The following is a 72089-nucleotide window of genomic DNA, read 5'->3' as shown; positions in this document are numbered from 1 at the left end:
TAGACATATGCATACTGCAAGAAACACACCTGAATGTGACACCTTCACAAAGACTCTGCCACAACCGATGGGGACATGTATATTCTTCGGTATATTCTAACTATGCACGGGGGTGGCTGTGCTGATTAAGAAGGGGCTAGACTGGAGGGAGAGGTATACACAGGGCGACCCTGAGTGCCGGTATGTTTTGGTGCAAGGACTCCTATGTGGTGCTCTTGTGACTATTGTGGCTATATATGGCCCCAATGTCGACTCTCCGGATTTTTTTCATAACATTTGGTCGAAAATTAGAGCAGCTGGTTGTTCGACTGTGTTATGGGGAGGAGACTTCAATGCTATCCTAGATGATACATTTGATAGGAGGGGAGCTGCCTGCACCTTGCACCCGGCGGCTAGCGCCGCCCTGGGGGCGATAGTGGCCGATGGGGATCTTATTGACATATGGCGCGAAAGGCATCCCCAGCTGAGGGAGGGCACCTGCATTTCTGATCACCACAATTCATGGTCACGTCTGGATTACTGGTTTGTTTCCCGGGATGTCGCCACTTGGTCTATAGATGTTGCGCACATGCCCAGATCACTTTCGGACCACTCTCCGTGCATGTTGCGGCTGGCACTCCCTGACTCACCAAAGAGGGTTTTTGCCTGGCGTCTCCCACCTCAGGCTCTCCTGGACGAAGCCTTTAAAGAAGAAATTAGGTCCGATATCATCGAATACTTTGATCTGAATACGGGCTCGGTGGATACCGAAGCCTCTCTATGGGAGGGTTTTAAATTAGTAATTAAAGGTAAATGTATTGCCAGACAGGCGGGTGTTTTAAAGGCAATAAGAGGGACACTTGCCTCTATGGAGACCAATATCAAGGCGCTAGAAGAAGAATTCTAAGCAACAGGGGACCCGACAATTACTGGCTTGCTTAAAGCTAAACTGTTAGACTACTCTGAGGAGGCGCAGCGGGAGGTCAAGTTTCTGGGGAAATACGCAGAGGCCAGGAGGTATGGGGAGGGTGACAGACCGGGTCGTACGCTGGCAGGTATGATAAAGGCACCCAGAGCTGCAACATTCATTCACGAGATTCACACTGCGACAGGCAAAGTGATTAGAGGACGGGTGGAGATTTTGACTGCCTTTTCCGACTTCTATACTAATCTCTGCAAGGCCACACAGGAAGACTGCCCTGAGGGTGCGCAATTATTTTTAGACTCAATCGCACTAGCCTGGTTCAATGACAACCACAGAAAATACATGGATCTCCCGTACACTGCTGCAGATGTTGCACAGGTTATAAAAAGTTTGCCCCTTGACAGGGCCTCCGGCCCTGACGGTCTGACCACATCTTTTTATAAAACATATGTAGAAGAATTGGCGCCAAGGCTGCTAGAGGTTTACGGGGAAGCCCTGGAAACGGGAATATTGCCCACTACCATGAGAAAAGCTATAATAATTACTCTGCTAAAACCAGGAAAACCAGACTCTGAGTTGGATTCGTACAGGCCACTCTCCCTGATAAATGTAGATGTCAAAATATACGCGAAATTGATTGCTAATCGACTGCAGCCACTGCTGCCCATGATTGCACTTCCTGACCAGTCGGGGTTCATTCCAGGGCGATCGACGTCGCACAACCTACGAACCATTTTTTCAGTATTACATTATTTGCATCCCAATGTCCATGCTGCAGTAGTGTTTCTAGACACTACAAAAGCTTTTGACACCCTGGAGTGGCCTTATCTGTTCACCATCCTCAGTCGTATGGGGTTCAGCCCGCTTTTTATTAACAGTATACGGCTACTCTACACTTCCCCCAGCGCTCGGATCAGGGTAAACGGGCTACTCTCTGATCCATTCCCAATATCGCGAGGCACAAGACAGGGATGCCCCCTTTCTCCACTATTATTCGCAATAGCAATGGAGCCACTTGCTGCGCGTATCCGCCAGCCTCACACGGCACGAAGTATAGGATTCAGTTCCAGATGCCTTTTGATATCGCTATACGCGGATGATGTAACTCTCTACCTTATGAACCCGGAGGACAATCTGGACCCCGTTTTGCGGGAATTTATACGGTTCGGAGGACTGGCTGGAATATCTATCAACTGGTCAAAATCAGTTGTCTTCCCCTTAACAGAGGGCACAAGATCCGATTCCGAGTACCCGCTGAAGTGGGAAGTAGAAGCAGTAAAATATTTGGGAATATGGATTAGTCGGGACGTGCAGGAAATTTGGAATCTAAATTATGGGAGATCCATGATGTGGCTGGTGGAGAAGGTCAAACTATGGATGAAACTTCCCCTGTCCCTGACTAGTAGGTTGGCCTTAGCTAAAATGATTATCCTACCCAAGTTTCTGTACTTGTTCGCGAATGTTCCAATTCCTTTAATGTCGCATTTCTTCAACACTCTCAGGTCACATCTCCTCGCGCTGGCGTGGGCGGGTGGGCAGGCGAGGGTATCCTGGGACATGCTAACACTTCCACTGCACCAGGGAGGCATGGGTGCTCCTGATATACGTTTATATGCACTCAGCGCTCAGGCCCAATACCTGCATTTCTGGGTACACCCGACACCCTTCCAGCCTCATGTGGCGGTAGAGCGCGACGCAGTTGCGCCCACTCCGCTTAAAGTGGCAATTTGCAAACCTGCTATCCGCCCAAAGATTGACATAGATACCGCGGGCGCGCTGAGATGGGCTTGGGAGGATCTGCGTAAAAGAGCGGGGGTCCCGCTGTTGTATGCCCCGTCGTTATCACTGACGCAAAATCCATTGCTACCATGTGTCGTAGATGGGATTGACAGGTCTCTTGCACAAAAATTGCATCTTCATACCTTTGCTGACTTGTTCCCTGATAATACTTTCAGGCCCCCTCCTTCTGCAGACGGCGACCGGGATGTGTCTTTTTCTGAGCCATTCTTGTATCATAAACTCCAAGCGACATGTAGAGCTCTTAGCAAGGACTTTCCGAGAGCCCCTCCGGTTCTGACTGCTCTGGAAAATGTAGTCGGCTCTCCATCCCCCCATAAGCTGGTAACACGGATCTATAAGAACATGCGGGACTCGGCCCCTGTGATCTGCCCCAAATCCCTGCAATACTGGAATGATGAGCTGGCTACCCCGCTGACCAGGCCAGTTGAGGTTCTGTTGCGGGCAGCTCACTGAGTTGTCACCAAACTATAGGTTAAGATTAATCCATTTCAAGTTTCGGCACAGATTTTATAGATCACCTATTGGTCTCCATGGGATGGGGCTACGTGCAGACGATAGATGCAGGAGATGCGGTTTCTCCTCTGCCACGTTTTTGCACATGTCATGGGAATGCCCGAAATTAATAGATTATTGGACTAAGATCTTTACCTCAGTGAATCATATAGTTGGTAGGTCCGATTTGCCATCTCCCATAATAGGACTATTGGGATTTGTTAAAGACACCCTGCCAAAAACACGTAAATTGCATGCTCTGCTATTATTATTTGCTAAAAGACAGGTGGCGGTGTGTTGGGGTGGGAGAAGACTGCCATCGATTGAGGGCTGGCTTGCTGCTGTAGCATTTGGGCACACTCAGCTGTCTACCTTTTGGGTGCTCATGCCGCCCACCTCCAGGCCTCGTGACATCTGGGAGCCCTTTCTGCAATGGGCACAAAATCAGAAAGACGCGGCTGAGTAAATATACGGGAGCTCTCGTTTCGCGTTGGCACTGGGAGATGGAGGTGTTGGGAGTCAGGTGGGATCCCTTGGTTCCTCATATGCCTTAACAAACGGTACTCATGAATGCACAGGGATAAATGACCAGACTGTATTACTGATGCAATTCTACTGGACTGTCTTGATGTAGAACTGCTGAAGAGTGACTACACACCATTGTTGACCCTCGTAGGAGCAAAACAGATGCAGGTTTCATAAAAGTGTTATGCACGGGGTACTCAACCAAATGTGTGTTTAGATACTGCATTTCTTTTCTCTATATTTTGTCTCACGACTGGTTATGGGAAGAAGTGCTGTCCAACTGGCTTTTTTTGATGTTGGAATGTGTTCTATGTTAACGAAAATGTCAATTAAAATAAAAAAATAAAAATACCTAGCTAGTGAGCGATTCATTTATTTCTGCTCCTAGTTGGTATGGGTAAAAAGGGGGTTAATAGTAGGGAGGAAGAGTAACAGTTATGTGTATACTGTCTCTAATATTTGGTCTTACAACAAACAAATGATGGACGGAATGCTGACAATGCAGACATTCTCCCCCAGTCAAGAGATCTGGGTTAAATCCATCGTTCTTTTGCCCACTGCGCCACCCCAGTTCAGACATGGCCATATGCAAATCAGTCTTGACCCTGTGCCTCATGGGAACAGTCCAGCCCGAACTGCCAAGCCATGTCTTTCCCTGGACCGGAATCAAGCATCCTAGGACCGGTTTCTGGCTATCAGCCGTCATCAGCCAGGATAGCTTGACTCCAGTGGCGTAGTGAGCACGGGTCCCACGTCTGGGAATACCCATCCCACTTAGGGCGAAAAGCGTTACAACAAACAAATGATGGACGGAATGCTGACAATGCAGACATTCTCCCCCAGTCAAGAGATCTGGGTTAAATCCATCGTTCTTTTGCCCACTGCGCCACCCCAGTTCAGACATGGCCATATGCAAATCAGTCTTGACCCTGTGCCTCATGGGAACAGTCCAGCCCGAACTGCCAAGCCATGTCTTCCCTGGACCGGAATCAAGCATCCTAGGACCGGTTTCTGGCTATCAGCCGTCATCAGCCAGGATAGCTTGACTCTAGTGGCGTAGTGAGCACGGGTCCCACGTCTGGGAATACCCATCCCACTTAGGGCGAAAAGCGTTACAACAAACAAATGATGGACGGAATGCTGACAATGCAGACATTCTCCCCCAGTCAAGAGATCTGGGTTAAATCCATCGTTCTTTTGCCCACTGCGCCACCCCAGTTCAGACATGGCCATATGCAAATCAGTCTTGACCCTGTGCCTCATGGGAACAGTCCAGCCCGAACTGCCAAGCCATGTCTTCCCTGGACCGGAATCAAGCATCCTAGGACCGGTTTCTGGCTATCAGCCGTCATCAGCCAGGATAGCTTGACTCCAGTGGCGTAGTAAGCACGGGTCCCACGTCTGGGAATACCCATCCCACTTAGGGCGAAAAGCGTTACAACAAACAAATGATGGACGGAATGCTGACACTGCAGACATTCTCCCCAGTCAAGAGATCTGGGTTAAATCCATCGTTCTTTTGCCCACTGCGCCACCCCAGTTCAGACATGGCCATATGCAAATCAGTCTTGACCCTGTGCCTCATGGGAACAGTCCAGCCCGAACTGCCAAGCCATGTCTTCCCTGGACCGGAATCAAGCATCCTAGGACCGGTTTCTGGCTATCAGCCGCCATCAGCCAGGATAGCTTGACTCCAGTGGCGTAGTGAGCACGGGTCCCACGTCTGGGAATACCCATCCCACTTAGGGCGAAAAGCGTTACAACAAACAAATGATGGACGGAATGCTGACAATGCAGACATTCTCCCCCAGTCAAGAGATCTGGGTTAAATCCATCGTTCTTTTGCCCACTGCGCCACCCCAGTTCAGACATGGCCATATGCAAATCAGTCTTGACCCTGTGCCTCATGGGAACAGTCCAGCCCGAACTGCCAAGCCATGTCTTCCCTGGACCGGAATCAAGCATCCTAGGACCGGTTTCTGGCTATCAGCCGTCATCAGCCAGGATAGCTTGACTCCAGTGGCGTAGTGAGCACGGGTCCCACGTCTAGGAATACCCATCCCACTTAGGGCGAAAAGCGTTACAACAAACAAATGATGGACGGAATGCTGACAATGCAGACATTCTCCCCCAGTCAAGAGATCTGGGTTAAATCCATCGTTCTTTTGCCCACTGCGCCACCCCAGTTCAGACATGGCCATATGCAAATCAGTCTTGACCCTGTGCCTCATGGGAACAGTCCAGCCCGAACTGCCAAGCCATGTCTTCCCTGGACCGGAATCAAGCATCCTAGGACCGGTTTCTGGCTATCAGCCGTCATCAGCCAGGATAGCTTGACTCCAGTGGCGTAGTGAGCACGGGTCCCACGTCTGGGAATACCCATCCCACTTAGGGCGAAAAGCGTTACAACAAACAAATGATGGACGGAATGCTGACAATGCAGACATTCTCCCCCAGTCAAGAGATCTGGGTTAAATCCATCGTTCTTTTGCCCACTGCGCCACCCCAGTTCAGACATGGCCATATGCAAATCAGTCTTGACCCTGTGCCTCATGGGAACAGTCCAGCCCGAACTGCCAAGCCATGTCTTCCCTGGACCGGAATCAAGCATCCTAGGACCGGTTTCTGGCTATCAGCCATCATCAGCCAGGATAGCTTGACTCCAGTGGCGTAGTGAGCACGGGTCCCACGTCTGGGAATACCCATCCCACTTAGGGCGAAAAGCGTTACAACAAACAAATGATGGACGGAATGCTGACAATGCAGACATTCTCCCCCAGTCAGGAGATCTGGGTTAAATCCATCGTTCTTTTGCCCACTGCGCCACCCCAGTTCAGACATGGCCATATGCAAATCAGTCTTGACCCTGTGCCTCATGGGAACAGTCCAGCCCGAACTGCCAAGCCATGTCTTCCCTGGACCGGAATCAAGCATCCTAGGACCGGTTTCTGGCTATCAGCCATCATCAGCCAGGATAGCTTGACTCCAGTGGCGTAGTGAGCACGGGTCCCACGTCTGGGAATACCCATCCCACTTAGGGCGAAAAGCGTTACAACAAACAAATGATGGACGGAATGCTGACAATGCAGACATTCTCCCCCAGTCAAGAGATCTGGGTTAAATCCATCGTTCTTTTGCCCACTGCGCCACCCCAGTTCAGACATGGCCATATGCAAATCAGTCTTGACCCTGTGCCTCATGGGAACAGTCCAGCCCGAACTGCCAAGCCATGTCTTCCCTGGACCGGAATCCAGCATCCTAGGACCGGTTTCTGGCTATCAGCCGTCATCAGCCAGGATAGCTTGACTCCAGTGGCGTAGTGAGCACGGGTCCCACGTCTGGGAATACCCATCCCACTTAGGGCGAAAAGCGTTACAACAAACAAATGATGGACGGAATGCTGACAATGCAGACATTCTCCCCCAGTCAAGAGATCTGGGTTAAATCCATCGTTCTTTTGCCCACTGCGCCACCCCAGTTCAGACATGGCCATATGCAAATCAGTCTTGACCCTGTGCCTCATGGGAACAGTCCAGCCCGAACTGCCAAGCCATGTCTTCCCTGGACCGGAATCAAGCATCCTAGGACCGGTTTCTGGCTATCAGCCGTCATCAGCCAGGATAGCTTGACTCCAGTGGCGTAGTGAGCACAGGTCCCACGTCTGGGAATACCCATCCCGCTTAGGGCGAAAAGCGTTACAACAAACAAATGATGGACGGAATGCTGACAATGCAGACATTCTCCCCCAGTCAAGAGATCTGGGTTAAATCCATCGTTCTTTTACCCACTGCGCCACCCCAGTTCAGACATGGCCATATGCAAATCAGTCTTGACCCTGTGCCTCATGGGAACAGTCCAGCCCGAACTGCCAAGCCATGTCTTCCCTGGACCGGAATCAAGCATCCTAGGACCGGTTTCTGGCTATCAGCCGTCATCAGCCAGGATAGCTTGACTCCAGTGGCGTAGTGAGCACGGGTCCCACGTCTGGGAATACCCATCCCACTTAGGGCGAAAAGCGTTACAACAAACAAATGATGGACGGAATGCTGACAATGCAGACATTCTCCCCCAGTCAAGAGATCTGGGTTAAATCCATCGTTCTTTTGCCCACTGCGCCACCCCAGTTCAGACATGGCCATATGCAAATCAGTCTTGACCCTGTGCCTCATGGTAACAGTCCAGCCCGAACTGCCAAGCCATGTCTTCCCTGGACCGGAATCAAGCATCCTAGGACCGGTTTCTGGCTATCAGCCGTCATCAGCCAGGATAGCTTGACTCCAGTGGCGTAGTGAGCACGGGTCCCACGTCTAGGAATACCCATCCCACTTAGGGCGAAAAGCGTTACAACAAACAAATGATGGACGGAATGCTGACAATGCAGACATTCTCCCCCAGTCAAGAGATCTGGGTTAAATCCATCGTTCTTTTGCCCACTGCGCCACCCCAGTTCAGACATGGCCATATGCAAATCAGTCTTGACCCTGTGCCTCATGGGAACAGTCCAGCCCGAACTGCCAAGCCATGTCTTCCCTGGACCGGAATCAAGCATCCTAGGACCGGTTTCTGGCTATCAGCCGTCATCAGCCAGGATAGCTTGACTCCAGTGGCGTAGTGAGCACGGGTCCCACGTCTGGGAAAACCCATCCCACTTAGGGCGAAAAGCGTTACAACAAACAAATGATGGACGGAATGCTGACAATGCAGACAAAACGATGGATTTAGGCCCAGATCTCTGTACTGGGGTGAATGTATGACATTGTTCTGCATTCTGTCCATCAATTGTTATTTTTGCATTTGTCACCCCGAGTGGGAAGGGTATGCTCAGACGTGAGTCCCTTGCTCTCCATGCCACTGGAATCAGGCTATCCTAGCTGATGAGGGCTGAAAGCCCGAAACCGGTCCTAGGATGCTTGTTTCCAGTCCAGGGAGGACCTGGCTTGGCAGTTCGGGCTGGACTGTTCCCATGGGGCACAGGGTCAAGACTGATTTGCATATGGCTGGGTTCAAACTGGAATGGCATGGTGAGCAAAAAAACCATGAATTTAGGCCCAGATCTCTGTACTGGGGTGAATGTATGACATTGTTCTGCATTCTGTCCATCAATTGTTATTTTTGCATTTGTCACCCCGAGTGGGAAGGGTATGCTCAGACGTGAGTCCCTTGCTCTCCATGCCACTCGAATCAGGCTATCCTGGCTGATGAGGGCTGAAAGCCCGAAACCGGTCCTAGGATGCTTGTTTCCAGTCCAGGGAGGACCTGGCTTGGCAGTTCGGGCTGGACTGTTCCCATGGGGCACAGGGTCAAGACTGATTTGCATATGGCTGGGTTCAAACTGGAATGGCATGGTGAGCAAAAAACGATGGATTTAGGCCCAGATCTGTGTACTGGGGTGAATGTATGACATTGTTCTGCATTCTGTCCATCAATTGTTATTTTTGCATCTAATATTTGGTCGACATGTTTCGAGGTGTCCCCTAAACCTCTTCTTCAGGACCCCATGGGGACCAGCCCCATGCATACCACTCCATGAGAAAAACAATTCTATACTAAAGAAATAATATAATAAAGAACAGATGCACACCTAATGTGTGAGCACCGAAATTAAATACATACGGTTGAAATCAGACTCGTAGTATCTGTTCAAGGACATAAAGTGACAAAGAGATTAGTACATATTGCCTGCCCACTTTTCATGTGGGCAGATCCAAACAGTGCTTAAATCAATGCGTTCCTCTATAGTTTCTGTTGGTGCCCTTAGTAGTAAAATTGATAATTAGTGCTTGTATCCAATGTGACACCTTGGAACACATCGGACTACTCTATTGTGAGAAAGCATGGTTAATCATTGAAAACATTGCACTGGGGGGCGTGGCCAAGATGGAGGTCTAGACAGTCGCTAGTCCAGGAGGCTCCTTGCTCCTTCCTTTGGCTATATCTTGGCAGTAATCCCTCCCCTGGTCGTCACGGACATCGGGAAACGGAGAGAAAGAGAAGCGGCATTCCTGGGAGCACATCAGAAGTTGAGTTTGTGCTCGTTGGACGTGGTGTTTGAGCAGCGGAGCACGAGCGGCGCTGACAGCAAATGGTGCCTAGGTCGCACAGCGTTTAGAGCTGCTGCAGGAGTGACACCGGGAGTTGTGGCGACATGGTGGCTGGCACGAGGGGGGATCGCCGTCCGGCCTAATTGTCTAGGGACCGCGGCCTCCACGGCGTAGAGAGTACGGTGGAGACCGCCGAGCGGGGAGGACCGGCGCAGAGAACTATGACAGAGCACCCCCTGCCGTTCGCCGCTTGGGAACGCGGCGTGAGTGGATCCCGGACCGGGCCGCATCAGCTCTGAGGAGGAGGAGGTGGTCACAAGTGAGCACGGGGCGGCGGGCAAGCCGGGTGCCCACCCCCTCTACCACTAGACATCGGAGGCACGGTAGGGGGCATTCTAGAAGAGGATGCATTGGACACTGGGCTCCGCCCGGTGTTTTGGGGAGGCCTGGCGCCGGTGGGCGGTCATAAAATGGCAGCGCTGCATTAAAGAAGATGGTGGGACCGACGCAGCTGTCCTAGAGGGCCCTGGAGGACTATAATTGGGGCTCCAAAGCTTCATGCAGCAGAGCTGTTCCAACCCAATTCACACGAAAGCACATACAAGTGAGTCCGGGGTCATTGCAGTGCTGGGGGAGAGTGGAGGACTGTGGTGTGAGCGCCTAGACCCAGGTGTGGAAGCTGGCCCTAGACATGTTGGACACGGTGTGCGGTGAACCCCATACCATCTCTGCGGTGGTGGGACCAGGCAAGACACAGCGCAGAGGGCGAGGCGCTGAGGGTCCTGTCGCCGTCCCGGATAGCCAGAGGTCAGCATCTGCAGGTGTCAGTCGGGTGGGTCTACCGCTGTCCAGGTATATAAGTGGCCTAGCGTGCGCTGAACTACACGGTCTACGAGCGCTAGGAGAGTGGTTGGAGCCTGACAAGTGCAGATACAGAAGGGGCAGCATCGTGATATGAGAGACATTGCCCGATCTTCCGGGAACCTGTACGGGAGACCTGCCAAGAGGTAGAGACTGATAAGCCCTACAGAAGGGCCTAATGAGAATGTGGCGCTGGCGGCCAGGGGGCGACAGCAAAATACGAGGAACTGTGCCTAGCAGGAACTCTTGAGCCAGCACTGAAATACGGGGGACCCCCGTGGAGGCTCCCATCGGGGCGGGGCTCCAGCCACATTCGGTGGGGCCGAGGTGGACCCTCAGTGGGAGCAACATCGGAGGGGTTACACAGCGGGACCCATATCCTATCCACCACATACAGCGACCTGCTACCACGACCGGCCCACGGAAGGAGGGAGGTACAGTCCTGACCCGCGACTTCGGCATTGGGACGGGGTGAATCCTCCCGGGAGCGGACCGCCCTCGATAGCTGAGGAGCCTAGCCGCTCTCTACAACACCCATTGCAGTGAAACCCAGAAGCTCCAGAAAGTGACAAGCACTAGGATTGACTCCCCCCCTGACGTTCGGCCCTAAGATGTCCTCGGTGCGGAAAAAAGGTGAGCGGTCGTTGAAGGAGATGCTCACAAAAGGAACCCCGTCCGGGGGCAAGGGGAGAAAAACGTCCCCAGGTCCAAACGCTACTACAGATTTGGGAGACGGAGAGGTCCCCATTTCTTGCTCCTTTCTCGAATCACTTTTCAATGTTCTCAGAGAGGACTTTCACACCTTGAAGAGCGAGGTGGCTAGCGAAGTACGTGAAATTTGGCGCGAAGTGGATTGAGTCGGGGAAAGAGTAGCAGCGCTTGAAGAGCGGGAGCTTGCCAAAGGAGAAGAAATCGAGCAACTCCAACAAGAAGTGATCAGCTTACGCGATCAACAGCTAGACCTGCAGGCGCACGCGGAGGACCGCGAGAATCGTACGAGAGTCAATAACATCTGCGTACGAGGGGTCCCCTCGAAAATGGAAGGGACGGATGTGATCCACTACCTCCAGGGGTTGTTTCCTGACATACTGGGGGAATCAGAGGACTTTTCCATCTGCATAGACTGGGCACACCGTGTGGGGCTGGCGAGATGGGCTCCTGCTCCTCCCCCGACATATTAGCCTTCCTGCCGGACTTTCCTCTCAAAGAAAGAATCTTGCGGGCGGCTCAATCGAAACAACCACTACTATATCAAGGGCACAATAGCTCTCTATCCGGACCTGGCCTCCATTACACTGCAAAAGAGGAAAGCTTTTCGAGAGGTGACCACACATCTGAGAGAACAAGGAGTTGCGTACTCCTGGGGCCACCCCTTTCGCCTGATATTTAAATTAAATGGCAAACTACACCAACTCAGCTCCCTCCAAGAAACTTGTGAGATTCTTGGCTTGGAACACCGAGCCACAGAGGAGTCACCCAGCCGTACACAACGATCGCCAGAAAATGGATGGTAGAAAGTGAGGCGCAGACGCTCTCCCAACCAAGAAAGACGACCGAACGCTGATACCATGGCACGAGAAAGAGTGGCGGCACTTGAAACAGTCCAGAAGGAAACCACTGCAACGACTCACCCATGACCTCACCATAGGGATTGTATAGTAATGACATTGCAGAGGCCGGGGGTGGGGGTGCCCGGGACACTTGGACCACACACTACCCTGATATTTTGCTCACCACATGCCCACATTACTGCGAGTTGGGCAAGGAACATTGGGGGGACATTGGGGTTTTCTAGTTGGGGTTAGGGAGGGCAAGGGGGGTTCAGGGCAGAGGGGTGGGGGAGGAGGGGAAGGGGTTTCTGGCAAGGGAGTTGGGGGGATGTTGGGGTTAGGGAGGGGGAGGGAGAGGGGAACCGGTGTGCTACATAGGGAGGGGGTCTACAGGGGGTGTACGCTTGCAAGCATAAGGGGTCTAGCACTCATGGGGTATTTAGGTGAGCAGGGGGGGTCTCCTCCATCAACTCTAGCAGTTTGATTTTGTAATCGCCCCTTGTCAGGATCCACACTGCAGATTCTCACCCTTAATGTGAAGGGGCTGAACAACCCCATTAAAAGGAGAGCACTCTTATCATATTTGGAGAATTCGGGGCGTCAGTTTGCCCACCTTCTCCCTAGAGACTGGCACCGGATGCGATCCCGGGCTTTTCCCCATCAGTCTTATTCCTCCACACCAGATAAGAAGGCAGGGGTTGCCATTCTGATAGCTAAATCGTTGCCAGGTACGATTGGGAGCAAAGTGGACGAAATTAAGGGCCGCCTACTTGCATACACGATCTGGGTGAGAGGCGCTCCGATGGTGGTGGGCTCTCTCTATGCCCCAAACTCGGGGCAAGAACAATTTCTGAAGTCGGCTTTGTCGGAGGTCATGTGTCCCCAGGAAAGAAGGATGGTGGTGGAGGGATCTCAATTTGGTTATGGATGCAGCAGCTGACCGTTCAGGGCAGCGATACGGCCAAACAGGGGCGCTTTCGCAGCCAGGGAGGGAGTGTGTCAGGGACAGGGGTCTGTTAGATTTATGGAGGGACGCTCATCCCCACCTCACGCAATTCTCCTTTTACTCTCATGCACATCACACATACGCCAGGTTGGATCATTTCATCGGGTCTACAGAGGTAAACGCATTGGTAGCTACAGTAAATATCGTTCCAGCAGCCCTCTCAGACCACAATGCGGTGACACTAACTCTTTGCATGCCCTCGAATCATAGAACTCCAGGGAGGTGGAGACTCAGGGAAAACTTGCTCTCTAGGGCAGGGGTACCCCAAGAACTACATAAATGCATTGCTTAATATCTCATGACAAATGACTTCCCAGACATATCGATCTCGGCGCTTTGGGGGGCACTCAAGGCCGTGGTACGAGGGATACTGATTGCCATCTCCGCGGCTGAATCCAAAGAGCGTAAAGAGAAGAGGGAGCTTCTTACTGCCCGAGTGACGGAGCTAGAACGTATACAACAGCACATTTGCGCGCCTCGGATATGGCGTCAACTTAAGGCAGCGAGGGCGCAGCGAGGGCGCAGCGAGGGCGCAGCTCGCGGTGCTTGACTTGGATAGAGCCGAGTATGCAGCACTTCGGCTGAATCACTCTTACTATGTGGGAGGGGACAAAACGGGGCGACTCCTAGCCAGCAAACTTAGGGCCCGTGCTCAGTGAGCAAAAATACACACACTTCAGAATGACAAAGGGGACCTGGTCGACGGAGACGAGGAGATTGCTGCGGTACTCCAAGTTATATGGCACTGCCCCGCGGTTGAATGACGATGGGGAAGCATATCTTAAGGGGGCCGCTACGACGGTGTTAAACGCTGCGGTCCCCGAAGCTCTGGAGATGCCCATTAGGGTTGAGGAGGTGATTGGGGCGATTTCCCGCCTCAAACCACTGAAAGCGCCGGGCCCTGATGGCTTCTCGGCAGGATTTTATAAAACCTTCTGCCCACTCTTGGCCCCGATCTTAACACAGCTTTTTAACTCCTTTCAGGGGCCCAGGACCATCCATTTGGACATGTTGTCTGCCAACATCGTAGTCATTCCTAAGCCGGGTAAGGATGCCACTCAGTGTAGTTCATATCGCCCGATTTCCCCCCTCAATCTAGATCTTAAGTTGTTTACTGGGGTGCTTGCGTATAGGTTGGGCCCGCGCCTTCCCGAGAATTATGGAGCCGGACCAGTCCGGATTCATATCTAATCGGCAAAGCAGTGACAACACTAAACGCCTCCTACATTTGATAGACAAAGCCCTTTGCACCAATATGGACGCCCTGCTACTGTTGATCGACGGCGAAAAGGCTTTCGACATGAGTTAGCTGGGGGTTTCTCAACAAAACCTTAGCCCATTTTGGCATAGGAGATCGCTTCAGAGCCTGGGTTGCGAGTTGCTATGATAAGCCAACGGGAATCATATGGGTAAATGGGGTGGCTTCCTGGCCCTTTGACATACAGAGGGGTACTAGACAGGTGGGTCCGTTGTCACCCCTTCTCTTTGCGCTTTATGTGGAACCCCTAGCGCAAAAAATTCAGGATAATCCGGACATTTTAGGTATTCCATTTGCAGGGGAACGCCACACCGTGAGTTTATATGCCAATGATATCCTGGCAACCCTAGAGTCCCCTGAATGATCCGTGCCGGCCTTCCTGAGGGAGTTGGCAGGCTTTGGTCAGTTCTCCGGTTGTAGGGTAAAAGTTGGGAAATCCATGGTCTTGCACCTGGGGAGTGGGGCGGTTCGGGGCGAGGCTGAAAGGCCACAATATGGAGAGTTGCAATCTCGGGACACGATCACCTATCTTGGGATAGACCTGGCTCCATCGGTTGCACGAACGGTTACACAGAACTATACTAAGCCCCTATCCCACGTTCAAAGGGATCTTCGACAGTGACAAAAACATTCTTTGTCTCTTCTAGACCGCATAGCAGCTAAAAATTAATATCATGCCCAAAGTCCTCTACCTTTTCCAAACCATACCGGCCTGGCCCACACCGGGGACCCTTCACAAACTACAAAGAATGGTGCAGCAATTCATCTGAGCCGGGGCACGACCGCGTATGCGCAGAGATCTACCCCAAAGACCTCCAGACGAAGGAGGGCTGGGTATCCCGAATTTTCTCGAGTACTTTAGAGCATCACAACTTAGATACCTGGTGGAGTGGAGCAGACCGGGTCGGAAAAACGATGGCTGTTCCAGGACCGAGCGCGGGCGAAGATCTCCCTGTGGAAGGTGCCTTTTATAAAGCAGCCAGACCACCAAACCTCAGGGGATCCCCAATCACGAAAACGCTGCTCAGTGTTTGTGACTCCGTGGCAGTCAAGCGCGGGTTCACTTCCTTTCCCTCGCCTTTAACGCCTATTTACAACAATTCGGACTTCCCACCTGGGCTGGAAGTACGAGCATTCCCACAATGGCGGGCATCGGAATGCAAATCAGCGGGACACCTTTTTGATTTACATGGGTTCCTCCCATTTGCGGAGGTGCAACAATCCTACGTAAGGATCGCGCCGCAAAGATACCAATATTTCCAAATTCTTCACTAGCTCCTTCACCCCGAGGTACGGCCTTACAGAGAAAGAATGGCACGATATATACTTTCAGGCCAATCACAAGGCCCGCAATACGGCTAGTAGGGAAGCGGCGGTCAAGGTGGTCACTTATTGGTACCTGACCACAGCCAGATTAAATAGAGGGAACCCTGATCGTAGCCCGACATGTTGGAGGGGGTGTGATGAGGAAGGTACACTGACCCATCTCTTGTGGGATTGTAAGGAACTGACTGGTTATTGGGGTACTGTTTTGGACAATATAGACAAGCAATTTGAGACCGAGGTCCCCCGATTCCCTGCCTACACCCTACCAGGGCTTCCCAACGCACTCAATTATCTCTAAAGTCGGTCAGAGGAAAACAGATGGGCCTGGCATTGGGGGCGGCTGTTCAACATATCCTCTCTTTATGGGGCAAACAGACCCGACCGACTCATACAGGCTGGCTCCACAAATTATGGTATATCATAGGCATGGAACATATTCAGGCCACCCTGACGAATTCTACGACATATTTCAGGGCTGTATGGCGCCCATTGCTGTCTTTACTGGCGCTCGAGATGAATGAGGTGACCTGCCCCAAATACCTTTGTCTCCTTTGGCTTACTGATCCACAACCAGCGGAGGAAGATCATAACTCTGCTCATTAATTGGAGACCCCTACACGCGGTTCTTCAGAGATATGCGCCTAGCACACCGGTTCAGGGAGGGAGGGATGGGGGTTAGGGAGGGGAAAGGGGTTTCAGGGTGTTTTGTTTCTCACTCCCTGTTCGACTTTTTCTACTGTTTCTTCGGATCAATCCCTGACAGTTTTGTCCTTGCATTTGCCTCTCCATTCATTCCCTGAAGAATACTTGTTATTTCTTTCGGTATGTATGAATCTGGATGGGATGGGGGGTGGACGGAATCTTGTGCCGATGATTTGGGATTGTCTGATGTACTCACTGCTGCCTTTACATATTTACAAATTAATAAAAAACAAAGTTAACCTTAAAAACATTGCACCTTGATACCCACCTGGGTAAGTGGACCTTATGAAATTTCAATAAACTGGGGAACATAGAGTGTTTCTTGAATGGAAGTGGCTTCACACATTTCCTTGTAAGACTGGTCCTCTCTCAGAACCTCGCAATGATGATGCAAACATGGTATACTTGTCCCTCTGCACACCTTCCTCAGACAGAAGGCCGCTGGGCCATGATCTCTTCTGGACAACCTTTTCACCATAAGCTGCCCTGCTTGTGCTTGCCTCATTCCGCAGTATTTGGCTTCCTCCTTCAGGGCAGAGCCAGGCTGCGCTTCTAACAGTATTCAGGATCTCATTGTCCATGCATACATTCTAGTCACCAGGCAGCAAGCTAATCACTCCTGCAGGCAGGTGTCCCTCAGGGAATGCAGTCTGACAATTCTCTAGATCAAGAAGGCAGTTTCCACATATTCTAGGCGGTCTCTCTTTGCAAGGGCTTATTTCAGGTTTGTCCCTAACCAGAAAAGGCAGGAAATCAAAGATACTAGCCTAGGCACACAGAAGTCTCCTCCTCCACAGTGATGTGCAGGACCCAGCAGAATCATTTTAACCCTCAGCAGAGTAATGGACTGTATTTAAACTTAAACATTCAGATCTTCCAACTGTGGATGTGATTTACAAAAGCAACTCTCTGGAGCAGATCGGGCCATTTAATGACTTTTCGTTTATTAGCTCCAGACCGGTGCAGCCACATCCTTTTGTCATTCAAATACAGGAGGTAGAGAAAGTTGAGCTGAAAGTGCACGGCCAGAACTGGAGGCTATTGTACAACGGGAAGGAAAAGGAATCGGAGTGGGGAGTCACTTCCAATGCTCTCCTGCAACTAAGACAAAAGACAGATTATTTCAAATCCCCACCCACCATCCACTAGAGCCCACCTACAATAAACATCTCTGGGGGAGGAGATTCATGTCTTGCCATTGTCCTTCTGGACTTCGAGCTTGGCTCTGCTTGAAAGCCCCACCAGGTCTAGAATTCTATGCATGTCTGTGAGACTTCCTCTGGGACCGGCTCTTGGGTGTGGCTCCAGCTCTTGGGTGTGACTTCTGAACAGTAGGAATCTGAGTTTCTTCACGCTCCAACTCTTCAGACTTCTCACCAATCAATTCCAGAGCTCCACAAGTGTTCCTGTTACACTTTATCATTTGCGAGGCACAAGGAATGATACGTTTCAGGGTTTCAGTTTCAGCACCTCTTTCACAATACTGTCTTCTGTGCCTGCTGGAAGATCAATATCTTTGCAAAACAGCTGGTCCGTTTGTGCCTGGGGCGCATTTCCGTTCAATCTGATAGAGACTTCTAGCTGCAGATTCATTACTTTTTTAAATTCCCAGTGATCAGGCTGGATCCAGAAACTTCTGCTGAGCAGTACCCTTGTGCGTGCCGTCGGATGGCTCCATTCGGCTCCACGTGACGTCGTCTGCATTGGTTATGACGTCATGGTCACCTATATAGGGGCACATATATAAGCACAGGAAGAAGAAGTCCAAGTGGACTTCATCTTCGCCTCGGCTGTCGTTCGTAAATGATTGAGGTAAGGAGCACCGACGCTCTAGGTACAGTTCTGCAGAGCTGGAGCCAGGGTTGACTTTGCCCCTCCCTCCCTTTCTGGGAGCCAGAGTGAACCCCGCTCAAATGAAAGATTTTTACGAGGCCATGCTCCGCGTATCACAGCAGGCCAACCCATCTGGTGAGCCCTCGGGCTGCACGGGGTCGAAGGAGCCCCATCGGGTTCAACCCCGTTGCCTCCAGCCACGACACAGGTGGGACTCAGTGATCCGATCCTGGATGGGGGTCGATGCCGGTCGTGCCATCGCGACCTCCTCCGGCGTGTGACCCAAAGTTGGTGCCTTCGGTGTCCACTGGTGGTGTCAGCCCCATCCTTTTACCCAATGACACGCAATAAGAACGGCATCATTCAATGCAGATTGAACCCAGGGGTCCTATGTTGTCGCCTGAACACCGTGAGGATGTCTTATGCTCAGGAAAGGAATGGGAGGGGACTATAGACCCTTTGGAACACCAGGATGACTCTGCAGAGCAGGTGGACTGGTATGGGGAACTTGAGGAAGCCAGTGGACTGGACATTTCTCCAGATACCGATGTGCTCTCTCTGCCAACTGTGGCTACAGAGGAAGGGGCATCTCATGCCATGGTGGATAAAAGGGCAGCCAAGGTCGTTGGGCTAGATCTGCCTTCCATGCATGTCAGGACTAATCTCCTGACTGAAGTGCTTTAGCCTGGGGCTTCCACCACCGAACCCCTTTAGCTCTTCAATGAAGCACTAACTGATGTCCCTCTAGGCATGTGGTCCCAGCCTAGCATAGGGGTTCCTGTGAATAGGACAATTGCACGCCGTCATCGCCCAGCTCCGGGCGACCCAAAGTTCCTCAGCCAACACCCCACCCCCAAAAGCTTGGTGGTGCAGGCTTTAACATCCCATGGCGCGTTCCCTTCGGCCCCTTCGGATAGGAAAGCCAAGAGGCTAGATTCACTTGGTGTTGGACTTGGCCCTTTTTGCAGGGTCATCCATAAACTTTTTGCCTTTCTCCTAGCCTTTTTCTGACATGGTGTTGGTGGTTTTAGGACTCTGGGCACTTTAGCGCTGCTGTCCAGTGTAAAGTGCGTGTGCTCTCTGTGTCAATATGGTAAGGATTGGTCTACATCTGTATATTTAATTTACCTGTCAGTCCCTTGTAAAGTGGTATCTCATATGAACAGGGCTGGTAAATTAAATGCTACTGGTGGGCTTGCAGCGCTGATTGCGCCACCCACCAAAGTAGCCTTGCAAACCTATCCCAGGCCTCTGCCATTACAGGGACTGTGCGCGCAGTGTTACTGCCGCTGTGACGGGGCACCTAAACTGTGTGCCATGTCTGTGACCCCCCTTTCACTGCATGTCAGTCACCCCTAAGGTAGGCCCTAGCTAGCCGTATGGGCAGGGTGCATTGTAGGTAAAAGGTAGGACATGTACCTTAAGTGCGTGACATGTCCTGGTAGTGACAAGCATCCATTTTGGTTTCTCACTACTGTGAGGCTGCCCTCTCATAGGAATGCATTGGGGATTCCCTGATAAGTGTTTCAGTGGTAATTCCTGATAAGAGAGGAGCAGCGTGGTCAAGATTAGTATATGAGAGGAGCAGCGTGGACAAGATTAGTATATTTGGAATAGTGATAATAAATGCTACGCAATGGTGTGTACAGATTTATTATACCTATTTTAGAAGTGCCACTTTTAGAAGTTGGTATTTCTGTGTGCTATGTGTCTCCCTGCCTGATGTGGATTGCATGTCTGGCTTTGGAGTGAGGTGTGTGTGGCTCCAGGGAGGGCAGGGTGAGTCAGCGCTCGGCTGAATGGGAGATCTGCATTTGGAGTAGTGGGAGTAGTCCCCTGAATAGGATTGTGCCTGCCCTAGTGAATGCTGGCTCCTCCCCTCTGTGGTGTGTCTGATGGCGAGCCCCCACCTGGCAAAGGGGAAGAGTAGCCTTGTCAACAAAGTGCTCCAAAACCCCCCAGACCAAGCAAATGGTAGTATAACTATTGGGGCTGTGACCCAATGAAAGCGTCGAGCTGTTCCTGTGCTTGGGGGGGGCTTGCTGCTGCTGGGCCTCAGGAGGAACTGCCAAGAGGGACTGCCTCCCTGCTGGAGGGCCCCGTGTGCTGGCCTGCCTGGGCCCAGCTGTGCCCCCTGACTTTTGAGGAACTTAGCCCCTGGTGGGCGCTTTATTCTTATTGCCAGGAGAAGAGGAAGAGAGGAGCTGGCGCCTGCAGCGCGAGGCTGCGAGGGAATCCCAGAGAGTGGGATTCCCCTCGGTGCTGCTGATTGAGCGGGAGCCCACCCCACATTTGTGTGCCCTTTACCGGCGGGTGCCCACCCTGTGTGTCTGTATTTTTAAAGAGCGGGTGCCCACCCCACGTATTTGTGCTCTTGTGCAGCGTGTGCCCACCCCGCAATTGTGCTCTCTAACGGGAACCTGTTGCTGGACTGAAGAGAGGAGCGCCGATAAAGGAAGTCAGGTGCCCGTGCCTGACTGTGGGCGGGGCCTGCGACGTGTGCCGGAGCCTCGCGGGTGCCATTTCCGCCTTCCCCCGTCCTGCAGAAGGCGACCCAGAAGCCAGAAACTCGTGCTGCGGGGAAGGCCAGGCCCACGTGTGTCCGTGGGAGCCCCGCGCGTCTGGCTGGAGAAGTCAGGAGAGGCCCGGGAGTGAGTCCGACCGAGGCACATTGTCGGTGCCTGAGGACCAACAAGAGGAGACCGGAGGAGTCAGAGAAGTGAGTGAAGCTGCATTGGGGCAATCTGGAATCAGAGTCCCAGAGTGGGGCTCTCCCGTGGCACAGTGGTGCCCCAGCTGATTTAATCCGTTGCACCGCCATTGCAGGCAGCTGCAATGTGGGGGGCGATTTTCTGGTTGCAGCCTCAGAGTGGAGCTCCCCGAGGCACTGTTGGTGCCAGTGCGTATTTCACTCCTCAGCTGTACAGCAGTTGCAGACAGCTGCAACGTGTGGCACATTCAGCTGCCCTGCGAGAGAGAAGGCAGCTGCAACGTTTGGGGGCAATTTCTTTGTTTTAGGAAAGGGGTGAGTTGCACCCCACGCCCCAGCGCATTTGTGCAGTGTGGTTTTGCTGCATTGGCAGCCAGGGGGCCATTTGGGAGGTCCCCCTTACGCCCTGACTTTCTGGACATAGGGCATTTGAGCCCCAGAGAGAAGGCCAGTTGGCCTGGGGTCAGTTTTGTGATTGGTAGGGCGTAAGGCCCTAACGTGATGCCCTTTACACAATGTGTGTATGCTGATGATTTATGCACCGTGTATTGATGCCTAATATTATGCACCGTGATTTATGCATGATGTGTTTATGCTAGTGAGGCCTATTGCGTTATGTGTTTATGCTTGTGATGCCTGTTGCATAATGTGTTTATGCCTACAGAGGTGGCCTAATAGGTTTGTGCTGGTGATACCTAATGCGTAATGTGTTTATGCCTACTATGATAGTTGCCAAATATGATTTATGCCCATGGTAATTACCCTAATATGTTAATGCCTAATGTCATGTTATGATATTTTAGGATGGTGTCTAATGCTAATGTGATAATGCTTAGGTCATTGTGGTCCCAGTAGTTACTGGTTGTGTGTTACATTTACTACCTGCATTCTGATGGTTCTGACCATGGCCCGATTGGCCTGGTCTTGTATATAATCCCCTGTGAATATTGCCTAGTGCCAGTTGGCACAGTGTAAAAATGTGATTATGTTTCTAATGTGTTTATGATAATGTAAAGGCTATTTTTGATATAACCTTGTGCGAAGTTTCTTTTGTGGTGTGCCTAGTGTGTTGCTGCTGTGTGTGTGTGTTGCGCAAACACTTTACAAATTTGCCCCTGGGATAAGCCTGACTGCTCGTGCCAAGCTACCAAGGAGGTGATCAGGGGTTATCTTCAGCGTGTAACTCCCTTGCCCTAACTAGAGTGGTGGTTTCTGCCTGGCTTAGGCGTATGCACTTGGTAAGATGTTTTCTTCCGCCAGACTGGCATTGCGGTCGTTGAATACTGCATGCTTATTGGGCCGTTTCTCCCACTCCCTTTGGGAGAAGGTTGCACAAGTGATGCCACAAGTCCCGAAGGATGCCCGGGCTGTGTTCTCTCAGGCAGTTAAGGACTGAACAGATGCACCAAATTCGCCATAAGGTGTGGCCTTGATACTACGGATTCGCTTGGGCAGATAGTTTTCCACAACAGTGGCCTTGAGGCGCCATGCCAGGCAAATGTGATGGACATGTCATTTGAAGGAACCTGTTTTTTTGGGGAGAAGGCAGATTCGGCCCTAGTGAGGTTCAAGGACTCTCAAACTACGGCCAGATCAATAGACCTCTCATCTACACCTTGTGGCCAGTCTAGCTTTCGCCCCTTTCGTGGCAAAGGAAGGGGTTTCTAGCTTCATTAGCTCTATCTCAGTCACCATCCTGTGCAGACTTCCCAAGCTGTGCGGGGACGTGGACGTGGTTCATTCTGACCTAGGAATGGAAGCCAGAAGTCGTTGGCCACCCTGCCCACGGCAATGGCAGCCTTCAAGCCCACTGCATGGCCACAACACTCCAGTTGGCGGGAGAATCCATCATCATCTCCCCTGCTGGAGGTCCACAACTTCGGACAAGTGGGTCTTGCAGATCATTCAAGAGGGCTATTCTCTGCCTTTGCTTTCTTTTCCTACTCCCATCCTGCCAAATCAAGAACGGCTGACAGAGGATCATTTGATGGCCAAGCTATAGAGAGGGTCACTCATTCAAAAGTAGGCAGGGCCTTTATTCACGCTACTTTCTGATTCGGATAAAGAACAAAGGGTTGCAGCCCATTTTAGATCTTTGGACCGTCAATCTCTTCCTCAAGAAGGAGAAGTTCAAGATGCTCACTCTAGCTCTGGTCTGGTAGGCCCTAGACCAAGAAGACTGGATGGTAGCAGTGGACCTGCAGGATGCGCATTTTCACATCCTCATCCTGCAGGGCCACAGTCGTTGCTGGTGGTTCAAGGTAGGCCGGGAGCACTTTCAGCTTACCGTTCTCCCCTTAGGGCTTACCAGTGCTCCTCGGATGTTCACCAAGGTGATGGCGGTGGTCGCAGCTCGTCTGCGCTGGTTAGGGGTGTCAGTCTTTCCCTACCTCGACGACTGGCTGTTGAAGGCCTCCTCGCCCTAGGCTGTTGTCTCCCATCTTCAGACTAAAGCGGACCTCCAGCATTTGCTGGAGCTCTCTATAAACATGCCGAAGTCATACCTGACTTCTTCTCAGGCGCTCCCTTTCATCTGAGCTGTTCTGGTCACAGTGCAATTTCGGGCCGATCCTCCCAAGTAGCGAGTCCAGGATATTCAGGTTATGATCCCAATGTTTCAGCCTCTACCCTGGATTTTGGTGAGACTGACTCTGGGGCTGTTAGGCCTCATGGCCTTCTGCATCCTGTTGGTAAAGCATGCCAGGTGGCGTATGCAGGCTCCGCAGTGGGACCTGAAATTTCAGTGGGCACAGCATCGAGGACAATTCCCCGATGTTGTCCAGATCTCGGAAGGAACTACAAGAGATCTGCAGTGGTGGTTGACGAACCACAATTGGGTCAACGGCAGACCCCTCTACCTTCCCCAACCAGAGTTCACAGTCATGACTGATGCGTAACTTTCTGGGATAGGGCAGCAAGGTTTTTTAAATGCTAATTCCTAACTATAACGTGTGTGAAACCTATGGTTTTTTAAGTGAATTTGTACGTTTTTTTAAATGCTAAGTTATGTATTTATTAATTTTTTTTTTTTTTTCAGGTTCTTCACCGTGCGCGCACCGTGCGCGCACTAGTAAAGTTAGGATTTTGTCTTAAGTTTGACTTAAGACAAACTTAAGACAGACTTAAGACAGACTTAAGACAGACTTAAGACAAACATAAGTTAGGATTTTGTCTTAAGTCTGTCTTAAGTTTGTCTTAAGTCTGTTTTAAGTCTGTCTTTAGTCAAACTTAAGACAAAATCCTAACTTTACTACTACTAAATGCCTTCTGTGAATACCAAGAGTAGTAAGTTTAGGATTTTGTCTTAAGTTAGTTCTGTGAATCAGCCCCGGGGAGATTAAGGGCCCGATTCACAGAACTAACTTAAGACAAAATCCTAAACTTACTACCATTTTGGTATTCACAGAAGACACTTACTCATTTCGGTATTCACAGAAGTTAGGAGTCCTAACTTTAGGACTCCTAAATGCCTTCTGTGAATACCGAAAGTCTTAAAATTAGGATTTTTCTCAGTTTAGTAGTAGTATAGTTAGGACTCCTAACTTTAGGACTCCTAAATGCCTTCTGTGAATACCGAAAGTCTTAAAATTAGGATTTTTCTCAATTTAGTAGTAGTAAAGTTAGGACTCCTAACTTTAGGACTCCTAAATGCCTTCTGTGAATACCGAAAGCCTTAAAATTAGGATTTTTCTCAGTTTAGTAGTAGTATAGTTAGGACTCCTAACTTTAGGACTCCTAAATGCCTTCTGTGAATACCGAAAGTCTTACAATTAGGATTTTGCTCAATTTAGTAGTAGTAAAGTTAGGACTCCTAACTTTAGGACTCCTAAATGCCTTCTGTGAATACCGAAAGCCTTAAAATTAGGATTTTTCTCAGTTTAGTAGTTGTAAAGTTAGGAGTCCTAACTTTAGGACTCCTAAACTGCGAAAAATCCTAATTTTAAGACTTTCGGTATTCACAGAAGGCATTTAGGAGTCCTAAAGTTAGGACTCCTAACTTCTGTGAATACCGAAGTGAGTAAGTGTCTTCTGTGAATAGCAAAATGAGTAAGTGCCTTCTGTGAATACGAAAATGGTAGTAAGTTTAGGATTTTGTCTTAAGTTAGTTCTGTGAATCGGGCCCTAAGTGATTTTCCCAGAATCACAGGATGTTCAGCATCATTGCCGAGACTCGAACCCAGTTCCCCAGATTTTTGGTCGACTGCCCTAGCCGTTAGGCCAACTCTTCTCCCAATCTGTTGTATCCTCTTATATCTGTTCGCCTCTGAAGAAAACGTGCAGTGTCAACAATAATGCACACAGGAGTTTCCAAGGCGGCTATCGCTCGGCGATGCCTTTCGTCGAGGGTGGAGCTCAGGCCTGTTGTACGCCTTTCCGCCCATACCACTCCTGCCCAGGGTTCTGAAGAAGATCAAGAATGACCAAGCCCAAGTCATTCTTGTGGCTCCGGACTGGGCGAGGAGAGTCTGGTATCCAGAGCTTCTGAAAATGAGTATCGATCCGCCAATCAGGCTCCCTTCGGAAGGATCTTCTGTCGCAGCAGCAGATGACAGTCCTCCACCCGAACCTGTCAACCTCGCGCGTCCATGTGTGGGGATTGAGCGGCAGAAGTTGATGACTTTTAACCTTCCTCCATAGGTATGCAACGTTATCTTGGTGGCAAGGCGGCCCTCCACTAAGACAGTGTTGCGAAGACAGGGTTTTGCCTGCACACATTGCTACGTTAGCAATAAGCATTTTTAGAAGTAAAACGCCATCTTGCCACTTTGCTGCTTTTGCACACGACACTGCAGGTAGCTGTTATTATAAGTAAAACAGCTTGCTTGCTTTTTCTTCACATGAGAACGGTCTGTTTTTCACATCCCTAGACGTGCACCGCGACCTTAGTCTGAACACTGTGTGCAGAAACCGTCAAGGTCAAATAACAATGTATGCTGTTGAATTCAGGTTGATCGGCCCACGCTCTGGACACAACAAGCACACAGCTGCAAATATCTGAAACTCGGGTGCCTTTAATATTGCATTGCATGCATGATGCTGACACACTTGGAGAGAACCTTTCCAGACACAGAGAGCAGTGCTGATCCTGTGATGTGATTCACCTAAGCTGATCTTGGAGGTATGGGGTTCTCCATTCAAACCTAGAGACCTTCTATTATTATTATAAAACTAGCTTATTAGCCAGGGGAGGGTGGTACACAAGGTATTATAGGACCTGTTTCTACTATCATTGTAATATGATTTCTCCCTTTGTTTTTTATGGAATTGTAACAATGCTGATGGTTTTATTTCTAATCATTTGTTTGCTTATATTAGCCAAAATACTGCATCTTAAAGCATGTAGTTAAAATAAACATTTTAAACTTTTCCGTGTCTCTGATTACTCACGTTGTGGACTGATATGAGAATAACAACGAAAAGGTGTTTCTGATTCCCACCTTTCCTGAGAGTATTCTAAGTCGCTTGTTCTGGGTTGTCTAATCATTGGTAGCTTCAATATGATACGGAGAACGAATGAGACACTGATGCTAGTCGGATAGGGGTTCTGGGTACTGAGGTGAGTTTTTTGGTACACCACAATTCACTGAGGTCCTGGTTTCCTCTGCATAGTTCTGTGCATGAGCGGAATCCCCGCAACATGGCGCACCTAACGTTTTGGTCTTATGATTGAGACGCCTTAGTAGTGCTTATATTTGTCCACAACACACTCACTCTTGTTTCCGGGTGACAGGAGTGACGGTTTAAACCTACCTATATGTTTGACTTATAGGTTAATTCAAGCTTGACAATTAAAAAAGTTTTCTTTTGAATTTTTGTGCCCATTTTGTGCTACGGTTTAATATAGATTGTTTTTCTTCTCTGCGTCCTTTTGGCTGAAGTTGCTATTGCAGCGCATAGTCGCGCAACTCTCTGGCGTCATTGGAAGCAGTTCGGGGTGCCAGACGATGGAATGTCAATTATCTTTGTAGTGAGTGCCGATGCATTGTTCCCCTATGAGCTGTTTTACTCCTGGGTTACTTTTCCGGAGGTGAATGCGGATGATAAGACGTTTCACGCATACACTCCTACAGCAGTTCCAGCTAATTACACGCATTAAAGGACGCAGGAAATCCCAATTTCCGCTTGGCAGCATCGTATCTGGTTATTTACACGTGATAACCACACAAACCTCATAATCAGAATTGTGCCTGACGCAGTGGGTTTCACGTACTTGACATTTAATGAAGGGGACACAGTCCCAATTGCTTTCAAGTCACACTTGTACACTTCGGCTGAAATGCGCTTTTCCACCGTCGAGAAGGTGTTAACTGCAGTCCAGATGGCGATTCTAAAAGAGAGAGCGCTATCACAAGGAAAACGCATGTTGGTTGTCACACCGTATCCTGCCCTTGAGGCAGTGACGAGGACCAGTTACCGAACTCTGAAGCTTTACATCCACGTTGGATACAATGGGCCACTTCTTTGACATCTCCGGATATCACATTCATCTTTGATGCCTCACTGCAGTCTCAGGAGTATTTGCAGTATGAATTTGTTCATCCAGCTCCTCTGTCCATGCGCCCGCTTGAGGATTACCATTGTATCATTTACACTGACGGTTCGGCGCAACCAGCGACGGAATCTAAGCATGCTTATTCAGCAGCCTGCGCAATAGTGGCTGGTACTTTTGTGAATGGAGAATTCAAGTCTGATGTCGTGCATATGCAGACATTGGGTAATTGTACTGCCCAGTTGGCAGAGCTACGTGCTCTGGTGCTTGCACTGGAGTTTGCTGATCCTCGAGTGACTACTCGTATTGTGAGTTACTCATACTACTGTGTTCAGTCTTTCAGCGACAATTTATTCTTTTGGTCTCAAAATGAATATCGTGATTCCAAAGGTAGCACAATCAAACATAAAATGCTGTGGGTTTGAGTCGCAGAACTTAAACAACGTCTGCCGCTCGTGAATGTAATTCATACTCTTGGTCACCAGCGTGTAGGGGTACACGCTGTTGGCAACAGTTTAGCTGACAAAGCAGCGAAAACAGCAGTGGCAACATATCTAGTAGCAGCAGTTACAAGATCCAAAAGTAAGATTGATGATGACATCTTGGCAGCCATTGCTGCAACAGAGAAGGGTGATAATTACCCTTGGGGTTGCCCTTCTAAATACTCTTATCATTTAAGTCCTGATAAAGTTCCCTATGTGAGAATTAACGACGTTGGTGACAGGTTGATTCCCAACGCGGACCGCAGACTTGCCTTGATAACAGCCGCTCACAAAGGTACGGCATCGACCCATACTGGCGTCTTAGCGACTGTTACTGACAACGTTACTGGTGGCGCGGATTGTATAAACAGACTCGTGATTATGGCCTTAACTGTGACATTTGCCAGCAGATCAAACCTTCGACTGCTGCACGTCCACCTCAAACACAGTTGTACATATCTAATAAACCACTTGGGTGTGTTTATTTAGATCACTGCGGTCCTTTCTCCTCTGATACTGCGTATAAGTACACTTAGTTGCAGTGGATTCGTGCAAACGTTTTCTTTAGGTCTGGCTACAAAGATGTGCTGATGCTCGAACTGTCATCAGGGATTTGCGTGACTTTGTGGGAATTTTTGCATGTGGTACCCTCCATTCGGTCCAGGGTCCAGCGTTCGCCTCTAAGGTGTACAAGGATGCCATGAGATCTTTGGGGGTCCAAGTCAAATTTTCGTCTCCATACCGGCCTGAGGGCAATAGTGTTGTGGAACGAATGAACCGTGACTTAAAGCAATCCTTGACAGCTAGGGTTTTAGGTACTGGCAGGAACTGGTTGGCCCATTTGTATAGCGTTCAACGTGCACTTAATAATCTCCCTCGATTTCGATAAATGGGACCTCATTGGCATCACACAAATCAAAGACCTCTGGGTGGGAGGGGAAATCAAATCCTTCAACACATTGCAGGCCGAATATGACCTAGCAGCTTCAGAATACTTCGGTTATGCCCAAATCCGACACTCAATCCGAACACTGTTACCAACTGGCACAAACCCTCCTGACGCCTCACCTTTAGAAGATAGAATCCTAGATGGCCACATTCCCGTAAAGACAATTTCTTTAATATACAAAAAACTGACAAACAATATGACCGACCCCCTGCGGGCATTAAGGAAGAAGTGGACAGGAGATGGGATTGAGATAGATGACGAAGACTTGCAGGAGGCGGTGTCTTCCCCTAGAATGGTTGCCATACCGGCACGCCTCAGATTGGTACAGTTAAAAATCCTTCACCGTGTATACGTCACCGGGCCATGCCTGATTCACATGGGGGTTACAGACAATGGGGATTGTAGGAGAGGGTGCGGTCAGCTAGGAACCTTTTTACACATTCTATGGGACTGCAAGTTTGTCAGCTCTTTTTGGCACAAGACACATGAGATACTATTCGCTGTATCACATACCCGGCTCTTGCCGGAGGCTAGGCGTTGCCTCCTCAATATGTGGGAACCCACAGATCTTAACACTCATCAGACACAATGGGCCACCCTGGGATTCATGATAGCTAAACGTAACATCGCACAATTGTGGGGGGCTGCTAAACCACCTACGCTTGAGGACTGGAAAAGAGACCTTGACTGGTGTATGTTTAGGGAAAAGACGGTATATGTCGCTAGAGGGTGCACCAAAAAATGGGTGCGCATCTGAGGCCCTTGGAATACCTACCGGGGGGAAATCTGTACACCACCTGAGTGCACTGCACCAAACTGTTCCCCTTTCCCCGTGATGTTCCACTTTCTATGTGGAAATACAGTCCTCACCCTTCACGTGTCGGTATTATTTCTCCATTCATAGTGCCCTCTGTATGGTTTATTCGAACTGATGCTTGTTTCAATAAAAAGAATTATAAAAAAAAAAAGAATCTCCCTAGAAGCTCTCTGGGTGGGCGGACCCCATATGAAATGCTCTTTGGCAAAAAAATGTTTGTCCCGGACCTTGGTGGTCTAGACATGGCGGCGTCGGCCGCACCCTTTGACGTAGAGGATCATTCTGCTGTATTACAGAATCTACAAGAGGCTCGAGACAGTCTTGCAAAGGAACACTTGCCCTCCACAACTGATGCCGCACTTCAGATTCCGAGAGTTGGCTGGCTACCTCGAGTTGGTGACCTGGTCCGTGAGAAGGTGGAGAACAAGAAGGAGTTCGGCCCCTCTTATCGTGCACTTGTTCCAGTGCTTGGCGTGCAGGGTACAAGAACAGTCATTTTACCTCCACTTCCTGGTCACAAGGATAACAGGTACATCTCTATTGACAATGTCAAACTACAACGAGTGGCCGATTCTTCTTAGTATGACTCCAACAGTCTCTTGTCCAGCAATGCTGAGAAATTCTGTTTTGGCTCCGGCAAATACGAACAGGCCTGACATTGCCATTGAGATGCATATAGTTACTAATCCTTTATTGACTCCATCGGCTGGTGGTCCCCGTGAAGATACTGAGTATACCTATCCCACAGATGTGTCGTTGCCTGGTGTACAATCAAGTGCAGTTGACCAGTCACGTTTTTCATTTGACACTAACTCTACAACATCAAGTGCCCCATCGAAATTTTTAATTTTTGCTGTTTGGTTTAAAAGAAATTTTTTAATTCCTCCTTGGACTTACAATTTTTGGCTGGTGCTTATATCTATTTTTTTGTTCATGTCGATTGGATTTATAGTTGTCTTTTTCCATCTAGTGAGTGGACAAGATCTGCAATTAGATTAATTGATGGAACTTTGGCACCCCACTCCTCATCACACATCATGAAGAGGGACCAGACTTTTGTTAATATTACTGCCTGGCCTGTGTTAGATGGGATTGTATGGGACGCTGTAAAATTTCAAATTCATGGCCCCACAGAGGTGATTAATGTCCCCAATGTGCTTTGTGTTTCTATGGGGGATGTTGTGAAACAAAACATACGCTCTGATGATTGGGATGTCCAAGCCATTGCGGCTCTTTTTTCTGATTTGAAATATTATGCTGCTGTTGATGCTAAAGATTTGTATTTAGACTCAGCGAATTATGGAGAGTTGTTTTGCTACCAACATTATGGCAATCATTTCCTGCATAAAGCGAATACATTTAGAAATGTCGTTAATGATACACAATGGGAACATTGTCCAGCTCCCATTGAAGGCAGCTCCAAAACTTTAGTGAAAAATGTACATATTTTACCGATTTCAGTGTATCTAAACCTGAAGCCTTTTATTTTAAAATGTCTGCTGGGTCGGCTTCCAAAGTTAGACTGACACATACAAAATTACTGTATTCAAAGTTCTTTACGGATGAATTAGCTATAAGGGACTATGAACTGTGGAAAGATACCATTGATCTTAAATCTGTTTGGGGTTCTAAAACCTGGCAGGTACATGGTTCTGAGGCTTTGCATCGTGTAAGCCTAATCCCGAACCACATGTTGTTTTTGAATTCTACTATTTTTCAGACCACCTGTTTTGGATTGGCTACTTCGAAAAAGATGAATGCCCCTACTATTCCTGATCTGGGCGCTTATCCAACATGGGATAATCACACAGATATGTCCCTTGATGAATTGCTGTCCCTAATTACTAATACATCCTTTAATATTTCCACCCTGGATCCTAAAGGATGGTCATTATGGCAGAAAAATTCAGGTTCCTGTCAACATCGTTTTCTGGGTCTGCTTCCCGGTTATACACAGGATAGAATAGACCCCCAATTTGAATCTTCCCATTCTGTTACTACCTATTCGGTAGGCAAATTATGTCAAAACTGGCTTAAACATTCCACCTTAGCGTCAGTTAAACTTCATTTGTCCAAATTAACTATGATGTAGATTTGAATGATTTTGTTAAGGGCCCTGTGGGTGGCAGGTCCAAAAGATGGGTATATGCCATTTACAATGAAGTTTGGAAATGATCTCAAATTGACGCTGCTTCTAGGTTAAGAGCTATTGATCAAGCAAATTTGGAAAAAGTGCTTGCTGTCATTGATAATAGCATTAACACCCTTTCTTCCAGGATTTACACGTTAGATAATATTGTTTCATCTGATGTGGATATTGTACAGGATGACATGTCTGTCTTAAACCACGGTCAAAATCAATTGTGTTCTATAATGCAGTTTGCATGGACTTTACAAACACTGAAGGCTGGGAAAGTTCCCTGGGACTACATGAATACATCATCTTTATGTCCATGAAGGATGCGACATATTCACTATTGCATATTGAGAAGTTGGAACCTTTACCTTTCTTTGTGGTCGAATCGAACTCAGCTGTGTGGCTTATCCATGGGTTAATCACACTACCTTATCCATTGTTTAAGTTCAGTTCATGTATGAAACACTATGCCTTAGGCAGATATGAACAACTAGGTACCGTTTTCCTACACGAAGTTTAGTCGCTCCCATTCACATACAGGTGCATGAGAGAGGGTAAAGAGGTATATTTAAAAGGAGAGGATTGCACTTCTGTGAGAAGTTGGCCTGGTATATGCTGCTCACTATTTCTAGTGATCACCCTGTAGCATGTCAAGCAACCCTTATGGTGGTGGTTGAAGTCAACCTAGATAGACCAGCTATCCTAGTGGTAGAGTGGACAGTGCAGTCTTCAGGCTAAACTCTTGAGGGCATGTGAAGCCAGCTGTTTTACCATATGTAACCTCCTTGAATACCAAATGAAAGGACACCACACAGATATATATTCAAAATATATATGAATTTATTTACTAAAAGTATCCCCTATACTCTTTATGAGCACAGAAGCACATTTGTTAAAACAAGGCAGTGTTTAAATATACAAAAGTTGCACAATTATGGATGGGCCCGGGTGGCCCGCTAAACCATATACTAAAATAGTGGTATAAGAACCACGTATAGAAAAGTAAGAAGGCCTAGGGCCTTGAGAATAGCTGGGACTACAAGGAGCTAACAGTAGTTAGTAACCAGGAGGCCCACTGGATGCGTGTGCAGTGTTGAAAGTTACACGAGTGCACCTATTGGATTCAATGGGTGCGTAAAAGTCACAAAGTTAAAGCAAAGGGAGTCTTCCGGATGGACCAGAACCTAACAACTGGAAACCTAGACACTAGAGATGTTTCTCTACACAGGAGCACCGGAGTGACAGCGTTACCTCACCCACAAGAAGCGGGTGCATAGGTGTCAAAGTGCTTCGGGTTTCGTAGTGCAGGTCTATGGAGCCTGAAGATGAAGATGCTGCAGGCGGCCAGGCGAGAAGAGTTCTGGTGGATCCAAGGGTGGATCTGAAGAGTAGAAGACCTGAAAGCAGAGGGGACAATGTTCAGAGTCACTAGCCAGTGACCGGCGTGGAACCAGGCGATGTCGGGTGCCAACAGATGAAAAAGTGAAGCTTGTCTCTGCAGCCATGTGGAAGTGAAGATGTCGACGACGTCCAGGAGTCACTCACAAGCTGTCCCACGAAGGCTGTAGCTGATGGCGGTGTCAGCTTCTCGATTGGAGCAAACAGGCCTTGGCTAATGCAAGCCACGCAGGAGTCGATGAAAGCTTGGTGCTCTAACCGGCAAGGTCAGAGCGGCTGCTCCTTTTCACAGGAGCAAGGGTCAGTCTGGAGCAACCAGACCAGCAGTGTTGTTTGTAGATTTCGTCGCCAAGATGGCCACTAGCCAACGGGCCAGTAACCGGGATGACGCGTCGAGTGGAAAAAAGCAAAAGGGCCGCACGCAGATCTCGTGGATGCTGGAGGGCTGGTCTTTGGTGCAAATGCTGCTCGGTGTTGGGGCTTCTCAGGGCCCTATGCACAGCGATGAGGATGCCTCGGGTGCTGCGCAGTCAGCTTGTCGTGGACGTTTCAAGATGGCCGGTCCCCCGTCTCTCGGTGCCTCCACGGGTCTCTTCTTTGCAGGGACTGTGGATCGGGCTCTGAGATGTCTGGGAGTCTGGGTCTTGTCGGGCTCTGGGCTCGGTCCCCGGCGGGAGGCGGCGGCAAAGCAGTCGTCGAGTTGCTGGATGGTGCCTGTGTTCACAGGGTGGTTACTCCTTGACCACAAGGGAGATTCTCTTCAGTCTTCTGTGCAGCAGAACGTCTAAGTCCAGTGATTCTTCTTCTTTAAGTCGAGTTTCAGGATGATCTAAAGTCCTGGGACACAGCTCCTACTCTTATTCCAAATCTAGGGGCTGGATCACCTGCTAGGTCCCTCCTCTGGGTGGGACCAGGTAGGGGGGTGGTTACACCCCCTCTCCTTTGTTCAGTTTCACACCAGGGTTGGGGCTGGAGAGCCCCAGCTCCGGTTTGAACTGGCATATGCACAGGGACACCTTGTGTGCCCCAGGCATGTCTCAATCTATTCAGCCCTCCCTAACCCACTACACAAAATCCTGTCTGGGATGGTGCAAGCACCTCCCCTGACAGGAAACCCTTTGTCCAAACCTCCCAAGCTGGAAGGACTCCCAGCAGCAGGAGGGCAGACTTGTGTCTGTGGTGGCAGCATCCATTTTGTGATGCTGAGGCTCTTTCTAACTTTACCCGGGTTTCAGGTTAGGTACATGTCGTGTCCCTCTAGAAGGGTGGAATGCTACCCCCGTCGCCAGAATTGGCGAGGGTGTAGTATCCCAAATCGTATGACACCTTACTCGACATGTTTTGATAAAGCCAAACCAGAGTTAGCATTTGACCGCGAGGTTCATAATGCACTTAAGAGTATATGGTATGGCAATATCATGAAAACAGCTAAAGGACGTTGTTCCGAAAGCTGCAGACAGGCTCAGCTCATGCCAGAGCACCATCTCACATGAAACCAAGCACTCTGCCTCCAGGATTGTTAAGGCCTGCCATAGGAGTGACTTATAGGTTACCATGTGTCCATATATGTTAGATATAGATATACTATATCTAAGTAAGAGGTGATTACACCAACTTACCCCAGCTGAGTGATCAGCCAGTTGTGTCAAATAGTGAGGCCAGGCCAGGGGTGGCATAATACATGCTGCAGCCCCTGGTAGGCCTTGGATACACCTATGCCCTGGGTACCTAGGGTACACTGTTACAGGGTCTAATAAGGTGAACCAGTTCTCGTTGGTAATGCACCTAGTGTGCATTGGCATTAATTTAGGGAGAGAACAGCAGAGCTGTGGGTCTGATTAGCAGGCCCACAGCCACACTAAGTCATAAAACCAGTGAAGCAAAAGCAAAAAATTGGGGTGACCATAGGATAGCAGACCCTACTCTCCTACACAACCCCCCCCCCCCAAACGCAGGGACATTAGACTAACCTTGACCAGTTGTGTCTTCATGTTCTAAGTGGAAGTACCGGGAGAGACCATCTGCATTACCATGGTCAGTCCCTTGGCGGTGCTCCACTGTAAAGTCCATCCCCTGTAGGGAAATGGACCACCTGAGTAGTTTGGGGTTTTCACCCTTCATCTGATTTAGCCATAAGAGGGGCTTATGGTCGGTCTGAATCTTGAAGTGAGTTCCAAATAAGTATGGTCTCAACTTCTTCAGGGCCCACACCACAGCAAAGGCCTCCCTCTCAATAGCTGGCCAACGTTTCTCTCTAGGGGTCAGCCTTCTGCTAATAAAAGCAATGGGCTGGTCTTGACCATCTACATTAAGTTGTGAAAGCACAGCTCCCACCCCCAACTCAGAAGCATCGGTTTGGACAATAAACACTTTGGAGTAGTCAGGACTCTTCAGGATAGGTGCAGAGCACATGCCCTTCTTCAGGTCATCAAATGCCTTTTGACAGTTTACTGTCCATTGAACCTTTTTGGGCATCTTCTTGGATGTCAGATCATTAAGAGGAGTCACTATGGACACATAGTTCTTAACAAACTTCCTGTAGTACCCAGTCAGGCCTAAGAAAGCTCTGATCTGAGTCAGGGTAGTTGGAGGGGACCAGTCCTTGATGGTCTGGATCTTACTCTCCAGTGGTTGAACCTGGCCTCCACCTACAAGGTGGCCCAAGTATACAACTTTACTCTGCCCTATCTGGCATTTAGTAGCCTTGATAGTGAGGCCTGCCTTTTGCAGGGCCTCTAGTACTTTTGTCAGGTGGATCAGGTGATCCTCCCAGGTGGAGCTAAAGACAGCAATATCATCTAGATATGCTGCACATAAGTCATCCAACCCAGTGAGGACTTGGTTCACCAATCTTTGAAAAGTGGCAGGTGCATTCTTCAGACCAAAGGGCATCACCACAAATTGGTTATGACCTCCTGGGGTTGAGAATGCTGTTTTGGCCTTAGACTCCTCAGCTAACCTGATTTGCCAATAGCCAGCTGTCAAATCAAATGTGCTCAAAAACTTGGCAGAAGCCAGTCTATCTATGAGCTCATCTGCCCTTGGAATTGGGTGTGCATCTGTCCTGGTGACAGCATTGAGTCCTCTGTAATCCACACAGAACCTAATTTCTCTCTTTCCATCTTGTGTGTGAGGTTTGGGGACCAGAACCACTGGGCTAGCCCAGGGGCTCTCTGAAGGCTCACTGACACCTAACTCCAGCATTTTCTGCACCTCAGTCTTTATACAGTCCCTGACATGGTCAGGTTGCCTGTAAATCTTGCTTTTCACAGGAAGACTGTCACCAGTGTCCACCACATGGGTACACCAGTTAGTCTGGCTGGGTGGCAAGGAGAACATATGTCTATATGACTGTAAAACTTGTCTGCAGTCATTTTGCTGATGTTCAGTGAGGCTGCCACCTAAGGCCACACCATCAACTGAGCCATCTTCAGGGTTCTGAGACAACAGGTCTGGGAGAGGGTCACTCTCTTCCTCCTGCCCCTCATCTGTAGCCATGAGCAAGCCCATGTCTGCCCTGTCAACATATGCCTTGAGTCTGTTGACATGGAGCACCCTGTGGGGGCTCCTGGGGGTCCCTAGGTCTACCAAGTAGGTAACCTCTCACTTCTTTTCAACAATTGTATGGGGTCCAGACCATTTGTCTTGGAGTGCTGCTGGGGCCACTGGCTCCAACACTCATACCTTCTGTCCTGGCTGGTACTCAGTCGAAACAGCCTTTTGGTCATGCCAAGCTTTCTGTAATTCTTGGCTTGCCTCCAGGTTTTTAGATGCCTTCTCCATGTACTCAGCCATCCAGGAGCGGAGACCAAGTACATAGTCCACTAAGTCTTGCTTAGGCTTTTTGAGAGGTAACTCCCATCCTTCCCTCACCAGACATAGGGGTCCTCTTACAGGGTGCCCAAATAACAATTCAAAGGGGCTGTAGCCAACTCCTTTTTGTGGGACCGCTCTGTAAGCAAACAGAAGGCAGGGTAGAAGGATGTCCCATCTTCGCCTTAGCTTTTCAGGTAACCCTTTGATCATACCCTTTAGGGTCTTGTTGAATCTCTCAACAAGCCCATTGCATTGTGGATGGTAAGGAGTGGTGAACTTGTAGTTGACACCACATTCCTTCCACATAGCTGTTAAGTATCCTGACATGAAGTTGGCACCTCTGTCAGATACTACCTCCTTAGGAAACCCCACTCTGGAGAAAACTCCAAGTAAGGCCCTGGCCACAACAGGAGCTGTTGTGGTCCTAAGGGGAATTGCCTCTGGATACCTGGTGGCATGATCCACTACCACCAGTATAAATCTGTGCCCAGATGCTGTGGGGGAATCCATTGGACCCACAATATCAATCACCACTCTTTCAAAGGGAACCCCCACCACAGGTAGTGGTATTAGGGGGGCCTTTGTTGTGCCACCTGATTTGCCACTGGCTTGGCAGGTTACACAGGAGCGACAAAACTCCTTGGTATCTTCATTCATGTGAGGCCAGTGAAAGTGAGGGACAAGCCTGTCCCAAGTCTTGTTCTGGCCTAAGTGTCCTGCTAAAGGAATATCATGGGCCAAGGTAAGAAGGAAGCCCCTAAATTGCAGAGGTATAACCAACCTCCTGGTTGCACCAGGTTTTGGGTCTCTAGCCTCTGAATAAAGGAGCCCATCATCCCAATATACTTTATGGGTAACTTGAGCATTCCCAGCAGCCTCAGCAGCGGCTTGCTGTCTGAGGGGTTCAAGGGAAGAACAGTCTAACTGAGCCTGCCTTAAGTCAGCCCTAGAAGGTCCCCCTGTCCCCAGAAACTCAACCTGGTCAGGTTCAAGCTCTTCAGGGACAGTTCCTTCAGGAGTATCAAAATCAGTTTCCTGAGAAGACTGATCTTCACTTTCAGGCAGGAGGGAAGGCACAGCCTTGACCCTTCTGTTCCTCTTCTTGGTAGGTACTTGGTCCATTGTTCCAGGCTCCAAGACCTGAGGTTCAGTGAGGCACTTTTTGGCCTGTGACCTGGTCACAGCAAGGACATGCGATGAAATCCCTAACATCTCTGCATGAGTCCTGTACTCCACTTCTGATCATAGAGAGGATTCTAGGTCATTGCCCAACAGACATTCAACTGGGAGGTCTGCACTTACCACAACCTTTTTGAGGCCGGTTACCCCTCCCCAGGAGAAATTAACAATTGCCACACTATATGTAGTAGAGACATTGCTGGTGTTGGTCACTAGGTAATTATCACCTAGCACTATCTGACCAGGGTCCACAAAGCCAGGTGTCACCATTGTGACACTGGCACAAGTGTCCCTGTATGCTTGAGCCACTTTATTGTTGATTAAAGGCGTCTGTCTGTACTTGCCTAGATTACTAGTACTCACAGTAGTGGACAAATCCATGTCCACATCACAAACCAGAACAGCCTGTGTAGGGGTTCTGACTAGGCCAGAATCTCCCTCAGTACCCAATGTTAACCCCACTACTCCCTTAGCCTGAGGACCAACACTGCCAACTGTACTAGGGGGTGCAGGTGCCTTAGGGGCTGCAGTGATGGGGGCTCCAGTTTTCTTACACTCACTGGTCCAGTGAGAGGTGTTTTTACAGACATTACACCATGGCTTTTTCTGACCTTCTTTCTTATTCTTCTTAGAAGGTTGGGACCCACCCTCATTATTCTGTTGGGGGCCTGGAGAAGACTTCTGGTCTTTAGGTTTCTGTGCCCCACCCTTTTGGTCTGCCTTCTTTTGGTCACCACCCTGGTTCTGGTTCTTTTGCTTAACCCTGGTTCTAACCCATTTGTCTGCCTTCTTTCCCAATTCTTGGGGAGAGGTCAGATCTGAGTCAATCAGGTGTTGATGCAACTGCTGGTTCTGACAATTATTTAAGATTTGCTCTCTCATAATTAGATTATACAATCCTGTGTAATCTGCAACCTTACTTCCCAGCAACCAGCCCTCCAGAGCCTTAGTGGCACACTCAACAAATTCAGACCAGTCCTGAGTCTGTGTCTTCTGGGTGTCTCTGAACATTAACCTGTAGTGTTCAGTGGTTAAGCCTAACCCATCAATCAGAGCACTCTTCAGGACCAGGTAGTTTCTAGCATCCTCATCACTAACTGTGAGGAGCTTGTCTCTGCCTCCACCTTCAAAGGAGAGCCACAAGATTGCTGCCCACTGCTCCTGAGGGACCTGCTGTACTCTGCAGGCCCTCTCAAGGGCAGTTATCCATTTGTGGATGTCATCCCCAGCTTTGTAGGGGGACACAATCTTACTCAGGTTTCTATTGTCATAGGACCTGTCTTAATCCTTAGGGATATTGCTGCCACCAGTGGAATCTAATCCACTCTCTCTAGACTGTCTTGCTCTAGCAAGTTTCTCCTTAGCCAAGGCAACCTCTAGTTCTTGCCTTTGGATCCTAAGTTCAGCCTCTCTCATCTTGGCTTCATGCTCTCTTCTCTGAGAGGAAGTCATCCTTCTCTGATCAGAGGCATTGGAGCCTTTAGAGCCATTGGAATGGTCAGATCCACTTGAGCTGGATCTTCTCACCCTCTGTCCCTGGTTAAGCCTGCTTGGGGGTCTGTAGGGAGGTATCCCATGTCCAGTCCCATGTAAGCTTAAGTTGGCCTGGCTAAGTCTCCTGACTGGCACCTGGCCATTTCCACCATCATCTGAATCATCTTCCCCCTCATCTTCATCATCTTCCTCTTGAGTGTTAGGGACAGGGGCATCAGTATTATCATCTTCAGACAAGTGACCTCCATCTCCAGACCCTGTAGGGACTGAGTCAGGGGCCCTTAGAGTATCAGCGTAATCTAATAGCTCTAGGAGTTGGGCTATAGTAGGGTTTTGACCCTGCTTAAGACTTCTGGTGTTACACAGTTGTCTTAACTCCTGAAAGTTTACCATAGAATATTTGGATGGTGCCCTTTGAGGGTCACTCTCAACAGCTGGAAGCCCAGTGGCTCCTGCTGCTCCAGCCATTCTCTTAGTGAGGTGGATGTGTTGCAATCTACACTGGTGTTTTCCTACTGGACCTTCTCTAGTTAGTTGTAGTCAGGGTGTGCTACTCCCTTTGCTCTACAACAACTAAGTTCAGTAGAACGTATGTATACTAGTCTTGTTTTATATGTACCTAAAGGTACCTGTATGATCTTTCAAATGATATTTTCAAAGATTACAATTGGTAAAACACAGCAAACTCAAATCCCAACCGCTGCTCACCAATGTGAGAAGTTGGCCTGGTATATGCTGCTCACTATTTCTAGTGATCACCCTGTACCATGCCAAGCAACCCTTATGGTGGTGGTTGAAGTCAACCTAGATAGACTAGCTATCCTAGTGGTAGCGTGGACAGTGCAGTCTTCAGGCTAAACTCTTGAGGGCATGTGAAGCCAGCTGTTTTACCATATGTAACCTCCTTGAATACCAAATGAAAGGACACCACACAGATATATATTCAAAATATATATATATTTATTTACTAAAAGTATCCCCTATACTCTTTATGAGCACAGAAGCACATTCGTTAAAACAAGGCAATGTTTAAATATACAAAAGTTGCACAATTATGGATGGGCCCGGGTGGCCCGTTAAACCATATACTAAAATAGTGGTATAAGAACCACGTATAGAAAAGTAAGAAGGCCTAGGGCCTTGAGAATTGCTAGGACTACAAGGAGCTAACAGTAGTTAGTGACCAGGAGGCCCACAGGATGCGTGTGCAGTGTTGAAAGTTACAAGCGTGCACCTATTGGATTCAATGGGTGTATAAAAGTCACAAAGTTAAAGCAAAGGGAGTCTTCCGGATGGACCAGAACCTAACAACTGGAAACATAGACACTAGTGATGTTTCTCTACACAGGAGCACCGAAGTGCCAGCGTTACCTCACCCACAGGAAGCGAGTGCATAGGTGTCAAAGTGCTTCGGGTTTCGTCGTGCAGGTCTATGGAGCCTGAAGATGAAGATGCTGCAGGCGGCCAGGCGAGAAGAGTTCCGGTGGATCCAAGGGTGGATCTGAAGAGTAGAAGACCTGAAAGCAGAGGGGACAATGTTCAGAGTCACTAGCCAGTGACCGACGTGGAACCAGGAAGGAACCAGGTGATGTCGGGTGCCAACAGGTGAAAAAGTGAAGCTTGTCTCTGCAGCCACGTGAAAGTGAAGATGTCGACGACGTCCAGGAGTCACTCACGAGCTGTCCCACGAAGGCTCTAGCTGATGGCGGTGTCGGCTTCTCGATTGGAGCAAACAGGCCTTGGCTTATGCAAGCTACGCAGGAGTCGATGGAAGCTTGGTGCTCTAACCAGCAAGGTCAGAGGGGCTGCTCCTTTTCACAGGAGCAAGGGCCAGTCTGGAGCAACCAGACCAGCAGTGTTGTTTGTAGATTTCGTCGCCAAGATGGCCACTAGCCAACGGGCCAGTAACCGGGATGACACGTCGAGTGGCAAAAAGCAAAAGGGCCCCACGCAGATCTCGTGGATGCTGGAGGGCTGGTCTTTGGTGCAAATGCTGCTCGGTGTTGGGGCTTCTCAGGGCCCTGCGCAGTCAGCTTGTCATGGACGTTTCAAGATGGCCGGTCCCACGTCTCTCGGTGCCTCCACGGGTCTCTTCTTTGCAGCGACTGTGGATCGGGCTCTGAGATGTCTGGGAGTCTGAGTCTTGTCGGGCTCTGGGCTCGGTCTCCGGCGGGAGGCGGCGGCAAAGCAGTCGTCGAGTTGCTGGATGGTGCCTGTGTTCACAGGGTGGTCACTCCTTGACCACAAGGGAGATTCTCTTCAGTCTTCTGTGCAGCAGAACGTCGAAGTCCAGTGATTCTTCTTCTTTAAGTCGAGTTTCAGGATGATCTAAAGTCCTGGGACACAGCTCCTACTCCTATTCCAAATCTAGGGGCTGGATCACCTGCTAGGTCCCTCCTCTGGGTGGGACCAGGTAGGGGGGTGGTTACACCCCCTCTCTTTTGTTCAGTTTCGCGCCAGGGCTGGGGCTGGAGTGGTTTGAACTGGCATATGCACAGGGACACCTTGTGTGCCCCAGGCATGACTCAATCTATTCAGCCCTCCCTAACCCACTACACAAAATCCTGTCTGGGGTGGTGCAAGCACCTCCCCTGACAGGAAACCCTTTGTCCAAACCTCCCAAGCTGGAAGGACTCCCAGCAGCAGGAGGGCAGACTTGTGTCTGTGGTGGCAGCATCCATTTTGTGATGCTGAGGCTCTTTCTAACTTTACCCGGGTTTCAGGTTAGGTACATGTCGTGTCCCTCTAGAAGGGTGGAATGCTACCCCCGTCGCCAGAATTGGCGAGGGTGTAGTATCCCAAATCGTATGGCACCTTACTCAACATGTTTTGATAAAGCCAAACCAGAGTTAGCATTTGACCGCGAGGTTCATAATGCACTTAAGAGTATATGGTATGGCAATATCATGAAAAAAGCTAAAGGACGTTGTTCCGAAAGCTGCAGACAGGCTCAGCTCATGCCAGAGCACCATCTCACATGAGACCAAGCACTCTGCCTCCAGGATTGTTAAGGTCTGCCATAGGAGTGACTTATAGGTTACCATGTGTCCATATATGTTAGATATAGATATACTATATCTAAGTAAGAGGTGATTACACCAACTTACCCCAGCTGAGTGATCAGCCAGTTGTGTCAAATAGTGAGGCCAGGCCAGGAGTGGCATAATACATGCTGCAGCCCCTGGTAGGCCTTGGATACACCTATGCCCTGGGTACCTAGGGTACACTGTTACAGGGTCTAATAAGGTGAACCAGTTCTCATTGGTAATGCACCTAGTGTGCATTGGCATTAATTTAGGGAGAGAACAGCAGGGCTGTGGGTCTGATTAGCAGGCCCACAGCCACACTAAGTCATAAAACCAGTGAAGCAAAAGCAAACATTTGGGGTGACCATAGGCTAGCAGACCCTACTCTCCTACAACTTCCACACCTGATCACTCAGTAGTTTGTAGGAACATCCAATTGCATGGCGCTTGCAACGTTCACGCCCCGAATTTAGCTTGCATTTTAAAGGGAAATCCTGTGCCAGCGATTACACCAACATTCACGTTATTAGCTAACGGTAGCTATTTACTTTTAAATAGTGAGACGTGTTGCAGGTTGCTCGCAGGGATTCCGTACATTGTAACTGTCTCCCAACGAGTAGTCTGTTGTAAGAATGTGCTTTTCCCACCCCCGCATGGGAGACTCGATGTATCCATCTGGCCTTCCATACCAACCTTGAAAGCAGAGTTCAACAAGATAAGCAGAATAAGGGCTCTATTGTCTCAAAAAGAAGTCCCCCTAACTTCCCCTCGTTAAACATTTGACCTTCACGTAGCTAACACACGCAACGAGGTGCATGCTCTTTTAAATACTGATCTCCCCCTTCATTTCGGTGCTCTGATTCACACTATATTCAATGCCTCGTCAACAACTGGCTTGGCACATTTTTTCAAAGTTGTGGGCTCAGGCCTTCTGACCTCGTTCCAAACAATATTTGGTGTGCTACCGGCATTTTTTCATTCTATTTTTTCCAGCATCTTTGGCGGGCTTCCATTAATTTTCGCCTTGACTGCTGGTGTGCTGCTGTTAATTTGTTTGCTCCGCAATGGCTGCACGATCTGTGTCACAGGACAGTCTGCCCCAGCTGCTCCAACTGCACAACTGGATGCTTTAATACTATGGAACAGTACCTCTGGCCACTCTGAGCGTAGCCTGTGGATTATCCTTCCGGTTCTCATATTTTACTTGCGTGCAACCTAGTTTCCATTGCCTAGATTGTTCATTTGAATGGGCTCTGGACTTGTGCCTGTCGAACACGGCATCTCCTGCCCCGGATTATGATCGACTGATGAATCCCTTTGTGGCTCATGACTGTTCTGGTATCGGGATTATGGCCTGTGCGGCTGCGCATGGAATCCTAGGAAATTGGGATATATATGCGGCGGCCCATGACTTCCTGGCGCGTAAGTTATCTCGAAGAACACGCAAGTTGTCCTCTGATGGTGCTAGAGGCTCTGGTTATCGAAGAACATGTATGTTCCTTTACTTTATTAGATTGGATGGCTGAATCATTTACTGAAGAGTACAATGACTTCCTCTTGGAGGCTGTTGCAACATACTGTGCCTATACGTTGATGGATTAAATTGGCAGTTGTCCATCTTCCGCAAGTACAGCCTCAATTTTTTTATTTTGTTCTCTCCAGAATGGGCTGTATACCGCCTCTGAGTGATGTTTTTGTTTTTTACTTTTTTTCCCAACAAACTTTTCGAACTTTTCACTACCAATTATATGGATTGGCAATATATGAACTTGGTCCTGTCTCACTCGAACTTGAACTCTGCGTTCCTACATTGCTTCCTTATTTTGTTTGTGGTCCGATCAAGGGAGGGTGTAGTGAAGACAGGGCTTTGAATGCACACATTGCTATGTTATCATAAGCATTTTTAGAAGTAAAACGCCATCTTGCCACTTTGCTGCTTTTGCACACAACACTGCAGGTAGCTGTTATTATAAGTAAAACAGCTTGCTTGCTTTTTCTTCACATGCGAATGGTCTGTTTTTCACATCCCTAGACGTGCACCACGACCTTAGTCTGAACACTGTGTGAAGAAACCGTCAAGGTCAAATTACAATATATGCTGTTGAATTCAGGTTGATCGGCCCACGCTCTAGACACAACAAGCATACAGCTGCAAATATCTGAAACTCGGGTGTCTTTAATATTGCATTGCATGCATGATGCTGACACATTTGGAGAGAACCTTTCCAGACACAGAGAGCAGTGCTGATCCTGTAATGTGATTCACCTAAGCTGTATGGGGTTCCCCACTCAAACCTAGAGACCTTCTATTATTATTATAAAACTAGCTTATTAACCAGGGGAGGGTGGTACACAAGGTATTATAGGACCTGTTTCCACTATCATTGTAATATGATTTCTCCCTTTGCTTTTTATGGAATTGTAACAATGCTGATGGTTTTATTTCTAATCATTTGTTTGCTTATGTTAGCCAAAATACTGCATCTTAGAGCAAGTAGCTAAAATAAACATTTTAAACTTTTCCGTGTCTCTGATTACTCACGTTGTGGACTGATATGAGAATAACAACGAAGAGGTGTTTCTGATTCACACCATTTCTGAGAGTATTCTAAGTCGCTTGTTCTGGGTTGTCTTATCATTGGTAGCTTCGATAGGATACGGAGCACGAATGAGACACTGATGCTAGTTGGATAGGGGTTCTAGGTACTGAGGTGAGATTTTTGGTACACCACAATTAACTGAGATCCTGGTTTCCTGCGCATAGTTCTGTGCATGAGCAGAATCCCCGCAACAACAGTACATGCCTGCCGGTGGCAGATATTTGTATTATACTGTACTGAAAGGTCTATTGACCCTCTTTCTGCTTCTCTTTCCACTGTTCTTCTATTCATTCTAACCCTTGCCCAGCAGAGCTCTGCTTTGGCAACTCTCAAAGGTTATCTTTCTGCTCTATCCGCTCTTTTGCGGCTGTCAGACCAACCGTCTCTCTATGGTCTCCGATTGTCAATAGGTTTCTGAAAGGGCTGGCTCACTTGTTTACACCCAGGCCCTTTGTTATGCCACAGTGGGATCTTACTTTGGTCCTCACTTATCTTATGTGTGCTCACATCGAGCTTTTTTTTAAACAAATTGAGACGACCGGTCAGGACTCTACCTTTGTTATTAATCTACGATCATTATATACCCATCCTGCAAGATTTCCATTCCGAATGAGCCGTTTTAAGAGATACTGAGATACGGAAAAACAGGAATAATATTTACAGATCTCATAGGATTTTATATCGGATCCTCAGACACATTTAAAGTAACCCATCGATCTATGGCATTTTTGAAGAACATAACAGACGTATAGGAAAAAACAGCGGTATTGGATATCAGAAAGAAATGCTGAAAGAACAGTAATATCTGTATATCCTTGCTCGATATACTGAGTCATCGTGTGGCTTTTCCTGACAAAGATGCAGCTTGCGTCAAAACGCGCGTCGAAGACGTTTAATTTTCTATGCCACAACGAACATTGTTGTTGTATATGTAATCGTTTTTTAGATAATTGATACAATTTTGTTGATGTATGTATAATTGCTCATAAACTATTGAAACATTGCATGAATATGAGAATAAGATATGTAATAAGAGATTAACATGTGCCACAAATTGTAATTTTAATATTGTAATGAATTTCTGTTTTAAATTTTTCAATATTTTCATTATTGGTTTTTATTTAGATTGTTACACTCAGTTTTTTAACTGCTTGCACTAGAAAGGCATATATATTCATAGATCTACGACGAGTATCAATTTATAAATTGCCTAGGGATGTACATTACACTTGAATAATGCCCTGCCCTAGGAATTGCTGTATCATTTCGACAGTGGGTCCTTGTTACCTTTCGTTATACTCACCTCAAACTTTTACACAACTGTTCCCCCTGGCTGCTTAGCATCAAGACAGCCTTTCTAGTTGCGATAACATCTGCCCAGAGGGTGAGTTGCAGGCGCTATCTTGAACGCCTCCCAACATGATGTCTTTCCCAGACAAAGTGGTGCTTAACACCCATGCTTCATTTTTGCCACAGTTTGTGACCCCATTCCATCGGGGTCAATACATCACACTGCCCACCTTCTTTGCTGCCGCATCCTTCAAAGGAAGAGGAGCTTCTCCACTGCCTGAACCTAATAAGAGCATTGTCGTTCTACCTTGACCGCTCTCAAGAGTTCTGGGTGGACGGCCAACTCCCACATACTTGTTGGGTATGTGGGAGCTAACAAGGGGCGGGCAGTGCAGAAAAGAATCAACTCTCACTGGGTCGTTCCCTGCATGAAGATCTGCTATGCCATGGCCAAGAAGCAGCCCCTTAAGGGATTGAGGGCCCATTCCACCAGGAGAAAGGCTGCAACTACGGCTGTGGCTCGAGTTGTCCCAGTCCTGTACATCTGTCAGGCAAAAACACAGGCATCTTGCACACTAATGCCAAACACTATTGCCTGGACAGTCAGGTCCGCAGGTACATGTATTTTTCCTGTTCGGTCCTGCAGGACTTTCTAGTGTAAGGTATTAGTCCGCACCCCACCGCCGGGATGTTATGGCTTGGGTATCGGTTTACCCTTGGGGCATTTTTTCTTATTGGTTAGGGAGTGTCTACAAAACAGGACCTCACCCCAAGCACATCAGAACACTTTCTGGATCTGTGAAAGAACAGAAATAGACTGGGCCTGCTGTCTATGACCTGGGTGGAGACCTGAGGGGCTGGATCTACTTCAATTGTGCACAGGACTAAGAGGTAGACTCCAAGTGTTAAATGGCGGCTGACCTCCTATGTTGCTACACAGACACAATGAGCAGCAAGAGGCGACATGGAGTGACCAGCTGACTAGTAGCAATCTTACCTGGCCCTGACGATGACCTCTACTGAAGTGAGCCCTGGCCCCTAAGTGCTATTCTTGAGGCCAGGAGAGCTTCAAAAGAGACCAAGAAAGACCAAATGGAAGTGCTCCAGAGATCCACAGCTTCAGCTGGACCTCGTGGCAAAGATGTCTGAGTTCAAGAGGACCTTGTTGGGTACAGCATCCAGGACTGCCCCGCTACAGGGATTTGAGCTTCAAAACAACGACTAAATCCAAAGGTAGAAATCTTGACTAGGTGAAGGTGTGAAAGGTATTCGACCAACAAAAATCTTTAGCGGGTACTAAATTTGAAGTTTCATGCTGTCCAAACAGCTTCTGTACAACCACTTCAAACAGCTGTCCAATTAGTTTTCTGGATGCAGCCTGCAACCTAGTTCTTATTTTTTCAAAAATGTTTTATTGATTTTTTGTAAGTGAAAAACAACATACATATAATATCTAAACAAGCATACTCAGCAGCCATCATGGAACAACCAAAGCTCAGAGTCTACCACCCCCCTCACAAACTGATAGTACACAACCACACAACCTGCCCCCATCCCCACCAACAATCTGATGCCCTATGTACCTCAATCGCCCTGGGGCTAATTCTCCCTAGACCTGCGCTAGTCTCCGTCCCTACCAAGTTCCTCCAGATTTTCTCATATTTATGCATATAATCCTGGCTCTCATATATCATTCTTTCCCTGACCCTCACAATTCCATCCCCTCTTGCCATTCTTCCAGGCCCGGGCAATGCAGACTGCCCCACTGTTTTGCAATATCTCTCTTGGCGACGATATAGCCCAAGGTGATCAGGAGCTTTGTGTACAAAGTGGCCACCAAGTCCATCCAGACCCCCAACAACACCCTTGAGACAATTATTGATAAGGAAAGCCTGCGGCGACCGCCAGGGATGTCGTCACCCTTTTCCAGAAGCGGAGGGGTTTTGGACAGCTCCACAATATGTGAAGGAAAGTTGCCCTATGGCCACACAGTCGAAGGCATCGAACGTCCGCTGCCCTGCCTATTTTGTGTAGTAGGACCTGGGAATAATGCCTCCTGTTAAATATTTTCAATCGTATGAGATGAACATTGGCCCAGATAGCCACCCCACCAAGGAAACAGTAAGGCATCCTCCCAGTCCTTATCCGCTAGTTCACTCACATTAGCCTGCCATCGGTCCCGTAAGCGTGTAGGTCCACCCCATGTGTTCCTCAATAATGTGGCATACGTGAGTGAGATAGGCTTGGTGACCAGACGACCATCCAGCAACCTTGACTCCAGTGGGGAGTCTTCCTTTGTTTCCCCATCCCTGGGGATCTTAGCCTACAGCGCCTGCCTTAATTGCAAATATTTTAACATTTAAAAGCTGGCCATATTGTATTCCGCTTGAAAATGTGCAAACAGGACTATCCCATTAGCATTCCATACATCCTCAAAGGAGGAGAGGCTGATCAGGTCCCACTTCCTAAACTCTGGGAGGTACGGAACGGGGAAAAGTTGAGGGCCCACCCAGAGCAGGGTACACAGTGTCAAATGTTTCTCCCACCCTATCTCCTGTGCGAGTTTACGTCAGACCGATATGACCATGATGGTAGCCATGACCATCATGGTAGCCGGGGTGTGTCCACCCCCCACATAACACTTGCATATATCCCTTTAGTCCCAACACCTCCAGATCCATACAGAACGCAGGGTCCGCCATCGAGGCGTACACCCATTTGGTAACTATCTGCACTTGTGCAGGCTCATAGTACTTTTGCGCATTCAGCATAGCCAGTATTTCTTTATTCGATGAATAAAACATCATAAAAGCACATATGTACAACATTTAAAAATACAATTAAATCATGTCAAAATCCTGACTGTTACTAAACATTTAGAGATAGAAAAACTCAACATACATTTCATTTGCAATAATAAAAATCGAAATATATAATATCATATACAGGAACTACAATAAGAGTCATTAGGCTTAATATACGGTTAAGATCATACTACCCACTTCCTGATTTGTCTAATGCCTGTGGCAACAAAACTAGCCCTTAGGGCTATATTATTAAGGTCCCTCTGTCCTATGAGGTAAGTTGGGACTTAAGACTCCTCATATGTATCAACCAAGCTCTTCCAATAAATTTGGCTACTCCACACACCATCAAGGTGGAAGACGTGTCGGTACAGAGGACCCGCAGGGCCATTACATGGCATCTAAGGCCCAATTGTTTACATAAAGGTTTTAACCATATCCTCCTCGGCACCCTATATGCTGGACAAGCAAACATAAGGTGTGCCACGGATTCTAACGGAGCTACACAACACGGACATGCCTTAGAAGAGCCACTTATGTTGTTCCACCCGGAAGTGAATACATTTACTGGGAGAATCCCAAACCTAACCTTTAAGTACAGTGATCTATCCAGGGGTTTCTCAATAAAATCAAGAAGTGGTTCAAGTAACCTAGACCATTTAAACTCTAGGAATCGCTCGGTGAGAGAACCCCCAGTACCTCTACTAGAGGTCTCCCGCTCCACCCAATCCCAATACAACTTCTTAATGACTAGCTTGGGTGGTGGGGTTTGACTCCTCCATAGATCACTCAAACCTAAAAAACCAACCAGCTGCCTCAGGTTACACAACCACTTAATCCTATTGCCTTTGTCGAGTAGGATAAGTTCATCTAAAGCGGCTGCATAGTTTTTGAGCTCTTCAGTCCTTCTCAATCGCACCCAAAAAAGTAAAGGGCGAAGGCGCACTATTTCTTTGAGGGGGCGCCTGCCCATATCTAGGCGTAGAGGAATTAATGGGGTGGAGACTGGTAAAGCGACAAGATCCCTCAAGAACTTATTTTCTGAAGTAATTAACTCCGCGATGTTCTCAAACCCCCAGAGTTCAGAACCATATAGTGCAGATGGCAGTACTTGTCCTTCATAAATTGTGAGAATGGGTGCCACTGGTTTACTCGTAGACGCCCTATGTTCTCGCAAAACCGCCCCAGCTACTCTTTTGAAGTTTAATAGCATTTTAGCCAGATGGTCATTCCAGCTCATCCGGCTATTCACCCTAACACCCAAATAGTCAAAACTATCCACCATCTCCAAGAATTCTCCATTTAACATGAGGTTATTCTTAAATCTTTTGGATGGTGCGAGGGCCATTAGCTTAGTTTTGGAGGTATTGATTGTGAGACCCCTGTCCTTACAGAACTCACTAAAGCGATTCAAAAGCTTTTGGAGCCCTGCTGGGGTTTTCGAGATCAAGATGGTGTCATCCGCGAAGATGAGAGTTGGGGTTTTTTCCCCTGCCAGGGATGGGGCATCCGCCGGCACTTCCCTCAGATAATCCACCACACCATTCACGAATAGGGAAAATAGAGTCGGCGCCATAACACATCCCTGGCGAACTCCTCTCATCACGGGCACCCTCTCCGTCAATTGTCCCTGAGTGCCCCATCTGATCCTCGCATAGTTTCCCTCGTGGAGTTTCACAATGAAATCCAACAGTGGACCCGGGAAACCCATCTTCTCCAGGATATCCCACAACCTTGCTCGAGGGACCAGGCCGAACGCCATCCTGAGGTCTATGAAAGCCAGGTAAAGGCTACCATGATTAATTGTCACCGACTTCCAATAGATCGCAAGGAAGCGGAAGACCTGGTCCATCGTGCCCACTTTTTTGCGAAAGCCGGCCTGATAATGGGAGAGCACCTGTTCCTCCTCCATCCATGCATCTACCCTCAAGATAATGACCCTGCCAACCACTTTCTGGATCACGTCAATCAGACTGATCGGTCTGTAGTTGGCAGGGTCATCTCTATCACCTTTTTTATATACTGTGATCACCTCAGCACCCTTCCACGAATCTGGGATTGGGTGACCCCTGGAAATTAAATTCATTAGTAGTGCAATGACTGCAGCCCAAGCTGTGGGTTCTTCCAAAAGGAGATCCCCAGGGATGCCGTCTTGCCCGGCGGCCTTCCTCGGGGTCAGGTGACTTATAGCCAATACTACTTCCGAAGTCAAAAATGGCTCTTCAAGCGTCAACATGGGAGGGGCACGTCTGGCTGGATCAGAAGGGGATGGTCTAGTTGCCTCCAATCCGCCATATATCTTTGAGAAATGGGAATACCATTGTTGGCTGGTAATGTGATTCACAAGTACAGGTTGGTTACCCTGTCTGGCCTTGTTAATCAGATCCCAAAACAATGAGGCGTTTTTCCTATTGGAGGCACTTTTGAGGTCCTGCCAATACTGTTCTTCCCAATCTTTTTTTGCCCGTACTTGTTCTTTTGCGTACTCCTTCCTTGCAACTCTGATTAAGGGTTGATTCTTTTTACGCAGGGCTACAGATAGTTCTCGTCTTTTAGCCCAGCACTTTGCAGAGTACCAGGGATTACTAGGTTTAGGGGGTTTTGTTTTCGAGCTCGAGATTAGAAAATAATTACCCACTTCCTCAATAACGTTTTTATAAATCTGAGGAAGAAGCAACTCATGAGCGTCCCCTAATCCTGGGGCTAGTCCCGCCAATTTGCAAGTCAGATCTTCTATATGAGCCCTGATCTTTACCAGTTTATCTGGGTCAGAGCTAATCTTATCCCATTTCAGCCTACGATTTCCATTGTATGGGACCACCTCGTTTGTTCGCCTAGGTGGGGCTAGCTTAATGCTACTTTTTAAATTGCTCCACCCTAACTTCAGACTCAGTGGGTTATGATCACTGTCCTGCGAAGGAACCACCTCCATATCCACTAGGTCACGCCACATAGTGGCGTCTAGTAAAATATAATAGATTCGGGACGGGCCATTGAGTCTATTAAACGTCATGGCTCCATCCCGATCAGAAGGTGATCTACCATTCAATGCTCTTAATTTAAAATCAACAGTAAGAGCGTTAATCTGCAGAACCTTAGCTGTCCATTTTTTAATTGGAGGTAATGACAAGGCAGGAATAGACCAGCTAGCGTCCTCCTCCACTATGCCCAGCAAGTCATCGCTGCTTAGGGGTTCAAATGTACAATTGAAATCCCCACCCACAAGAAATTTAGAAGATGGGGGGCAATTACCTAGAGCCTGCTCTAAGAGCATAAAAGTTTTTGACATTTTATCTCCCTGGGTCCCTCTATCGTAAACATTAAATAACTCCACTCCACGGTCCTTTGTCTGGACTACAATTGTTAGGTGTTGAATGTCCCCACTTCCCAGATCATGAACAGAAACCTTCCAGTTTAATTCTACTTTTACCCATACATGTAAGCCCCCAGCTGGTCTGCCCTTACCACAGCTATGTGCGGGTAGCCAAAAGGTTACATACCCAGATTTAAAAACAGGGGATAGGCTCCAAGTTTCCTGGAACATACATACATCATATTTTTCGATAAAGTTGTGCCATTCTGGGAGGGCCAGCTTTTTCCTCAGACCTGCTATGTTCCAAGAAACTAAATGAATAATCTTTTTATTGCTGGAGGGTAGAGCGGAGAGGACTTCTTTACTACCACCTAATTCTCGTGGTTCCGGGGCGTTGGAAATTTGATGACAATCTGTAGGATTTACGGAATAACACCCGTCGTCCGAACGGACCGAAGGTGGACAATGGGTAATAGCCAAAGCCCCAGTACAATCCAGACCTATAGGATCCAAAGGGGTCAAGGTCCCATTGTGTAGTTCTTTGGCCTTACCGTGAATCTCCAACCCTTTTCCCACTGGCCTAAGTGCACTAGGGCTGCCCCCCCATTCCATCCCGGTCCGTAAACATCAATCACATTCTTCCATACCCGTGAGCACATCGAACCTGTTCATTGTCTCCAGGGGTGTAAAGGGCCTCAAATACTCCTTTCGCTGGTTATTGTACCCAGTAGATCTAGGAGGGATCACATTCCAACCCTGGGGATCAGTTAGCATATTCCTGCCATAGGGTACTGTCAAAATAGCTGGGTTAGCTTTATCCTTATTCCCGTGGTAGGTTGGAAGAAAAACCAGGGATCTAGGATAGAAATAAGTCAAAGCTCGAGGGCTAATACAGCTATCACCCATTCCGGGGGGCCAATTCAGTATATAATTAACCGCACCTGGGTCTCTAAAATTAATCAGGACAATGTCTCCCTCAACATCTTTACGTCTACCACCTATCCAGGGAAGGCGCCTAACGTGTAATATCTCCCCATTTAAATTATTATTTATTGGTCTATGAATACTTAGCCAATGTATAATTTTATTTTTCAGCTGAAAAAATCCTTCTCTCTTGTTGTCTGCTAATACAGGAACACCCGTCAAGACCACCACCAAGGGCGCCGCTTCAGGAGGTAAATCTACCTGTGGCCCATAATTCCCCATACTTCCATTACGGCTAGAACTTCCCTGCTCCTGCCTCGAAGACTCCTTTGCTGTCATAGCATTCCCTACCACTAGATCAGTATTAGACTTACTGGATACTTGATTCCCTGTCATAAGGGGCCCCTGTTTATGAAAGTCAGGCATCGGCTGGTTTAAGATCTGTAAAGAATTTATACCAGCTTGGGGGGGTTCCTTGGGAGCGTAAGTGGGGGGTGTCATAGCATGAGTGATGGTCATATGCGCTTGAACCCTATCCGGGCCGATCATTTTACTCAGAGTAGACTCTATGCCCTCCAACCTCTGCTCCAACTTCCTCAAACTATCGGTAATAGGTAAAATGAGGGTGCTAAACAGATCTCCAAAGTTGGTATACAGTGCCGTAGAGAAAGCGTCCGGCTCCGCAGGAACCACGGAGGTCAGATGAGTTTCAGAGTCAGTCACAGCCAAATCAGAACCTACGAAAGGAGGGGAGGGACTCGGGTTTGGCCTATTGACTGGCCCAGCCGCCAACTCTGTAGCATCAGCATAGCAATGCCTCCTTCGAAAACCGATATCTGCAATTTGGACAATGATATGCACGTCAGGCCATCCACCCAGAGGAGGGACCATAACAGCTTGTCCGTGTTCCGGAAGACGGCATCCGGAAGCCCAAATGGACACTTCTGCAATATGCAGCTGAAATTCGGTAACGCCATCGCCTTAAACAGTGCCGCTCTCCTCAAAAGCGACAGCGATAGAACCCTCCAAAGTTTTATATCCCCCTCCAGTCTTTGCAGCAAGGGGCCCACATTCTCTATGTTGCAACCTTGTTCTGCTGCAGTATTTCGACTTCCAAATCAGTGACCAAGTCAGTAGATGAAATCTTTGATGGGGACAACAAGCTAGGTGCAGCAGACCTCTGCTCCATCATGGTCAGCGGAATTGACTTCTGATTGGTGCTTAACTTTTTCTTGGCAGTTTTTGGCCTACATTCGTTTTAATTTATAGCTTCATCTCCCCTTTTTGTGTAATTTTTCTAATTACAAAGTTCTCTACTTTTACAAAATGGTTGTGGAATGTTTATTGTGTAGTGTTTTGACTTTTTATTTTCATTTGTTTTGGCACTGCCAAATATGTTACACACACTTCCTTAAGTTAGGCCTGTCTGTTCTGTGCCATAGGTTCCAGCCGTTCAGCCAGATTTATTTGTGGAACTTGTGTGTTGGACCTGGTAGACTTCTTGACTTACAACTTGAGAAGGACTCACATTCTCCCAATTAATTGGCCATTTTCTTACAGTAGGTATTAATGAAAGTTTTAATGGACTGATGATTATGAGGTTAGTATTTAATTTGAGAAAATAATGTGCATGGAACATCTATGTAGTACATAATGGATTTTGTTTTAAGATGTTTCTTTCCTGAAGAGAAATAATTTCTAAGGGTGTGCATATTAGTTCCTTCGCCAACACAGCAGCGTAACACCATTGGCATGATGTATTGGTTTGATCTATTTATGATTAAACTACTTTTAGCATGCCATCCATATTGTACACAAGTGATACTTTGAACTGTGGTGTAGGTTCATGTTTTAAAGCAACTGATGGACATGTTGGAATTAGTCAACAGAAGAATCATTCGAAATGTGGTCCTAACATGTTAGAAAGAGCAGCAAGTATGATTCCATATGTAGTATGCATAAATAATGTATTCAATATTTATTGTTTTGTGTTCTAAACAATTAAATAATACCGTTAGACATTCTTAAACATCTTCTTGAGTGTTGTGGCTAAAACTTGAGGGCTTCTTCCTATATCCTTAAAATTATATGTAAGTGAAACTGACATAAGTTGCACATTGTCCTTATTAGGTCGTAGGATATAGCAAATTGCACATCAGATAATTTGTTGTTCTCAGTTAGTGGTTTCTTCTATTAAATTAGTAATTTCAAATTGTAATGTTAGTGCCATGTTGGCATTGTACTTCCCCATCGATTTATTGTCAAAATGAATTAGGGACTATTATTACATTTGTAAACAATATTTTAGAAGCTTCTGGGCTGTTTCAATGTTAGTAGAAACATTTTATTTGTGGTTTTACAGCAATGTTTTCCTTTTGTCTTGCAATATTTTGCACGATGAGGAGGTGAATACAATGTGTAAAGAATTCTCAATCTGTTATACTTTCACAGACATGGAATAGGTGCATTGATTTGCTCTCATGAAACTCAACCAGAAAGTAGCCAATTAGAGTACATAATAACCAAAATGATACAAAACTTGTGTATTTTGTATTTAAAACTTCCTTACCAATATATAAGAACAATAGTTACTCACCTGTAATCTGTGGTTCTCCAGTATTGGTATCTTTCATAGATTCACATGCCTGAATCATTCCCCGTCGTCGGAGTGGGAGTCCCACGGTACATAAAAAAGCAATAATTATGCACATAATAACCATAACATAGGTAACCTAGAACCAGGAAGTAAAGTAGCCATAAACTACAAGGAAAAAATCTTCCACATCTACGACTTGTCCAAGTCATTATATACAGTCCAAACTGCAGCCAATCAGTCCAAACTGTAGCCAATCACCCTCTAGAATGCTTTTCTCAGAGGCTGAGTCTCTCAGATTTTCTCGCACAAGAGTGAACCAAGTGATAAGAGCATAAACCAGCCCCTGAGGGGAGGTGGGTGGGTGGGTTGCATGTGAATCTATGAAAGATACCAATACTGGAGAACCACAGATTACAGGTAAGTAACTATTGGTCTTTTCCATTATTGGGGTATCTTTCATAGATTCACATGCCTGAATCAGAGTAGAAAGCAGTACGCCAATAATGCTCGTAAGACGCTATTTGTAACATAAACATATGTACAAAGGACATTATGCAATAACATACCTAGAATGCTATACTATGCATAAATGCATGTATATATATGTATATACAGGGCAATGCTATGATATATAATAATCATGTCTGAAATGCGTCTGAGAAACAGTACAGAGGAGGAGGGAAGAACAGAGGCTCACCTTATTTAAAAAGATTACGGAGAACCGCTTGTCCCACTGACGTATCTGCATCACTGGCAGCTTCCAAACAGTAGTGCTTGGTAAAAGTGTGTCTGCTGGACCAAGTTGCAGCTCTGCAAATTTGATGAAGAGGCACACCCGCAAAGAGAGCAGTAGAAGAGGAGATTGCTCTTGTAGAATGTGCTCTCGGTGTTGTTTGCAATGGTCTTCCTGCTTGCTGATGGCAGAGGCAAATTGCGGCAGAAATCCAACAAGCTATAAGCTGCTTGGATACTGAATGTCCATGCCGCATCCTTCCGTAGGCCACAAATAGCTAGTCAGATTTACGGATTGTAGAAGTCAGTTGTAAATAGAACTTGAGACATCTTCTAATGTCAAGGGAATGCAAAGTTCTTTCCGCATGTGATTGAGGATTAGGAAAGAGTTTTTAAAATGATAGGCTCGTTGAGATGGAAGTCCGAAGGTACTTTAGGCAGAAAACTGGGGTTAGTGCGTAGCACTACTGAGTTCGAGGTGAATTGAAGAAAAGGTGGAGTAACAGTAAAAGCTTGAATGTCACTGACTCTCCTAGCTGATGTTAATGCCAATAGCAGAGACACTTTCCAAAATAGAAATTTTAAATCCACTTTATGAATAAGCTCAAAGGGGTGCCACATGAGTTGTGCAAGCACCACATTAAGATGCCAGGATGGAGGTGGACGCCGGATAGGATGAAACATCCGAAACAATCCTTTGAAGAACTGCTGAATGATCCTAGCTGAATAGAGAGAATTGGAACCGTCTTGCCGAAACCTTGAAATAGCTGCCAAAAATACTTTCAGAGTAGAATGGGACAGGCCTGATCTTGCCAAGTGTAAAAAGAACGGTAAAATCTGTTCCGGTTTTGCATGAATTGGATGAATGTTGGCAGATTGACACCATATGCAAAATCTCTTCCATTTAACCCTGTACGTTTTAACAGTGGCAGGCGTTCGCACATTGGCTAACACTTCCTTACAATCCGTAGGACTGTTCAGATGTGCGAATTCAAGGTGTTCAGGCGCCAGGCTGCTAATTTCAGAGAGGCAGGATCCGGGTGGCAGATCTGTCCGTTCTGGATGGATAGGAGGTTCGGTATTGGTCGAAACTCAATGGGATCACATTCTGAGAGAAGGAGAAGTTCAGTACACCAGAACTGGCGAGGCCATCTGGGAGTGATGAGAATTAGGCGACAAGGTTCTCTCTTCACCTTCCGGAGAACAATGGGAACCAATGGTATCGGAGGAAAGGCGTAAGCATATATCTGCGACCAATTCATCGAAAACGCATTCCCACGTGACCCCTTCTGGGGAAGCCAACTTGCAAAGAATGGGCATTTGCGGTTCTGATTGGTCGCAAACAGGTCCAGGTCGGGACGACCCCACTCCTGAAAGACCTGATTCAACGTTGGTTGATGTAACTCCCACTCATGATTTGATACTGTCGATCTGCAGGGGGAATCCGCTAGGACATTGGAGACTCCTGGAACATGGATCGCTGATAGGCTGATTCTGTGTCGTTTCGCCCAGTCCCAGATTTCTTGGGCTTGAAGAGAGAGTAGGGCAGACTTTGTTCCTCCTTGTTTGTTCAAGCAGTGCATACTTGTAGTGTTGTCCGTCCGAATTAGTACTGAAGTTCCCAGGATGATGGTTCGAAAGGATTTTAGGGCTAAAAAGATGGCTCGTAATTCTAGAAGGTTGATATGCCACACCCTTTGCTGGACGTTCCACTTGCTGTTGACCGTCATCCCTTGAAGGTGTGCCCCCCATCCCTCGAGGGATGCATCAGTGGTGATGGTGAAATTTGGAACTTCTAACAGGAATGCACACCCTTTTTTCACGTTTTTTCTTATAGTCCACCAGAGTAAGGCTTCTCGCATCCGAGGAGTGATGCGAATGATGTTGTCGAACGACCCCGAAATCTGCAACCATTGGTGGTTGAGCTCCTCTTGCAGGGGCCTCATTCTGAGACGGCAGTTGGGTATCAAAGGGATGCAGGAAGAGATCATCCCTAAAAAAGACTTGAACAGCCGGACTGAAATGCACCTTTTTGATTGTAAAAGGCGGGCTAGCTTGCAGATTTTTTTGTTGTCTTTCGTTTGAAACAAATGCCTGGATAAGCTGAGTGTCTAATGTGGCTCCCAAGAAGGTCTTTATTTATGATGGAACAAGATGAGACTTGTTGAGGTTGATGGAGAGACCTAGAGATAGGAAAAGTGACAGACATCTTTGAATGTGTGCGCTTGCGGTTGGAAAAGAATTTGCCTTGATAAGGCAGTCGTCCAGGTATGGAAAGATTTGAATCCCTTTCAGACGAAGGTGTGCGGCCACTGGTGCCAGAACCTTGGTAAATACACGGGGTGCTGAATGCAAAAAATAGTTCCACACACTGGCGGACACAGTGACTGCACTACCCTGTGAAGTTCCCTTGTTGTTTTCGAAAGAAGTAGTCAATCTGGTTGAGTGTGCACAAAAACCACTCCAGTACTCGCCGTCGTTGAGTGCCAACTGCTATGCAGATAAATAAGAAAGTCTGATTTGTGGAGTGGTGCACCACTCGATGTTTAAGACAAGCGGTAGTTAATTAGTCCATGAGTCTTGTGATTTAAAAGACTGAAAAAATTCTTTATTATTCAAAAATGTCAGCCAACGCGTTTCGTTCATGAGAATGAACTTCTTCAGGGCATACGTATAAACTCCTGGTTGAGGAAAACGATAGTGTAGGGTGGTAGTCCGGGCTGCACGGGCCACCTTGATAAGGGCCGATGTGCGCTAAGTCTGGTATTGAGGCTGAGAGTAGAGCTGTCCGCTTCAGTGCAAAGAGTGCACTGAAGAAGTTTATTCTCATGAACGAAACGCGTTGGCTGACATTTTTGAAGAATAAAGAATTATTCCAGACTTTTAAATCACAAGACTCATGGACTAATTAACTACTGCTTGTCTTAAACATTGAGTGGTGCACCACTCCACAAATCACACGGGGTGCTGAACGTAGGCTGGAAAGGAAGGACTTTGAACTGAAAGTCCCTGCCAGCCACTCTGAACCGCAAGAATTTTCTGTGTCTGGGTAGGTTTGGCGCATGGAAATAGGCGTCTTGGAGGTCGAGGGTGGCCATGTGATCCCCCGTCGAGAGGAGCTGAAGGATTTCTTGAAGTGTTAACATCCGGAAGGATAATTTCTTCAGGTATTTGTTGAGGGAGCAAAGATCGAGGATGGGGCGCCATTCTCCCGACTTTTTCATTATCAGGAAAAATCTCGAGTAAAATCCTGTTCCTCTTTGTAAATGAGAGACCCTTTCAATCGCTCCCTTTCGAATCATCAAATTTATTTGGGAAAAAAGCTCCTTGAGATGAGCAGGAGGTGGGCCCTTGGGAGGAGAGTTTGGAGGAATCTTTATGAACTCTAGAACATGGCCTCTGGCCACGATGTCCAGGACCCACTTGTCTGATGTGATAGTTGACCAGTTCGAGTAAAATTGGAAGATTCTTCCTCCAACTTTTAAAGGGGAAGGCAGTAGAAGTGGTGGCAGGTGGCGGTTCTCATTGCTTTTTAGCTGAATTCCGCCCACGGTAGGAGGGACTTCTTTTATTTTGCAAATTGGAGGTATTTCACTGTCCGTATGACTGTTGTCTTTGGGACTGATATCGCTGGTTGCCTTGAAAGGACTGGTATGACCTTTGTTGGTTGTAGCCTCCTCTATTAGAAAAGGATCCACGTCCCTTAGCACCCCGAAAGGGCGTATTGCGAAATTGAAGAGTACCGAGAGATCTTGCTGTCTCTGTATCTTTTTTAATGGCCTGAAGGGCCTCTTCGACATGCTGGCCAAATAGTGATTCCCCATCAAACGGCATGTTAATAATCTTTGCCTGAACCTCCTGGCGAAAAGATGTCGATTTCAGCCAGCCTTGCCTTCGCAGTACTGCGGCACCCGCTAGCTGCCTAAATCCTGTGGATGCGCCACCCACGGACGAATCTATTATCTCAGCAGAGATATGCTCCCCTTCTTGTAAGATCTTTAAGGCCTCAGACTTTGATGGTTCCGGCAACATGTTGATGTAGGGAGAGATGTCCGACCACATCTGTCTATCGTATCGCCCTAATATGGCCAGTAAATTAGCAGCACGGACGGTCGTCGTTGCCATGGTGGAAACCTTCTTCCCAATAGCATCCAGTCATCTGCCGTCCCTGTCTGGAGGAGCTGTGATTGGAGAGGAGGGGTTTCTAGCTCGTCTTTGTGTCGCTTGGGCAATAACAGTCAGCTTTCGGCTGGCCTATGAGGCATGCAGGTGAGTTATCTGGTGCCTTATACTTTTTGTCTAGTCGAGGCAAGACCGCAGGAATAGAAGCAGGCGCTGTCATGACGTTCAAGACTTCCTTCCAAATGAAATCAATAATGGGAATGGTCCGTCTCTGTTTCCTTGGCTGAGCCTTAAAATCGTAGAGGAAGCACTCATCCTTCTTTGTTTCCATCGGTAGAAGGAACCTTTGTGTTGCCCTTTCCATAAGGAGATGAAAGCCTCTGATATAGACTGGAGGAGAGTCAATGGGAGCTGGAGTTGAAGGGGACGGAGTTTGAATTTGGTAGTCGTCCCTCTCCGTAAGGAGAGATCTATCGTCCACTTCTCCTTCTTCCCTATCATTGTCAGTGGTGTTAGAATCATGGGAATGATGGGACGGTACTGGAGAAGGTGGTCTGGGAGACCTTAAAGAAGAGCCAGAAGCTTGAGGCATAGGTGTCGATGGAATGGACTCTGCAGATTCAGATGGAGAAAAAAGGCGATAATAATCGTCCAACATGTATTGCAGATTGTTTAGCTGAGGAGAGCATTCTACAGGGTGCTGTCGCCTGATTGGCTGCAGTTTGGACTGTATATAATGACTTGGACAAGTCGTAGATGTGGAAGTTTTTTTCCTTGTAGTTTATGGCTGCTTTACTTCCTGGTTCTAGGTTACCTATGTTATGGTTATTATGTGCATAATTATTGCTTTTTTATGTACTGTGGGACTCCGACGACGGGGAATGATTCAGGCATGTGAATCTATGAAAGATACCCCGATACTGGAGAATAATACTACATCTAAACTACAGGCCTGAGTTAGAGTTTGGCGGTTGGTTAATCCGTCACAAATGTTACAGTTATCCCATCCACCTTGTTATAAGTGCATAATATCTTACGTCACTTGTAATAAGGTGAACGGGATATCCGCAATGTATGTGACAGAGTAACCCATTCGCTAAACTCTAAATCAGGCCTTAAGCCTATGTGATTTATGAACACTTACAGCATATACTAAACACAATGGAAAGTGTTCATTCTGTACACAGAAGCGCTTGAACAGACAGAATCAAAAGCAGAAATATGAAATTTGGGCACTTCATATTTAGCAAACCTCACAACATGCAATTCTACAAACCTATTATTGGGCCACATAAAATGTTGTGATATGTCAATGGCACCTCTACAAGTCCCTTTTCTGTAGGAAAGTTTATTTATAACATAATACTACAGTTGATACAAGCTTTTAAACTGCTTTCCGATCATGCTATTCTTTTAATTGAATTGTTTAGTTATGTCTGCATGTTAATATTAGTCTTAGAACATCTTTTATTCCAATAATTCACTTAATGTTTCACATAGCAACATCAATGTATGGTCGTTTTAAACTTCATCTTTAACAAATGCTGTCCACCACTCTGAATTCCTGCACGTCTTTTTCAGTGCCTTTCCATAATCCAGTTGTGAGTTTTTGAAAACAAACTGTGGGTTTCCTAGAACTGAAGTACACTATGGTGCATTTTGTATTGTAATTTGCACCTAGTATACATAAATGTTGTAAAATAATTTTTAATGGACTCTTATTAAGACAAGCAAAAGAGATCTTTAATTCTGGGGGAAATATGCAGCGTTAAACACTTCAATAAATGTCGTTAATAATAAAGAATGTTTTGCCTTGAATCCTGGAAATGAAGTTCCATTTCCAAAATAAGCCTGTTTTCCTTTTTAGGTCGAGCCTAGAGTCAGCGAGCAAGCGCTGCTCTAGTGAAGATCTGGGGTAGTTCAATACCCCGCCCATATTTTTCATTGGCTTGTGTCTTTGTCCTTCCTAAATGCTGGCCTGTGGTTCCTAAATAGGCTTGTTAGTCCCTCCTTAGTACGTCCTCCTATGGCTACTGGCCCCTTTATTTCGGTTCTTACACCGTAAGCACCAATTCGTTATTGGGTTTACTTGAGGTAGGACGTCTGCTTTGTTTACTTACAGCGCGCTGTGCGCCTTCACTTTGGCTGTGTAAACAGTAATCAAGTGCGCCTACGCAACGCATGCTCTTCCCGATTGGTGCCGTACCTATTTCATTATTTATGTCTAGGTGGACGTGATGGTGTGTTGTCTGTGTTTGCGTATGGAGATGTCGGTGTTTAGGTGTTTACAACGTGGCCGTGGATCATGTGTGTCTGGGGCATCTAATATTGGAGTATTTGTGTGTTAGTCGATGCTTGGCTTGTGTGCATGTGATGGATGACTGAGGTGTGGTTTTGTTGTGTATCCCTGAATGTTTAATTTGTGTGTTTTTTGTCGGAGGGTCTAGCGCTATTGTGTTCTCCTTTCCGAGATTCCAACAACGTGTCTCCTCAGCCGGGAGTGGCGAGTTTCTTGTGAATGAGATGGGGGCATTTAACCAGAGAGGGGTGATTGAGGCAGGTGGAGTGCCACACTGGCAGCGGGGTGAGTGCAGTCTGGCCTCTGAGATACGAACGCCACCTCTGCCCCGACGATAGAGCGGGATAGCCAAGAGTGTAACTGCTTCTAACCAGTTATCCTGCCCAAGGTGTGCCATATTCAGGCGTTCCTGACCTCGTCAGACTTTTGCGCGTTTGAATCGTAGCAAGATATCTCTTGAAAACAGAACGAGTAAGGATTCCCCCCGTTCAATCTCTTGTCATGAGAAATTTTGAAAACTGATCGGTTATATTATCAACCAGAACGCCCTGACAACAATAAAACAACAAAACACAAGTATCGTGGGATTCCTAGAACTCACGAAGGGTCATATTATGCAATAACTAATTGTCCTGAAGATGGTCTGACGGACTTCTGCCATTCAAGACCGAAACGTCGACTCCATCATCTATTTTCGTAACATTCGATAAATGCAGTTGAATATTTTCTCAACGATGAGATTGCTCTTGAAAACAGAACGAGTAAGGATTACCCCCGTTCAATCTCTTGTCATGAGAAATTTTGAAAACGGATCGGTTATATTATCAACCAGAACGCCCTGACAACAATAAAACAACAAAACACAAGTATCGTGGGATTCCTAGAACTCACGAAGGGTCATATTATGCAATAACTAACTGTCCTGAAGATGGTCTGACGGACTTCTGCCATTCAAGACCGAAACGTCGACTCCATCATCTATTTTCGTAACATTCGATAAATGCAGTTGATTATTTTCTCAACAATGAGATTTGTCTCTGTTAAAACTATACTGAAATAGATGTTTTTTGATGAAATGTGGATCTGATTTAACCCGCTTTTCGTGACCTATTGCTCAAACCAATGATTCTTTTGTACTCCTTTTTATTCTGATTTATATATAAAAAGATTTGTGTTTTATTCACAAAAAAAGAACTCCCGTGTGTGTACTCTTTATCTGAAGATTGTTCTTGTTGATAAATTTACTGTTGGTGTACAATTTGTTTAGATACACCCCTAAAATGATTCACTAAGAAATAGAACCAAGTAATTACTTTATTACAAGCAAAATCCCTTGTCGGTAGCTTTACTTTATCAATTTATCCGCCTAAGCCCTCAAGGGTATATTGGGCTTACCCTCCATTCGGTGATATTCAGATTGTGGTTGGCACGGTCGCTATGCAGCCCTTTGGTTGACGCCATCTCCTAGACTTTGCCGCATAGCTTCTGATATTTGCTCTCGCCCATTAGATGTGGTACATGAGCATAGACTTGGGGGTATATCTCTAGAACTATTAAATCTCATGAGACACCTAAAGGAAGCGGTTAGCTTCGCCATTCATAACTCTATATACCTATTGTTTTATCTCTCCAAATAGTATGGTTATTTTATTAACTACTTGTTACCTTATAAAAATAGTTTCAAATATCAGACAGACACACGTGTGAGTTCTTGAATTTACAGCAGTGCGGGCTCCCTATGTTTTATTGTAGCAGTACTCACAGGTGAGTGTTGCAGCCAAAAATGTGACTTTACTTGACTTTTCTTCTGCATTGAGGCTCGGGTTGAACGCAACTGTGCTCTAAGGCAGTGACGTGTCCCAGGAGAGATGGAAACATAACAGTTAGCTCCACCTCCCAACAAGGAATTGAAACTGAAGGCATTCCAATTGGAGATGTGCTTGATCTATGAATAGCGCGTCAGTAGCAAACAAGCTGCGAGCTCGGCAGTGAGAGCACCGGATGCCCTTGCACCAGAGTGGGACCTGGGAGTGCGGTTTTCAGGGAACAGGACAGTCAGTTTGGTGAGTCAAATTACAGTTTTTTGTTTCTTGCCTGTGTCCGGAGAAAATTCCACTCGATCCCAGCTGCCTCTTTGAAATTATGTCTAATGCCTTAATTGTTGTTGTTTTTTTTAAATGGTGTCTTTTAGTTTCTGTTGTTATTATTTAGCGAGTAGAAGGATAAGTTACTTACCTGTAATCCTAGTTCTCTTCCAGGGGTATACTCATCAAAGTAATAAGCACTGAATAATCCCCACCCATGTGCGGGACCCCAGAGCATATATAAAAATACATATATATATGTGTGTTTAGACAAACAAGTACAGAGTACTTCCAAAACATACATATATATGTATACATACATAAATATGAAGCCTAATGTACTTAAAATAGGCTAATATGCCAAAATTACATGGGTTTTTTGGGAACAGAAAATAATCTCTCATATAAACACTGCAACAGAGAACATACACTGTAATAGTGTTCCAACACAGCCCTTTATTTTCAGAAAAAAAGGCAAGTAATAGCAGGCAATTAGCTCATAGGCTGCATAGAAGAGAAAATATCACAGTATCAAACAACTCGCACCCTGCCTTTAAGGATTCCAAGAACCTGGACACCCTGCCTTTAAGACCTCCAGGAGCCCCCTCCTCCCATCATGCACCACAGGTGACAGTTAGGTCAGTTCTTTTTTCCAGCTCCTTCTGTGAGGATCCTGGAGCTTGAGCTTGTCAGTTTTGGGCTATTTCTAGTCAGAAATTGGTTTATTTCAACTTTATTCGACATTTTGTACTGCTGGGATTCATTTTCTATCTTTTTCTGACAATTTACCAACTATTGTTCGTCAGAAATTCCAGCATTATTTAATAAATGCCCTTCCTGTGGGAAGAAAATGGCTAAATCTGACCCTCACTCTGTGCTTATTGTGAGTTTGCCATCTTCACACAACCCAGAGAAGTGCTACTACTGTCAGCAATTTGCAAAGAGAACTCTGCGTGACAGAGAGAGGATCAAACATCACGCCTCAATGGAGAGAGGAAAAGGACATACTAAAATTGGCCTTGAGAGCAATCCTACCTCCAAGAAGCCCTCCTCTCAAGAAAAATGGAGGAAAAGGTGTCGACCTGCTTCCCCAGGTTCCAAAAGAAAGCAAATTTCGGATTTCTCGCCGTCCGCGTCGAAATTGACGTCAGAAAGACAAGTAAGACACTCGACAACGTTGAGGGACAGATCGCCGTCGAAACGGCGAGAACCTCTGTCGACAACAAGTAAGTCGGCGTCTAGGCATACTTCGGGCTCGAAGTATGTTGAACATGAAAGATCAAAGTCGACATTGAAGCATCCGTCGACGTCAAGACACTGATCGGCGTCGAGATCTCCGCCTCCTTCATGAAGGTCGGCGTCGAGAGGATCGATGATGAAGAAACACTCACGGACCCATAGGCGGTCGACTTCGAGGGCACGATCACCGTCGAGAAAGTCGACATCGAAGACACCGCAAGCCTATAGGCGGTCGATGTTGAGAACGCCTTCTTGTTCGACGTTGAAGAGACCGACATCGAGGGCATCACCGCATAGACGCGAGTCCTCAAATGATGTCTCCGCAGTAGCGGTCGACGTCAATGGTGGCCCAGGCCGGGTCGACGTCGAAGCAGCGGTCGACGTCGAGGGAGAAAGATCTCACCATACCTTCAGGAGACGTACAAAAGCCAAGGTCGACGTCGAGAACCACACGTTGGACGTCAAGGGAAGGTTCATCTTCGCCTGGCATGAACATTATTCAGGTTATGCCGCAGGGATCTCCGGTTTCGAGAGAAAAGACTTTTCCCATTAATATGTCTCCAAGATGGCTTGAAAGTATACGACACTGGAAGGTCCCATCCAGAGTTTCGGGCTCGGAATTCTCCAGAACTGTCTCTCCATCCAGAGTCTCTGTGGGACCTCCTCCTACTGCAACCTCGAGACACTCTCCACATAGGTCTCTGAGAAGATCAAGATCCCCATCAGCACAACGCTCACGTTCAAGAGGGTGCTCAAGATCTCGCCATTCGCCTACCCCCTAAAAGGAGACGGAGGTCACTTTCATCTACCACGTCTATGAGATTATCCATTAGGGGTTACTCACCTACTTTATCTACGACACCGCCATCCAGGGTTTCTCCGATTAATGATATCGGAACTTTCCATAAGGTTCTCTGCAGGGGTGCCAGCAAGCTAAATATCAGTATGTCTGCACCACCAGTTTCGACTTCCATCATATTTGAGACCCTTCACCATAGGTCTTCGGCAAGACCTCTACTGCCTTTGGTCCCAGGTTTGTTAGAGCCAGCAAGGCAGACTTTCCTGACTCCGGCCACGGTGGGCTTAGCACCCATGCGTATTTATAAAAAATCCATTCTTTCTTCTTGCTGACCCACCTTCAAACTCAGTCATTGTGGCGGCAGCCAGAAAGGCACACTCGGCTACATCCTCCTCCAATGTCCCTCCGAAGAAGGACAGTAAGAATATGGATTCTTTAGGCAGAAGAATGTGCAACACGTCTGCCTCAGGGATAAAGGTGGCTAGCGCTTCCGCCCTGCTGGGTCGGTAAGATAGATCACTGTGGGACTCCTTAGCAAGGTTCACAGACAAACTACTGAAAGAGGATCAACAGGACTTGCGAGAAATCCTGCAGGAAGGCGGCTTGGTGGCAAACCAAGTTATCAGTGCAGCTGCAGACACTTCAGATTAAGCTGCTCACGGCTATTCCCACGGGATTTGCTCGAGGCGTTCAGCCTGGCTACGTCTTACGGGGCTGAAACCAGATGCACAGAGAAAGATCGTAAACCTTCCCTTCAATGGTTCTTCTCTATTCGGTTTGCATGGTCTCACTACCATCAGAGAAGGCCTGGACGAGGAAGAGGACTTCTAAGACAACAGATGACTGCACCTAAACAACCAACAAAGCAAGGGGGTGGCTTCCTCCATGCCCGTTGACCACTCCGGTGGGGGGGAAGTGTTATGTTACATCTTGAGGAGTGGAAGAAACTAACAAGGGACAAAATGGGTGTTGAATTTTGTGCAGAATGGCTATTTACTCAGGTTCAAATCCCCACCTCCATCAATTCCTCTGCAAGAAAAGTTTCTACAAGACCATCACTTGTTGCAATCGGAGGAGAACAGTCTTCTACAAAAAGATACCATAGAAATGGTCCATGTTCCACAAAGTAAGCAAGGGATCTATTCTCGTTATTTTCTGGTGCAGAAAAGAGGTCCTACCAGAGAATACAGACCAATACTCGACTTGAGACTGTTAAACAAAGTCATCCGCAAAGAAATGTTTCAGATGTTGCCGCTGCACCAAATCTTCCTTCAACTGCATCACGGGGACTGGATGTGTTCTATAGGTCTACAGGATGCATACTTCCATGTTCCAGTTTCCAAGAAGCACCGCAAATTTCTACGATTTCAAGTGTCATTCCAGCACTTCCAATTCAAGGTTCTCCCATTCGGGCTCAAATCAGCCCCCAAACGTTTTCGAAATGCATGGCAGTGGTGGCAGCTTTGCTTCACAAGCAAAGGATATTTACATATCCTTACCTGGGCGACTGGCTCGTGAAGAGCTCGTCACCTGCTCTGCTTCAGAGTCATCTCTCATACTGTCTTCTGCTACTGAACAGGTTGGGACACAGAGAATTCACTACCTGGGTACCTCCCTGGATACCGTAAAGACAAGCGTGTTTCCTTCGGAGGAGAGGTTATTCTCAATACGTGAGAAATGTTACAATCTTCTCCACGTGCAACGTCCCACAGTCAGACAGGTGTCGTTGCTGCTGGGATCAATGGCATCATGCATCTTCATCGTACCAAACGCCAGGTTAAACATGCGTCCTCTGCAACAATCTCTGGAGGACCCGTGGATGCAGATATCGGGGCGCTGGGAGGACCATGTGATTTGCCCCGAATCGACCAAGGATTCCATCAGATAGTGGATGAAGAGATCCCATCTACTGAAAGGAGTTCCTTTTCACCTGGACCCTCCTACCCAGACGATAGTCACGGATGCATCACTCCAAGGATGGGGTGCTCACATGGGCCCTCTCCAAGTTCAGGGTCACTGGTCAAAGACAGAACAAGGTTATCATATCAACCTTTTAGGGCTGAGAGCTATACACCTAGCTCTCAAATCTCTGTATCCTCATTCTAGTCTCGTGCCCTTCTGGTTCAAACGGACAATACCACAACCATGCATTATTTGAAAAAGCAGGGGGGTACCAGATCGAGACCTCTCTCTCTAGAGTCTCAGACCATCTGAAAATGGCTTCTCGCAAGAGATTTAACCATTGTGGCAATTCATCTCCCAGGAACTCTCAGTGTCCAGGCAGACACCCTAAGCAGAGACTTCGTCGAAGCTCATGACTGGGTTCTCAATGACGAAGTAACTCAAAGCATTTTTCACAATTGGGGAGTACCAGACATTGACCTGTTTGAAGACACCGTGAACGCAAAATGCCCCGTCTTCGCACCCAGGTTTCACCAACCAGGCTTTCGAGGGAATGCCCTTTTGATAAAATGGTCTCAGAAATTACTGTACGCCTTTCCACCAATTCTGTTGATTTCCACAGTGATCAACAACTTCTACAGGTCCAACACCAGAATGATTCTGCTAGCCCCAGAATGACCTCGTCAGTGGTGGTACCCGAACCTTCTTCAGTTATCAGAAGTTCCACACAAGAGGTTGCCATGCCGTCCAGACTTGCTATCCAAGAACGGAGGGAAGGTGTTTCACCTCAATCTCTCATCTCTACGACTGACGGCATGGCTCCTGAAGCTCTCCAATACAGACACCTTGATTTGACTTCGGAATGCATGAACATTCTAAAAGAAGCCAACAGACCTTCCACCAGACAATCATACGCTTTCAAGTGGAAGCGTTTTTACCTATGGTGCATGAGCAATGGACATGATCCCGTCCGGGGTCAAGAACAGGTGATTTTACCATATTTGCTGCATTTGGCCAAATCTGGTCTTCAATTTTCCTCTATTATAGTCCATTTTGCAGCTATCACAGCATATATAAAGTCTCCAACTCAGGTTTCTTTTTTCAAGATTCCTGTGGTCAAAGATTTTCTTGAGGGATTAAGAAAGGTTTATCCACCAATCAGGTCTCTTCTATGCAGCCTATGAGCTAATTGCCTGCTATTACTTGCCTTTTTTTCTGAAAATAAAGGGCTTTGTTGGAACACTATTACAGTGTATGTTCTCTGTTGCAGTGTTTATATGAGAGATTATTTTCTCTTCCCAAAAAAAACATGTAATTTTGGAATATTAGCCTATTTGAAGTACATTAGGCTGCATATTTATGTATGTATACATGTATATATGTATGTTTTGGAAGTACTCTGTACTTGTTTGTCTAAACATACACATATATATGCATTTTTATATAGGCTCTGGGGTCCCGCACGTGGGCGGGGATAATTCAGTGCTTATGACTATTGATGAGTATCCCCTGGAAGAGAAATCCCCTTTTTCACCTGGGCATGTGTAGTAAATGTTCAAAAATCCAGATGCTGCAAATTGACTAAACTGAAATCACATGTGTCTGCAATTTTCACCAGGGTCCTGGATCACTGTGCGCGTAGCTACCATAGGTGCAGCATGTGCAGTGACACCAGGGACATTTTTTCAACAAACAAAGAGTGTAGGACACAAAGCTGGTAGAAGAGAGCCCACTCAACTAACACAAACAAAAACGTTCACTCCTCACACCCTGTCTTTCTTTAAATTCAGGAACTATTTCATCTACGCTCTTAAAAGTCTTTAAATAAAAACATGAATAGTAATTACTCACAAGTAAATTATAACAAAACACTTTATTCTTAATTCCTCGGTGTAATAAGTTATTTATAAAACCTATCCAGATATCATGAAATTAATCCCCCAATCAAACAAGACACAATCCTAGATTGCCCAAGAAGTCCGTTATTAATTAAAAACAACCCCCTGTTGAGCTGTGCGAGTCATAGCCACATCCAAGTTGGCAATCAAAATATATTTGTTTCACAGGCTGACAACACTGGACATCTAAAAACCTCGACGCAGAAAGCACGGAATAGGGTGCTTTTACAAACAAGCATTTGGAATGCAACAGGTCCCGCATTTACGAGAGTTTAAGCTATTAGTATTGTAAATGACAATGCCTTTTATTTATATTTTAAAAGATAAAACATAAATAAAAGGCATTGTCATTTACAATGCCAATAGCTCAAACTTGCCTAAATGGGAGACCTATTGCATTGCGACTGCTTGTTATAAAAGTTATCTTCCCTTTTGCTGTGCTTTCTTCTTCCACTTTTTACAGGGGCTATTGTGTCCATATTTTGCTTTGTATGCTCCTAAAATTCTTTGTCTTGGCAAAAAACTTTCTTTTCCAAAATATGATTCTGCATTGTTAGTGTACTTTAGGTGAGTGACATTTCGCAAATCCCCCCGTTGTCCTAAATATCATTATATGTATAATTATGTGTGATGCATTAGTCCACTGTGGTTTGATAAACACAGAAGTGCAAATTTGCTACAGGACATCTGG

The sequence above is a fragment of the Triturus cristatus genome, chromosome 6, assembly GCF_964204655.1.
Source record: "Triturus cristatus chromosome 6, aTriCri1.1, whole genome shotgun sequence".
In the NCBI taxonomy this organism is placed as follows: domain Eukaryota; kingdom Metazoa; phylum Chordata; class Amphibia; order Caudata; family Salamandridae; genus Triturus; species Triturus cristatus.
The sequence above is the reverse complement of the archived record's forward strand: the minus strand, read 5'-3'. Positions refer to the sequence as shown.